Genomic DNA, 72,089 nt, shown 5'->3' with positions numbered 1-72,089 from the left:
ATTTTATAAGAAATAAAACTTGTGTACTACTCAAATTTGCAAATTTAACAAATCTAGGGAACACAATACCCAATAGTTGCAATAAATGAGTCCCAAGAAATGTAGAGTAGTCATCATTGTGAGCATTGAGTTTCATCCCCCCAAAAAATTGTACACTAGTAGTAACTAGTACAAGCAATCAATCACAAAAAAATAGGAAATGTAAAATAGATCACGCATTTCAGTTAGTCCAAAGAGGCACTCGAAGAGTAACCATGATGGAATCAACCCCACATGATGAGCACTAATTTGGTGATCGGATTTCTACACAGTCCTTATTAGCCTACAAGGATATCTACTACAAATAAAAATGAATTGGCTTCTAATCATGTGAATAATCCCACTCCCTATGACCTACCATGGTAGAAATGTTTCATTTGGCTATTATAAATATCATGAAATGGGTTGAAGTTCCACATGCTCCTTTCTACCCAGAATTTCTTTCAGGCATGGTTTTGGTTGATGTTATAGCTGGTATGATATTGTACTGACATAATAGTAATGCATTGTAAGAATCTCTTTTCCAAGAAAGGATAATCATGTTGCTTTTTTATACATATTAACTCACTCTAAAAGGATATCTTATTAGAAAAGTAATATGGATATTACGTTCAAAATATTTCAGTGAAGCTTCCTTTTGTAACAAAAGGAACCAATATAATAAGGAAAAATGTGACAAGATCCAATTATGAATCTGCAACATTTCTCAATTCATATGTAAAAGGTCTCCTCCTTATACATAGGGTTTTAAACCATAATTTTAGGCCATGATGTATATCAAAATTTGGTTCATTTTAAGCAAGATTGAATGCGAAGATCATTGGCCCTAAGCATACGACAAGTTAATAAAAATTCTCCCCAGAGGCAATTTTAATTGTTGTTATCTTTTGAAGTGTGGGCAATGCCCTCGACATTTTCAAATTCTCGTTTATCCTTTCAAATATGCAGCTACAAATATGTAAGATATTTATTTTATCATTTTAAATATGCAACTACAAAGATGTAACATATTTATTTATTTAGCACGTTTCAAGTTCTTTTCCATGTTTATTTCAAAATGATTTAATGTATCTAACATCATCTACAATATAATCTGAAAGATAACCCATCGATCATAACAAACCATAGCAGCTAGATTTTTTTAATGTCTTAAAAAAACCAATGGATGCAACTTTGCTAGAGAAAAATGGCATTGCCACAGTAATATAAATCGTAGCAGAGATCTTCATTCATATATATATATATATATATATATATATATATATATATATATATATATAACGAGTATGTACTATGGAGATTTATTTATCTCAATAATAACTTGAGATTCTTCCAATTATGACAAAAGAGTAAAATATTTAAAATAGAGCATGGACTATAGAAATTTATCTGAATGATAACTTGAGATTCTTGAGATTCTTAACCCACGCTGCATACGATTTCAATGTATGTAAATGAAAAATTAGTAGATCAATTTAATCTTAATTTTGACGGATTTGATTACCTATTCTTCCCCACTCTATGTTATTCTTCCCCATTCTATGCCTTACGGCGTTTCCTTTGCAACATAAGGTGCAAATGCTAGTTAAAACCTCTAGAAACTTTCTTATCGAAAAGTAGTAGTCGTGGTGGTGGTAGTAGTAGTAAATCTTTATAAATTTTCTTATCCAAAAGTTGTTGTTGTTGTTGTTATTATTATTATTATAATACAAAAAAAACATACATTTCAACTTTTAATAGTGGTTTTGAAGCTATTGAAATTGTACTCTCCCAATCAAATCTTTTAATTAAAACCTTTAGAAACTTTCTTATCGAAAAGTTGTTGTCGTTGTTGTTATTATTATTATTATAATACAAAAAAAACATACATTTCAACTCTCAATAGTAGTTTTGAAGCTATTTTATATCAATTTTATTTTTAAAGTAGGACAAACTCAATATGGAATGTGAATTATTCTTTTAAATTCTTCCTCCCTAATATCATTTTTTGATTTTCTGCTCCTCATGTGAAGAACATTTTTTTTTTGTGTGTGTCTATATATATATATATATATATATATATATATATATTATTTTTTTATCTATTTATTTATTTATTTTTTTCTCCGTAAAAAAAGTCGTAATTTCTATTAGAAAAGATGAAAATTACATTTTGTATATGCAAGAGCATTACTTTGATCTGGCACTGCTTGTCCAAACAAAGTCCAAACAAAAATGTAAGAAACTGTGCAATCCTCCACACAGGGAGTAACATAAAGTTCAAAAACACATATAACTTAGAGTTTTGTCCTCTTCTCAGAGGATGTAGAGTATCCGACTATTTACATAAATATCAAAACAGATAGACCAAAAAATATGTGTTCTACATCAAAAAACTGAGATAAAAAAATTTCCAATCCAGAGCTATTCTCATAGTTCTTCAGGGTCTATGAATGGCCTATGATAGTGCTGGTACACGACCCCATCCAAGTCTTCATAGATCAGCCAAGTGTTTGCGTCCCTAAACGCTGCTTCTTTGGATAAGAAGTCAGCATTGGTGTTCTGCTCCCTGTAAATATGGTGACAAGTGAAAGAGTCAAAATATGAGACAAGTCTATGAATCTCATCCAGTATATGCCTCAAAGTGAAAGCTGAACATGAATATTTTTTGTTGATCCAATTTATAACTAGTTTTGAGTCACCAAAAAGCTACAAGTGGGAGCAATGTTTTTGTAAGGCAAAAAGGATAATGCTTTTTGCAGTCATGAGCTCAGCATAGTTATTGGTACCCCGGTCTAATCCCATTTGGATTTTGAAAAGATGAGTTTCTGAAAGGAAGAGATTGGCTCCCCCACCACAACCTATCTCCTGGGCTGAACCGTCGAAATAAGCCCAAGGGATTGTTTTATTGATGATCTCTATCTCAACATTCCTAGTTGGGTTGATTTGGGGCTCTTCAGGGATCATTTGATAATCTGCTACAATCCTATTATGTATGGAGGGCCAGTGTGGTATCTTCTGCGAGAAAATTATCTCGTTCCTGGAAATCCATATCGCCAAACAGATTAGTAAAGGAAGGTTCCTTTCCTTTCCAGCTGAATCCCTCCACCATGAAGTCCACGCCTCCTTTACTGCTATCCCAAGCCAGTTGGGCCTGATTGAGAGTGATATCCTGATGCTATTCCAAAGATACAGTGCCAAAGGACAATTCAGGAAGAGATGATCTGTGTCTTCATTGCTGCATCTACAAAGATGGCACTAGAACGGTCCAGAGAATGATCGCTTCATCATATTTGCCCCCGTATGGACCTTGTTATTTAAGATGGACCAGATGAGAAACTTAGATCGGGGAGCAGTTTTGAGTTTCTAGAGGAGGTTTCATTTTATCTCAGTGTCTGGTGGCTTGAAAGGTTCCATGAGCACCAGGTAGCCGATCTTAGGAGCATAGGAACCATGTTTTGCATAAGCCCAAATAAGCTCATCTTCCCCTTCCATGATCCTGATGTGGGCCTCTGTAAGCGTCGTAGTGTATAGTCTCCAAAAGTGCTGCCACTGAATGGGTATATTAAGGGTTGCTCCTGATTTCCAAGCCTGCTGACCTAAGGATGATCGCTCACTGTCTGCAATATGACTGAGATGAGATATCCTCTGCTCTACAAGATGAAGTCTCAGGTCTTCAGGGAGTTTGTGTGCATTGCCGCACCCCACCCATGGGTCCACCCCCAGTCGCACACTTGAGCCTGAGCGAACTCTCCAAGTCAAACCATTCCTTATCAGGTCCTTTGCTTTGCTCACTACTTTCCAAATGTTGGAGCAGTTCCCGGAAGTCCTTTGATCTTTTTGGATCTAGTCCAGCAGATTGATGGGGCTGATGTATTTTGAAATAAATACTTTTGTCCAAAGGCTGTCTTTGTTGAGTAGCTTCCAATCTAGTTTTGTTGCTAGCGCTTTGGAGAAGAAATCCAGCCTCTTAATCCCCCAACCCCCCCAACATTTTGGCAGTGCCAGAGTCTCCCATCTTGTCCAAGCAAAAATTCTACCTGTCTAATTTCCCTTCCATAAAAATCTGTAGCATATTTTCTGAAGTCTGTCTAGGATGCCTCTAGGGATCCATGCTAGGGATATCTAGTAGACAGGGGTTGCCTCCAGGACTGCTTTAATCAGAGTTAGTCTGCCTGCCCTGGATAACTATTTATGGTACCATATATTGAGGCGCTTTTCCACTTTAGTGATCAGCCAGATCCAGTCCGTAATCTTGTAGCCAAAAGGCTTCAGGCGATACCCCAAGTACCTTAGGCCTTCGTCAAACGGATTGGTGACAAAGGGGAACCTTTTGAGGGCATATACTAACTCGTTTTGGGTACATCCGAGCGTGGACAAGGTAGATTTGGACTCATTGACAACCATTCCTGTAGCCTTTTGGAAAACCCCCATGACTTGGTGGAGAGCAATGAGGTCACTTAGGCTGCCTTCAAGGAATATGAGGACGTCGTCCACAAAAAACAAATGAGTCAAAGCTAGGTGATCAGTAACCTTTATGCCCTTTAAGCGTCCATTCCTATGCTCCTCATGAATAAATCTACTAAGGCCCTCCATAACCAAGAGGAATAAAAGAGGAGACAGGGGACATCCTTGTCTGAGTCTTCTTTCTGCATGAAAAAGGGGGGAAGCCGAGCCATTTACCAACACGCTGAAGGGAATATCGGTTATGCAGCTCATGATCCATTTGATGAAGGGGTAGGGGAAGCCTAATTGGGTAAGGAGCATGCAGAGGTAAAGCCAATTGACTCTGTCAAAGGCTTTCGAGAGGTCAATCTTCAAGATCATGCCTTTTGTTCTCTAGATCTGGACTAAATGGAGGAGTTCCTGAGCCATCCCAACGGCCTCATGGATATATCTGTTGTGAAAGAAGGAAAATTGCTCTTGGGAGATGTTGAGCGAGAGGATAGATTTTAAACAATTAACAATGATTTTGGCTATAATCTTGTAAATCCAATCACAGAGGGATATGGGTCGGAATTCATCAAAATAGGATGGTTTGTCAGAATGAGGAATGAGGGCGATGAATGTGGCCTTCAAGCTCCCCGAGATCCTACCTCTCTTCCTACTCTCCTTAATGATTTGCAGGAGGTTCGCCCCCAATACCTCAAAGAAGGTCACATAGAACTCAATTGTCCAGCCGTCCAGACTCGGGCTCTTCTTTTTCTTCATCATTTTTAATGTATCTTCTAGCTCCCGCATAGATACTTCTCCCACTAACTCCTGTTCCATCTCTTGCTCCACAAACCTCAGGAAAAGTTGTACAGTTCTCATCACTTCAACCAGGGAGGCTTGAGAGGGGGCTTTATAAATATTTTGAAAGTGTGAGCAAGCTAAAGAAGCCAGCTCTTTAAAGGATTGAATCGATCTTCCCTCCGAATATTTTAGCTCCCAGATGGTGTTTATGGCCTTTCTGCCATTTTCATATTTATGGAAGAATTCAGTATTTTCATCCCCGTCCTTAAGCCAAATAGCCCTACCCCAGAGCCTCCAACTCGCTTCTCTGCTTGAAAGTACTTGGGTTCTCTTTTGTAGCGCCGCATTGTAGGCTTATTTATGATCTTGGGAGCTCAAGACCCCTTCTGAGTCCTCCTCAAATGAGAGAATAGCTTTCTACACCTCTTGTAGGGATAGATCGTCCACCTCCTTTTTCTTCCGAGCCCACACCATGGATAGGCTCTTTAATTCCTTCATATTGTGGAGGAAGTTACGAGTTATGTCCCCCAAAGCACTAGTGGGGTGTGCCTTCCAGAAATCTATCACGAGCTTGTTATAATATAAATCTTGCAGCCAGGTAGAATTAAACTTGTAAGGGGCCTTTGGCTTGCTTAGAACATCCTGAATCTCTACGTAGATGGGTCGATGGTCCGACAGTCCACCCAAGCTTACCCACTGTCTAATGCAGTGTCCTCCGTTGATCAGACCTTCTTTAGTGAGAAAACGGTCAAGTCTTCTAACCAAGCCGGCTTCACCTACTCTGTTATTCCTCCAGGTAGGCTACTTTTTTGCTGTAGGGATATCGACAAGACTGTAGGTCTCCAAGAGGTTCTCAAATTGACCCAACAAAGCATCCACTTGGGCTTGTCTACCCCAAGATTCAAAGTATCCCAAAGAGAAATTTAGATCGCCTCGTATGATGACATTGTCTTGTCAGAGAAGAGATGAGCTAAGGAGAGGTCTCCAGAAAGTCATCCTGTCCTGACAGGGTACATACACATTGAGTATCTGGAATTCCGATTCAAGGGTAGGGGAGTATATATCCGCACCCATAAAGCCTCGCCCTCACCATACATTCAAAATCTTTATATATATATATATATATATACTATTGCAGATGCCCAGGGATAGACCCCCTGATCTTCCCGAGGCATCGATTGAGTGAAAGGAACATCCAGGGAGCCATGAAGCAAGAAGGGAAGATACAGCAAAAGCCGAACCTAGGGTTTCTTGAAGGAAAATGATGTCGACATGCTCAGAGGCAAATAAGCGCTCGAGGGCTAGTTTCTTGTCAGGGCTAGCCATCCCATGACAATTGAAGGAGAGGAGCTTCATGGGGGGGGGGGGGGGGGGGGGGGAGGGGCCTGCTCCGCTCTAAGAGCCCAATTTAAAGTTTTTTGTTTTCTAGAGGCAACCTCCTCCCTAGCCTGATGCATGGCTTTGGATAGGTGGGAAGGTTGCCCTCTGGACTTAGGAGGGGTTGGGGAGGTAATAATTGCAAGCCCAATAGAGTCTAATCCTAGTGGGCGCATCCGGGATCAGAGGGGGTAGCGGGGTTCGGGATACTCTGGGTCGGGGAAGGGGGAAGGGGAAGCCTCTGAGAGAGAGGACTGAGGGAAGGAGAAAACAGGGGGGAAGGGGAAATCGTGCACTGCTGGACTATGGGAGTCAGAAGGGGGGGTCAAGGGGGAGAAGAGGGTACACCAAATGGGAGGTCTGGGGAAACCACTGAACAACCATGCCTGTGAATAGAAGGAAAACCAGAAGAAACAATGGCAGAAATAACAGAGGAGAGGGTGAGAGAAGACATACCCGTGGTATGAGCATCCCCTATGGCCGCCTGAGCTCTAGTTAGAGGTGGAGAGGGAGGCCGGAGAGGACCCTTCCCACGTTTCTTCCTGTATTCCTTCTCGTGATCCTTTTCCACCTACGATGGTTCTGGAGGGCCTTGAGCTTCCTTGATAGCAGGTGGAGGATCCTCCCTGTAGGGCGGTTTTCTGGCACGCTCTGCATCTACGGCTGCGCTCATTTGGTTATCAGAGGGCAGTCTTTGTACACGTGCCCCACCTTATGGTAGCACCGACATCTGTATGGTATGCCTTCATAATCTAGGGGTTGCTTCCGTGTGAATGACCGCCATTGAATCGTAAGATATTCTTGCAGGCCCCCTCATGTGTCCATGTGAACCAGAATCCTTGCATACGCCATCTTTCCTGTGGACAGATAAGACTTGTCTGATTCCAGATATGTGTCGAGGGAGTTCCCAATATGTCTGAAGATGTCTTCCGACCAAAAATGCAAGGGAAGGCCAGGGAGCCTTACCCAAATCGGCCCGACTCCAAGCTGCTCCGTGTCTGGGTCGAAAAGGGGGGACCATCTCTTCAGTAGGATCGGGGCATGTTCAAATGCCAATACGATGAGAGAACCCAGTTCGTGAGGTCAGGCCTTGTGAACCTAAGAGAAAACCAGACCTTTACGAAAGTCTGCACAGTTGGCAGCTCCGCTAAGTGGTTCCCTCAGACCTCTGAAACCCAAGATCTCAGATGAGCCACGGTGTAGTTTTGGCCTCGGATTTTGCCGACCAAAACCCCATCTGCAAAATCCACGGTCTCTCCCAGCCGATTGTCTTCCTCCAACTTGAGGAATGGGTCCACCTCCTTAGTTTTGAAGCATCGTGTCTTCTTTGCAGTCCTGCCTTCGGCTAAAGGGATCCCATGACCTTCTGAGGAGTGCTCCTGTGGTGAGGGGTTCGCCGGGGGAAAGGTAGAAGCTGAGAGGAGAGATTCCGCGAGAGGAGGTATACTAGTGAAGCTTCTCGAGGGGAGAGGGGAAGAGCACAGTGGGGGGAGCAGTTTCGAGGTAATCGGGGGGGCACGAGGGGAGCGAGGGTTTACGGAAAACCCCAGGGGAGTGTACTAACCAGGGGTCGGTGAGGAAGGGTTAGGGTTAAGGCAGTCCGTTGCAAACCCTAAGGTCGTCGGGGATGGGGGAGGTGAGAGTGACGCCCAGGCAAGAGGGTCATTCGGTAAGACAAGCTAGTAGTTTGGTGGTCCAGAAAGCGCAGGGAGCCCAGAAATAGTCTCATGCAAATCTTTGCCAAAAGATACATTCCCCAACCTAGCAGCATGCGTATTCCAGATGGAGTCCTCCACTATTTTCTCGTCCGAGTAGTCCACCATATCTAAATCCATAGTTGTCCGGGTAAAAACCAATGCCAGCTGCCTTGGTAACCACCAAAGGGAGGAGCAACAAAGCGATAGAAACCAGCAGGGGTAGCCAGAGGTCAAACAGTGAAGCAGAAAAGAAAAAACGAATGATTAGGTAAAAGGAAAACGGAGTAAAACCCCAAAACCATCCATGGTAAATCAAAAGAGGGCTGCACGTGCAGGGATGGGGACGTGTGCTTGACTGGTACGAACAACTTCTATATTCTGCATTGTCCATGAAGCAGATAGCCATGGTATCCTGCAGCCCTAGCTAGGCCCTCCATTTTCCCGGTCCGCCTCCTTTGTTTATCATATTATCTCTCGGTTTAAATTCATATGTGAAGAACATGTTGAATTATCCTTCTAGATTATGCTTATGGATTTGAAGGGATTCCTACCAAGTAATATATGAATTGCAACGAGATCATTTTCTCTGCCAGAATTACTGAATTTTATTGTACTTCCTTTATTCATGTGATATTCACCTGGGAGTGGATTTTGCTTCTACATCAGCATTCAATTCTACCAAGCAAGAATGACTTTGTGTATATTTGTTTTAGTTTCTTCTTCTCTTGAGTTACTTTTCTTAGATTTTCCTTAGGCTTTGAGGCATTTCCTTTGCCACTACATTTGTTGGTTATTCATTCTATGTCTCCTTAGCCTCTCTAATTGTGGCAAGGTGGGGCTCTATTCCCTTGTAAGGGGCTCATCCCCTTAGAGGGTTTCTAAGGAAGCAAACATATCCTGAATAGGATGAGTTGTTTCTTCATGTGTGGGTTAGCACCTCCACATTATTTTGAATCCAACATTATGGAATTAGCATGACCTACACCTTAAATGACTTAGGTTGATTGCATTATCATGGGTAGTAAGCTTGCTAGGATTTGATCCTTGGTCATCATTGCTACAAGTCCTCCACCTTGTTGTGAAATCATAGACCACATCCCAACTTTCCATATTTTGGGAACTAAATTCCTCTTACCAAGATGAGCCTAGTGTGCCTATCTCTAGCATTATAGGGGAACCATTAGCACCATTCAATTCAATCAATTTTAGTTTAGAAGCCACAACTGGGTCCATCTATCCTACCAAAGTAGCCAAGAATTTGCACATGGCCCCGAGTTCTAACTATTTTTTTGTGTATTTGTTTGCATCCATAAGCATAAGGATGTCATTGGCAGGTTTTGAACTATAGTCGGGGTATATTATGTACTTGCTTTCACAAGCCACCTTTGATGATTTCATTTTCAATATTATCATTAATTTGTATCTTTTATTCTTAACTAATAATTTGTTTGCCTTTCTTTTTATCATTCAAAATGAAGGCTTAAGTCAACTAATTGACCTCTCTACTCTTGAGAGCTTCCAAAAAGAAATTGGCAATGCAATAAGCTATAGATTGAATAGTGACCATGGGATTGACACCAAGAGTAGTAGGAAAAACACTAGCATCATCCACAAACAAGTCCTCCTCTTTCCATGTTCCCCGTCTATAATCAACAACGAAGTGGATCTGATCAATGCCCATTATACAACTACCCATTTGATGTGCAGAACACAAAGGAGTTGATAAATCTCTCAGGATCCTTGAGCTTGCATTCTTTATAAAATTATCAATCTCATGGGGACTAGATGTTTTTGGCTTCAAACACTCCCTAGAACAATGGTGGGTACCATCTTCTTCTGGTCTAGCTGCAATAACTATTCTAAACACCTTCTCTATTCCTTTACTAATATTATTTCATTATATGGATCTAGCCTATAAGTGATATGCCCAAGGAAGTATATTGTTCCTGAGCCCTTATCCTTGGCCAAATAAAATATATGAGAAATTCTATAAAACATGGGCATTCTCTCCTTCATATATAAATTAGAAGTCCATGAAATTAGAAAAAAATATAGGCCAGGATGAAATGAATGCATTTGAATTATAGTTTCATAACTAGAAGGGTAAAAAATATGAGACATTGAAGTCATTATTCCTCCCTCGTACCTCTTTCCCCGTGGCCATTTTGATTTGGGAAAATAACCCTAATCCATCCAAAGATGATGCAGATGAATATTTTTACCAATATTGGGGTTCTTAAGCCCACTTTTCTTTAACAAACTAGGGTTGTAGAGTGCTCCACATGAAACAAAATTGACTTTAGACTCCACATAAATATTCTGAGATCTATTCCTTGTCTCCAAAATAAATCCCATTTCTCTTTTCTTCCTATTACCATCCATTTTTTTTTCTCTTCTTATACTGCCCCTGTGGATTTTCATCCTAAACAAATTACAAAATTGGAAGAAAGTGCATCCACTAGCCATGTCTCATATGTAATTTGTTTCTTACCATCTTTGAATCCAAAGAAACATCATCCACAAAAATGATCAGAACCAACATTTTAAGGTATGTTATTTATAGTATACCCCAATTCCTAACAACCTTTTCTCAGAACCTTGTTCATGGAACCCTAACTACAAATTTCCTTCTCCACTCTGATTCTTCTACAGACTATATCCATGGATTTTGTGTATTTGCTAGTGGAAAATTGGGTCAATTTTAGCTTATCACTCCTCTCTCTTATGACATGCTTATGGGTGTGAATTGAAGCAAATCAATTCACACAGTACCCTCCACCCATTGTTGATCCCATTAGGAGGACAACCTCAAGGTCATTGATAGCCAAAGAACCCACTCCCTTGTACATTTGATCCAACGTTGGACCCTCCAATAGAGACAATTTATTCTTGGGAGAGTACTTTCCTTTTTCAAGAACTAAAAATCTATAGCCAGCCTTTGCAACTACCCCTGCAACTACTCCCCCTCCACTGCCTCAACAATTGAGAATTTTATGAGCTGAATATCATCACTGAAGTCTTTTTCTTCCCAAAATTCCTTTCTAACTTGAAATGAATATGCAACAGTTCAAATTATTTACTTTAAATATGATTATATCCTTAAAATTTTGAAAGGTTTACGCCATACCCAAATATCAATACTTATATTTTAAGAATTATTAATACCTGGTATATCTTAAGAATTCTTACTTATAAAAAGAGATAAAAAATATTTTAGGCGCCATCTAAACAATATAAATTTTGGATTTCAACAAAATATTTTCCCCAAATTTTCATCTTTGTTGTTTGAAATTGGTTATTGACTGCATCTATATATTTTGCACCTGAAAAACACCTGGAGAACTCATAAATGGAGATTTCACAAATCAAACATGTGATTCCAACAATGGACAAATCAAATTGAAAAATATGCCCAAACCCTTGAAATTTTATAGTTCATAAATTATAACAATCTTTTACCCTAAAAAAATTAGATAGACATAAATCCTTCAAATATTTTCTTACCTGAACATACTATAACTACAATGCATTTAATTTTATTTTCATTCTTATTCTTTTCATTGTGTTTACTTCTCATCCTCCATTTCCATAAACATTCAAGTTGTGAACTCCCTTCTATAACAATATAACGAATGTTAAGCAACATATTGATGATATTATCACCTTCAACTTCTAAATCAATTACCTTGTGTTGTAGAGGACCAGTAAAGTCTTGAGGAGCATTTTTCATGGTTTTAGTAACCTCTCGATCATGTACACAATATCCAATATCTTGTTGAGATTGCAACAAGATGATGGAGCTTAGTGAAAAGAGTCGCCTTCACTAAGTGGGCCCGCAGGCTATTTTTGGCGCAAGTCTATTTTTAGACATATGGATCATGTCTATGGATTGCAGGTCGCTGTTTATGGATGATTGGTCAAGTTGGGAAAAATAGATGGACTTCTATTTTTGATCAAAGTGTGAGTGATCACAGTGTGAGTGATCAAAGTCTATTTTTAGACTGGCTGTCAAAAATAGAAAAGTCAAATATTATTGTCTCATAATAATATTTGGACTATAAACTTGATCTTATTCTCTTGGAGCACTTCAGTTTGAGCTACAGAGGTGGCACATGCAGCTTTCAGAAGGAAATACGCTTTTCTTATGAGTCAGTTGAGTTGTTGCATGCATGACTTCAGTTAGAACTCAATCAGTTGAGTTTGGTGGAGTTGATTGTGGAGTTGATGGAGTTGTGTTCAGTTTGACTTAGTTAAACTAGTTGTAATTAGTCTAACTGCAAATAGACTAATGATGAGTTGTTAAACTAATTATTAACTCATGATGCAACTAATGAATACATCAGTTAACTCAGTTGCATGTCAGTGCATGTTCAGTTCAACAGGGACAGGTGGTAGAGAATCAGATTGCTATCAGTTGTGACTATAGTTGTGCACCAGATCTTGCACAACCAAGGGATTGAGTATGCCAATGAGTGTGCTCACGTATTTTCCCAATATTGTAGCCTTTGCTCACGTCCAATAAAGTGTGAGTGATTATTTTGAGGTGAAATACGAGTTTGGTAAGCCATTCTCATCAGTTCTTGAGCAGGTATTGAGCAGTGGAGGCAGGCAAGCAGTGGAATAGATTTGGAGATCAGATCTGAGCTGTATTGTGTGTAACAGGTGGAGCTGGTACTGGATTGCTTGTGATAAGCATTGTACTTTGTAATGTTACATGTTCTCAATCATTAATATACAGATAGTTGGGGTTTTTAGCGAGATGCTTTCCCCGGGTTACATACTGTGTTAATGTGTGAATGCTCTTGATGTTTTATTGTTATTGATGCTGCTATATTGATGATCAACGTAGAGGAGCTTATGTATTGTGTATGTATTCCGCAATAGTACATGATCAGGATAATCTCTATTGAATATGTGTTAAATTATTCAAAATTTCTACATATCTCTCCATGAAGGATTCTCATTCTTCTCATCCACCTATTACATGCATAAGACATGGATGAAGTTAACACACCCCCACACATGTAACTTGATGAGATTGGTAGAACTAGATGTTATGAGTCGCTTTATTTAGGAGAATTCATGTTCATTGTATAAACAATAAAGAAATAAAAAAAATCATATCTATACAAAGGATCACAGTAAACTCAACCTAGATAGACAGTGGTCTAGGAACATCCTAACTAATAATTAAAAAAAAATCATGTAAGAAGTCACATTGTGCAAACAAGAAGAGTTAGGATGATATGGAACCATCACTATAAGGAGGATGAATTTTAGGTTACACAAAGAAAATTTCATTTTCTAATTATGAAAATTGGGTGGAGTTAGTACCAACAATCCGCAAACCAATAATTGCAATAACTTGTGACTTACAAAAAAAAAATATTATTAATAATTCACCTCTACTGTGGAAAAGTACACAGAGAAAATGTTATCATGAGAATAATTTGATTTCTCAATGATATAGTTTATATCCCTTTACTAGTTAATCACCATTTATCCTTTTACTGTGATTTTTCATGGAATATAGAATAATTTATAGGTCTGATATTTCACTAGTTTATTTTATGTTCCTTTTCTTTCACTAGGTTTGAAGTTGAATATCCCATTGCCAACATGCCAAAGAGCTATTTTGTTGAACTAGAAAGATAACATAAACCAATATAAATTGAATTTTAATTTTCATACATAATTTATGATAGGTAGTGTTAGCCTCTTGAAATATCACCTTAAGAGAATCTCAAGGCATGAGGTTGTAATTTGTATGAGTTCAAAACTAGAAATTATGTGACTTTCTCATCAGGATATTTATGAAAATGATAAGAAGAAGGAAGATGTAATGGTTCTAAAATTTGAAATTGTTTTCAGAGTATTAGTTAGATCCTCAAGAACCATAAGCATATTTGGAACAGGGATGGTAGTTAGATCCTCAAGAACCATAAGCATATTTGGAACAGGGATGGTGGAAGGGATTCCATGGTTTCATTTTTCATGAGAACCTCACTTTGCTTCATTCCAAGAATAGGTACAAAGCATAACTTTCCATCTAATCAATGTTTTAAGGAAAGGAGAGGGAAGGAGGATATAAGTTTGTGGGAGGTATCCTTTTTGGAGAAACATACCTTTGACCATTGCCAAGTCTAATTCATTCTTCAAGTTAATGTTTGTTGTTATTGTTGTTGTTTGTCCAAAAATATAGAGCCCCTACTTATAAAGAGTTATGAGGGCTAATCCTTCCAAAGGAAAAGGTCACTATTAATATCGGATTGTTAGCCTCTTGAAATATCACCTTAAGAGAATCTCAGGGCATGAGGTTGTAATTTGTATGAGTTCAAAACTAGAAATTACGTGAATTTCTCATCATGATATTTATGAAAGCGATAAGAAGAAGGAAGATGTAATGGTTCTAAAATTTGAAATTGTTTTAAGAGTATTAATTAGATCCTCAAGAACCATAAGCATATTTGGAATATGGATAGTGGAATTGATTCCGTGGTTTCATTTTTCATGAGAACCTCACTTTGCTTCATTCGAAGAATAGTTACAAAGCATAACTTTCCATCTAATCAATGTTTTAAGGAAAGGAGAGGGAAGAAGGATATAAGTTTATGGGAGGTACCCTTTTTGGAGCAACATACCTTTGACTATTGCCAAGACTAATTCATTCTTCAAGTTAATGTTTGTTGTTATTGTTGTTGTTTGTCCAACAATATAGAACCCCTACTTATAAAGATTTATGAGGGCTAATACTTCCAAAGGAAAAGGTCACTATTAATATCGGATTGTTAGAGGCAAGAAAATAATGGGAGGCTATTGGATTCATAGTGATGTCACTACTACATATAGTGATGTCTCTATTATCAACCTTTAATCAAGAGAACATATATTTAGACCTATTGTCAAAAGGAAAAACACAAGGATTACTGACATTATCATTTGCTAATCTTTCCAAAGGAAAAGGTCACTATTAATATCGGATTGTTAGGTGCAAGAAAATCATGGGAGGCTATTGGATTCATAGTGATGTCACTACTACATATAGTGATGCATCTATTATCAACCTTTAATAAAGAGAACATATATTTAGATCTATTGTCAAAAGGACAAACACAAGGATTACTGACATTATCATTTGATTTAAAATTCATCGTCATCAAAACTATCAATGTTCCTGACATGATTATTGTTGTGTCAAAATATTTATTGATTTATTGTAACCCTCATATCAATATTTATTTGATTTTTTTTGCAAATAAAAGTTCACAACTGAATGGTGCAACTTACTAGATTTTTAGTTCAGTAATTGGAAGTACTTCTACTACCAAGACATGAAACAATATCGACCATTTGATAAGGGTATTTGTAATTTGGATTTGAGAAAATGAATATCTCACGTATTACATGAACAATCAATCCAACCTTGTACTAGTAACAAGGTTGTAGCCTTGAGATCATGTGGCAAGGGATCAACAAGAACAATTAGCTTTCACATAAATTTAGGAACAATAAACATGAAGGTAATTTCCAATCACAACTTCATGCACTCTTTGAAGGGATTTCAATTGCAGTCTTTTTGATAATATTGGTGTCAGTTTCTTTGAAAGGAAAAGAATTATGACCTTTATTGCAATTGATGCAACTAGAGACATCACTTGGGATCTTCCTTTTTTATTATTTTTGACAATAGACTTGAGCTAATATGCAACTATGCTTGTGATCTAGATCATTTACATTTAGATCAAATTGTGAGGTTCATAATGCATGTAGTGGGGTATTTTCCTTTGAATTATATATTCTCCAAAAAAATATTTTCCTCTATTTGTGGTGTTGAACATATTTGCATCTATTTTCCTTTGACAAAGCACTCCCTTGCAATTTGGTGGATGCAAAATTTGGCTACTTGTGACATTTAACAATGGTGATGTTGTCAATTTGTTTTTTGGAATCAATGAGAGTTTTCAATCTAGACATTTTGAGTGAACACTTCAACCCATCAATGAGGAGCCTAGTATTGTAGATAATGAGAAAATTGTTGTTATAAATGATGGAATGAGGAGGCAAGGATAAATTATGTTTAGAAAAAGGATGGAGGACATGTAGAAATATTTTATAAGCTAGGGTTGGAGTTAGTGTGTATCTTGTCTCTAAAGATTGAAAGTCTAATTCTAAAAGGTTGGGTAAGCTAACATGCAAGTAATATAAGAATTAATAAACAAGTTTGCAATGGATTCTAAACAGATTTGCAATAACATTAATGCTTTAATATCTTCTTTATTTTTGAGGCATTGTGAATCGTGATCGACATTGTTAACTTATAATCATATTTGCTTTAGTAAATTATGCTCCATTATGAGATGAATGTTAATATTTATCTTTCCAAATAATATCTTTTGAAACATAGCAATTTATGTTTTTTAGATGTCATTATTTATCTCAACCACTGTTGACATCTTTTTTGTTTGTAGTATCAAGGCATCACACATTGATGAACCTTGTTGATAAAGCTCGAAATTTCGATAAAGATGTCTTTGTTTCTCCTAATGCAACTTTGGTTGGAGATGCCAAAGTTGGTCATGGGTCATCGATTTGGTATGGGTGCATTCTTAGAGGTAGGTTTTTTTATCATCATAGAATGTGAGAGACTAGTTCTCCGTTTAAACTTTATACTGTCAGGAATAAAGTGTTCCTTTACAATGTTAATGTACAATTAAATGTAAGGGTTGGATTTGTATTTGAGTTTACATTTCTAGGAATCTATTTGTTGATTCCATTTGGGCATTGATGGTAAGAAGTAGGAATTGATGGTAAGAAGCATTGTATCTTCTTTCATTTTTAGAAGAGGAACTTAGTATTGATAGTAAGAAGAAGCAATTGAAGAATTCCCTCCTTATTAATATATTAATTTTAAATTTCTATCTTTTTTCTAAATGGTTGTTGGATGATTTATAATGTGATACTTCAACCATTGTAGAGGATTTTGAAGCTAAGAAAGATAATTACACGCCTAATTCAATAAAAACAAGAATGTATATTGTTGATCTGTAGGATGGTACAAGAATTAAGGTTGTGAGACCTATAGATGGACCTGCTACCAATATGCAGGAAGATTCGGTGGGTCTAAAATCTAATAAAATAAGGGATAGATTCCTTCTAGATGTGGGCCACCAAATTTATTTTTTCTTTGTTTCTTTTTCTTTATTCAATGTTCAATTTTTCCATGGGAGTCTATTATATGATTATGTTTTTCTACTTTGGGGTACTTAAAGCAACATGCAATTTTAGGAGAAAAAATAATTCTTTAGGATTAATGTCACATTTTCCACTTTCTACCTTTTTGGTAACATTAGGACTAAATCATGTATATGAGGCTTAATTAAGTTCAAGGAGTTTTATTTGAACGCACTTCACTAAGATATTATTTATAGGTTTCTTTATATAAAAGTATCATGCCCAAATTGTCCCTCATGAGTAAGACCTTTATGCGATATGGCTTTCAATTCACTTTTGTGATGTTATTTTGTTATATGATTAATTTCTGCTATTTTGTTTAACTTCTGAAAGCAACATGTAATTTTAATATAAGAATTAATTCTTTGATATTAATTTTTCATGGCTACATTTTCCCTTTTATGAACCATGGGACTCGGGTATGTGGTTGAAGAATAATGGAATATTAGCAAATTATGTTTGGTTCTATTTCACCAAGCTAATATTTTAGTTTGTTTATCATAAATTGATCATGTACAAGTTGTATCTGATGAGGAGAGCCTTTAGGTGGTCTAATGTTCAAATTAAGTACTAAGCCTACATGGTGGGAAAACTTTGGTCTGTTATGATGAACTTATTTTAGATGACTGTAATTTGCCTTGCATTTATTGTTGATATCATTAAGAAAATATTGGATAAGGAGTAATTGAAAAAATCAATAGACTAATTATTGTAATGGAATTCTCATTTTTTGTGGAAAATAATTGTTGTTTAAAAATTTTAAGATAGCAAAAGTATTCTATTGATGTGTGCAAACTTTTAATACATTGATCTAGGAATGAGAGATATTGATATGTACATAAGGCATACAATCTAATCTTGGGTGATATATTGATTTGAATTATCTAAGAAATAGGGTGCTCTCTTATAAATCCAGATAATGTAAAATAAATATTGAAGCATGTTATTTCACATGCTAATGATGGAATCAAAAGCTTGTTATAATTTAACTTGTGCAGGTTCTATCCATGAAACATCTTCAGGAGTGGATGCCTCTCAAGGAGGATCCTGGGAAATTCCCTCGAGTTCATATGTATCATCACATGATTGCCATGAAATTTGAAGGTAAGAGAAAGAAGCAAAGAGAAGCTATGAGTATTCACATATGGTATGTGGGATATCATGTTGATGCTTGGATCCATGATGGGTGAGTCTAGTACTTCGGTTAAAATTCAAAAAAATTGGAAAGTCAAAGTATTAATAATCTCGTAAGTCTTAATAGTTTGATCAGTAAGTAGCTAATGTCTACGTATAATAGAAATTTGTTGGGATAATTGTGCAATGCATTTAGTTTCGTAATCGAGTCTACATGTAAAATGAGGGAAAACATTTCTTACTCTTCTTTTATTGGGCACTCCATAGATTGACACTGATTAGAAGCCTCATCTTAATAACATTCTAATGAATTAATATTGAATGTGAGGGAAAGTGCAATTGATGCTTGTAGACACACTGCACAAATAACCAAAATGAGCATGGAAACATAGAATGGATATATTGACAAGACTTATCCATTGGTAGAGGCACCTTAAAACATTGAGAAGTCATCTTCGCTTACACCAGAAGCCACCTATAATCATAAAGTTAGTGAACTAACCTTTCCTGTGGAGAAAATTATGATCGATGGTTATTAGCAAGCAATGCAAACTAGTCAACTTAGCATGAATATAGTGGATAGGTGTGCAAAGCAAATTGAACATTCAAAACTAGAAATTCGAAAGAAAAAAAATCTTATCTTGACTTGCTACTTTTGTCAACCCAAAACCATAATTTCACTAAGTCACCCATTGTTAGTATCCTTGTTAATTCAGCAAGAAGAAAGGAATTAACTAAAGTGTCTATCCCTTAGCCCTAAATTCAGTTAATAATTCTGTCAAGCCAAGAAAACTCTGCATTGAATAGCGCATGTATTGAAAAGCTAGTTTGACTTTCTTGGCATAATTAGTAAATTTGCTAATTTCATTAAAGCCTTAAAATTTAACATGATTTCTTTATCCCAGCCTAGGATGCAAGTCATTCCTGAATCCTAATTCAATGTTCTTGGTAAAAATTAACAAAAGGTGTTTTTGTTTTTTGTTTTTTGTTTTTTGTTTTTGTTTTTGTTTTTTGTTTTTGTTTTTGTTTTTGTTTTTGTTGTTGTTTTTGTTGTTGTTGTTGTTGTTGTTGTTGTTGTTGTTGTTGTTGTTGTTGTTGTTGTTGTTGTTGTTTTTGTTTTTTGTTTTTTGTTTTTTTTTGTTTTTTAAATCAATATAAATTTCCAAAAAGTTGCAATTTCCACATGTAACCATTGCACTTTCCATGCATAAACATCACAATTTTGACACCTCAATGTCGCAATTTAAACGACATAAACATGATTCCTTCAAATGATGTGATAGTGATTTCTGTCGAAATTACGAGGCCACAACTTTTGAAGACAATTTCTGTTGAACTTATGACGATTAAGGAGATGTCGAAAATATGACTATGAAATTTTCGATATTTCACGAAATCTATTGTTCATCATTGTAGCTACAAATGATCATCATAAAAGAGACAAAAAGTCGTCGAAAATTCACTTAATATGTAGTAGTGATCAGGGGTCTAGTTGTCACCAAAGATATGCCTAGATGGTGCTTGATCCTTGCCAATATATGATTGATTATTTCCAACTTGTTATCATAATATTCCAGGTGTCCATGCATGTGGTCTATAGATTGCATCAGGTCCATCCTAGAATATTAACGATTCGATATAGTGTCCCAATAGTTACTTCATATTCCAGTACAAATTCACTATATGCATGTATGGATTAGCTCTTATTTGTGTGTACCTCATGGTAGGGAACCCTATCCAATTAGCCATCACCTCAGAATATGATAAATAATAACTTTGAGAAGAAGCTTCCCCTTTAGTCCGAGCCAACACCTCCTACACTTGATTTGGGATCTTCTCCTTGTATCTTGTTGCAAAGCCTTCTATACAATGATGTAATCAATTATTCCCTTTACACGCTCACTCCTCATAGTACGCTACTCCTCTCCTCACACGACCTCTCTATCTAAGCATGGTAGTGTAAAAAAATGTCAACTAGGCTATATTAGATAGTCTACATTGGAAATGCGGGGGCTTCCTCACTCCAAGACATTTATCCTTGGTCAAGACGGAACACAACTAAAAATTGATGCGCTAAAAAACTCTCTAAAAACCAAACCAAACTGCTACCTATCTCCACCTACTACCAATTCTTGGACTGCCACCAATATCCATCCCCTACCACTTCCAAACTAATAGAGTGGAATCCTTAGTGATATGAAGCTATAGCAACATGTCCCTTTCTCCCCACACTGGAAAATAGGGTTCAAGGATCTCTCTGAGGCTCAGATAGTTCCCCGAACTCTTATATCACCATGACTCCAAAAATTCAAACCAAATATGACTCCTTGAGAATGTAGAGAAATTGGGATAACTTGCATTAGAACACCATCATGCCAAACCACAAGAGCCCCACTAATTTCAAAGGAAGAGATGACTACATACCTTTGTACACCAGTCACCCCTCTTCAAATTAATCCAGCACTAGGGCCCTCTTAGAATACCATGCCCCTCCTTTTGTAGACTAATAGAACGAGGATAAACAAATATATAAACAAACACTAGAAATATCCATACAATAAATAACTCACTGCCCATGATTTCCTCCAAATCAAAAGAAAGGTACTAGATAGAGTGATAAATATTACATGGAAGAATAGCGAGAGAATTCCTCCTTTGTTCCCTGAGACAACCAACAAAAATGAGAACGAATTCTACCATTTTTTGAGTGTAGGCTTGGAAACCTACTTTTTCAAAACTATGAGATGGATTCTACTACTATCCACCTACCCATCTATATCGAGAGTCCCAAAAATTAAAGACTCCTTCCCAACAATTAGAAACATCTCCCATAGATTTTTCCCCCGGGGAGTGAATCCTCAAACATCTATAATTCCCTGCTTGATTACTTGCCCCCTTTCCATAAACATTCTCAGACCAGGTCATCATCGACAGGGCTCAATACATTAAACCAACATCCTCCCCAACGCTCTAGGCTATTGAGCCTCGTAGGTGCATTAAACTAGCCATGCAGGCCATTATGGCCACCTTTTCCATCACATGTGAAACATACTCTCCTATAGTCCCTCATCATCCATGCATTAGTGTATACTCAAGAGATGTTATGACACACTTTATTTTCTTACAACTGTTGGCGGTACAGTGCCACTCCCCTGGCCTATTAATCAGGTGGGGCAGTGGTGACTTGCCACCCCCTACCCTCTTCATGTTTGTCACCCCAACTACGGATTAAAAGGCCAAAAATTATATATACGTTACTTATGTAATTTTAAATTCACAAACCTATAAATATAGCATGCACCTTCACTCATGTAAGTGAAATCTACACTCTTAAATTTTTTTCATGTTATACTTTTGAATTTAAATAATACATTTTTTATTTTATAATCAAATATAAATTTTAATTTTTTTTCTTAAAAAATAAAACATTATTATTATTATTATTATTTCCCTAAAAATATATTATCCATAGATAAAAATTTGAACGTTAAAGAACAACAACTGATGAGTTGGGCCGTGATTTTCACTCGAAGCTATGACTATATTAGAAAGAGAGACCTTTCTGGTTAAGAAAATGGTACTTCGTACAATGCTCCTCTAATCATTACAAATGTCAACATATTTTCATAATCCTATATCCATATGTCCACCAGAAATCAAAACATCCCTAGAATCCATAACATAATATTGTGAATGTTAGCAAATTTGCAAAATTCCACGTCAATATTTCCATATGAAATCACATAACATCAGCCATTGAGATAGGGAAATTAAAATTAATGACTCATCAGTTCATTTACTGGAAAAAAAATGACACCTTTCTCTCTAACCAAAATGAGTATGGAGCTGATGACTTTAGCTTTAGATCGATCATCACATTGTATATCAATGTACGGATGCTACGGTTTAGAGGAAGTTGTAGAGTACTAGATGTAAGTAGCAAGAAATAAAAGGTGAAATCTCAACCAATAGTGGAATAAATAAATACAACTTCAAAAATATATTAAATGTATATACAAATTTTATGTTAACATTATATTAATTAAATCCAAGGTGTTTCTAAGGGGGTGTATTTGAGCTTTTTTCATCATATGTACATATCTAATGAAAAATTGACACCTATAGAACTGAATTGAAATAAAAAGTGACAAAACCACTAAATTTTAAATTTTCTAATAAACGTTCTAGTAGTACTATGAGCTTGTGATGCATGACACTAGGAACTAGCACTCTAAGAGGGTGCATTAATGGACGAGAAGTGGAATGGCCTTTGTGTTTGTTTCATTAAAAAACCAAGCGTTTATGTCTAAATAGAAATTTTGAGAGCTAGTGTTAGGATTTAAAGTGAGGTATTTGTTTCTAATTTTATTTATGTCCTCTCCACGACATTCCAACATCAATCATGTTAACCAATTGGGGCTCCTTCCAAAGGGATTTTAGGTGCATAACATTTCACACTTAGTGATTGACGTATATCTAAACAAAGGCAAGAATGTCCCTCGTATTGTTATCAAAGTGCAAAGATCATTGTTTTAATTTTAGGGAAATTGTGATATTACTCGGGTGGGATTGAGATTGAAAGGGGATGTGATATCTATTATTGAAGAAAAATATGTTTACTAAATTCCCAAAACCATGTCTAAAACCATGTGAAAAAACCATGCACAAAACTATGGGTCGGTTCGCCCACCATCTTTGGGTCTTCCCCTCATCCTTGTGTCTACCCAACTATTATGGGGTCCACTTGGACCCCATGGCACGTGGAAATAATATAACACACACCCAATGTTCTCCCACTTGTTGTATTATTTTCATCCAGGGGGATATAGGAGAGCTTAGTCATTGGTCCGTGGTTGCAATGCCCATCGTTTATCTACACCAAGAAAAAATCTCAGTACTCACAGACATTTTCAATGATTTGTAACATTCTTCAAAGTGTCCACCTTTACCAGCAACACCCTTTTTCCTTCAACCATATCTCTCACAAAGTGATACTGAACATCAATGTGCTTTGGCTCTGAATGATAAGCAGGGTTCTTTGCCAATAAAATTGAACTTTGGTTGTCACAACCTATCCTTATAGCTTGATGTACCAACCCCATACTTGAACATAATCTCAAAAACTATACTAATTCCTTGCTTGCATGAGTGGCAGTCATGTATTCAATGTTTGTAGTTGAAAGTGCCACTACAAACCTCTCTTTCTCATCCAATTGTATGAACTTCCAAATAAGTGAAACACATACCAACTTGTATATCTTCTCTGATCTAGATCTCCAACCTAGTATGCATCAACAAATCCATGGATGTCCAAAACTCTGTCCAATCCTGGTCTTCCTTGGTACCACAAACCATAATCACTAATACAATGCAAATACTTGAAAACCAACTTCACTACTATCCAATGCTCCTTCCTTGTTTTTAACATAAACTTTTTCAATACTCCCACTGCATGCGGAAGGTGTGGTTTGGTGCAAACCATTGCATACATCAGGCTACCAACTGCACTTGCATATGGAACATGGGACATGTCCTATTCCTCTTCTCGTGTCTTGGGACACTGTTCAGTATACAACATTACACCTACATGAATAGGAACCTTCATTGATTTACTATCCTAGATATTAAACCTCTACAATATTGTCTCGAAATACTTCCTCTAGTTTAACTAGAGCTTCCTCTTTGCCTAATCTCATTTAATTTCCATGCCCAAAATATAGTTTGCAGCACCAAGATCCTTCATGTCGAATTTGGAGGACAAATGAGTCTTCAAATCCTGGATAATTTCTTTGTCATTTCTAATCAACAACATATCATCCACATACAATACCAAATAAATAACAGGTCACCAATTAATTTAAAATACACACAATGATCTGCTTTGCTTTTGGTAAATCTAAGTCCCTGTATAAATATATCAAATTTCCGATACCACATCCTTGGTGTCTATTTTAACCCATATAGAGACTTTTTTAACCGGCATACCTATTCTTTATTACCCTTAACCACAAAGCTTTCAGGTTGCTTCATGTAGATCTCTTCTTCCATATCCCTGTAAAGAAATGTTGTCTTCACATCCATCTATTCTACATCAAAATCAAAAGAAGCAACAAAAGACAAAAGTAATCTAATAGAAGTTAACTTGGCAACAAGAGAAAAAAATATTACCAAAATCAATTCCTGACACCTGGGAATAACCTTTTTCTACCAACCGATCTTTGTATTTCTCCACCTTGGCTTCTACATTCATCTTCTTCTTAAACATCTATTTGTGGTCGATGGGTTTCCTTCCAACTAACAACTCCACCAAATCCCAAGCCTCATTTTTTTCCAAAGATTCCATTGCATCAACCATGGTCTCTTTCTAGAGTTTTCCATCATTTGAATCCACTACCTCCTAACCCGACACCACTGAATATGCTTCTTTCCTTATCCATCAATGTCATGTTCATACTTTCTACAAATCCATTTTGCTGAGGTGTGTATGGAGTAGCTTTATGTTGTGCTATACCACATTTCTTATAGAACTCTTAAAATTCCATCTTGTAAAACTCTCGACCATTATCTATTCTCAACATCTTAATCTTCTTCTCATTCTAGTTTTCCACCAAAGCCATAAATTCTTTAAACTTGTCAAAGACTTCAAATTTCTTCTTGAGGAAATATATCCATATATAAGGTCCAAACACATCACTGTGCACAAACTATAATATCCCTTTTGCCCTCTTAGCACTAGAGGGGAATCTCACCTGATTCTTCTTCCCATATACACATTATTCACAGAAATCAAAATCCATAGAGAAATTATACATACATTCTACCATACAATTACCATGCAGTATTCGAAGGCCATTCTCTCTAGTATGTCCAAGTCTTTTATGCCATAGCATGGTCTTTTCTCCAGAAACCACTAGATTTTCAGCTCCAGTTCAGGAACCACAAAACTATTACACCCATCAATAACAGTGCTACCTAGAAGCTTGTACATAGTTCCAATCTGAACTCGCTGCATTAATACTAGTTCTTTCTGAACCATCTTGCGGGTATGTTATCAAACACGAATTCTACACTTGCATCATCCATCTTGCTTAGATAAATCATATTTTTTGCCATTGTCGGAATGCAGAACACCAATAAATTTTCTAATCCTTCCACATTACAATTTCAACTTTACATTTCCACATACAATGATTTTTTCCTTCCTATTATCGCCTAGGACGGCATCACTGCCATCATATTTCTTGTACTCACAAAACCACTCCCTATGAGGAGTAAAGTGAAAGGATGCACCTAAGTCAATCAACCATGCCTCATGATCTACATGTGTACTTGTAGAAGAAGCCAAGTACACATCCCCACATTCATCTGAGGTGGTTTTGACCTCTACAGAAGAAGCGTCATCAGATCCCTTTCCTTTATAGTAACTTTAGATTTACAATCATTTTTTTAGTGCCATTCTTTTCCGCATGTCTGGCATACCTTTACAGGTTTTGTTGAAGTTTTAGATCTCCCTCTTGATTTAGATATCCCACTTGAAGACTTATTTCTATCTCTGTTTTGGGTTCGTCCTCTTACAGACAAGGCATCTCCATTCTGGCTCTTCGTATTTTTATGTCTCATCACCTCCGACAACAAGGATGGGACTATTTCGCCAAACTTCAAGGTAGCTATATAACTACCTATACCAACAACCTGACTATCCCATGAATCTAGTAGAGAACACATTAGACTAATGCACTTATCTTCATCTAAAATTTTAATATAAGCAAATAACTGACTTACACTAGTATTGAAGGCATTTAGATGCTTCGTCACTAAGTCTCCATCCTTCATCCTCAACATATATAACTTTTCTAACAAGAACAAATTGTTCACTAGAGACTTAGATTGATATAAAGTCCCTAACTTGTCCCATAAATCCTTGGTTGTAGCCTCCCCCGATACATTCAACAATAATGAATATGAGAGACACAATCATATTTTTCTCTTCGCCTTTCAATCTAACATCACCCAATCTTCTACTAAAATTCTTGTCAGTGTCATACATGTATCTACAATGATGCACTAATCTCTGTCCACTAACATATCCTCCATATTTAGCTTCCATAGCTCAAAACTTTGCCCATTGAATTTCTCGATCTCCATCTTTACACTTTTCACCCTCTTCTTTCACCGCAAGAATTGATCCCACAGATCTCCCACTATAACATGATCTACCATAAGGCCGACAAAAAAACCTCAGCAACAAAGGTGGTGAGCTTCAGTATTGCAGCAATAATGTTGCAACTCCTAGGACTCCCTACTTTACTTTTATCAATACGGTAGTTCGTAACAAACTTGGAAGTGATGGTGCTATATGCACAAGTACTAGCTCTTACTGTAGGATATCACTTGATCAGCTGGCACAAGTTCGCTACGAGCTTAAGCCAACTTCTATGAGCTCTTAGAAGAAGCTTTTAACTGTGATGGACGAAAGCTAACTCAAGAGAGGCTAGTCTACTTGTAGAAAGAAGAAGAAAGCTGAAAGGAAACACAAACCCTAGTTCTACGTACTAACCCTACTTATGCAAGAAAAGAGATGAAATATGCTGGAATGGATGCCATTGACTCTTGAAAAGGTAAAATGCATGTGTCTAAGCTACTTCTGAAGGAAAATATGGAAAAATCATCTTTTTGTATTTTTGAGTAATTTTATGCAGAATTATTATGCATGTGGTTTAGCTATTTTTAACTATGCAGGGATTTATTAGCGAAAGGAAATGGAGTGGGCATTTGCAGGAGGTTGAGAAGGTGAGAAGAGGACCTAAGGGGTCCCTAACACCCTTTTGGAGAATTCCACAGTGATTGGATCTCGAAAAACTGCTTGCATGAACTTCTATAGGAAGTCTGCAGGGGATCTACAGGAACAGGCCGAAAGTTGTTTTTAGAGGGTTGGTGGAAAAGTGGAAATGAAGGATGAATAAGGAGGTTAAGGGGTCTAGAACCTGGTAATTGAAGCTAAAGAGTGATGAGGATGGTTGGATTTGTTCAAGGATGGAGAGAGCAATGTTGCACAAAAATAAAGAAATTAGGGCAAGTTGGGAAAGTGTGGCAAATGCAGGGAATAAATCTTGAATTAGGGGCTGGAATAGGTTGTATGATGGAGGAAAGGTAGGTAGGAGTGTATTACAGGTGCTCTGCACACTATTTTCCAAAACTAATTGAACAAAGACTAAAAAACCAGAGATCTATCTATTTTGACCTAATATGACCTAAAAACCAGAAACATGATGAACAAAAGTTTATAGATAGAAAATCATGCAAGAGAGCTATGGAAACTGAGCAAGAACAGATCCAAACATGAAAACAAAACTGATATCAACTTTCTAAAATCTAACACTAGCAATTGCATTAGAAGGCAAAAATAGTGTTTTTGTGGCAACAAGTATGCCTTGGTCTTAGTTCATGGTCCCAAGGAGGGAGAAATGAGATCAAGGACTACTTGATGGCCCTTTTGTAGATATTTTATGTTACCAAACTGTAAAATCAACCTGAAGCATGAAAAAGTATCTTAATCATCAAAAACAACCTAAGTAACAAAGCAAGATTTTAACCTAAATAGTAGAAATTATTCTATGAATGCAAGAAAACACATAAAAGTACACAAATGAGGTACTGGCACTTGGGTTGGGCCCAACCCCAAGAGCTACAGCCTCCTAAGAAAGCTTAGAGCTGGTGCAAAGCGAGATTCATCTTCATTAATAAAAAATAATGATCATGTCACAAAACTGTTTACAGAAAGAGCTCGAAAGATGAGCTAAATGCAGAGGTGCACTAAAGTGCAAAAATAAATTGTTCAATAGCTAAAATACCAAGGCTTGAAGCCTTCCTACTTATGCAAATGAGGACCCCCAACAGTTCTCCTTAACTTTAGGAGCTTGGCTGCGCAAAACTACAGTTAATCAGCCACTTCACTAAACCTGCTCGGCTACCCCTTGAAATCATCTTTGGTGGGCTGTTGAACTCTGAGATGATGGTGGAGAACTCGAGGAAGGGGTCATTTAATGCAGGAGACACCCCTCCTATAAATCCTCAGCCTTGTTCCTTCATATTTGGCTTCCAATTTGCTCATAACTATCTGACCTTGGTCCAAAAGATGTCCAAAAATCTGCAATAAGCACGTATTAGACTTTGTGGTCAAGTGACTATTCTCATTCATTCAATTAACATAAATATATTCAAAAGCATGCATAAAACTATGAAGAATGGTGGATTAATCAAGAATAATAGGCAAAATGAGCACATAAAGTTACCCATTTTTGGGGCTCATCATCACCCCCTTGCTGAATGTGTTGCTCATCCTCTGAGCAACTAATCTAGTTCATCGTCTTTGATTGATTTGACTGCCTCTTTGACATCCTAGGCTTCCGAGGTGATTTCCTCTTCTCGGTCATGAAACCCTGCATTTCTCTCTACTTCCTCCCATTGCTTGTGTTCTTCTTCTTCCTTCACCCCTTTTAGTAGTCCTAAAAGTAATGGAGGACTGAACTTTAGGCCAATCCAGTTGGCCTTCAGGTTTTTCATTGACTGTTTGTAAAGGGGTACTCTAAGGGGTACTCTTGCCAAAGCGTCACTCATTTTGGTTGGGGAGTGGTATTCTCTTATTTTCATACTATGGGGCAATGTGTTCCATCTCCTTGTGCAAGCATGAATGCAATTATCACCAAACAACCTTTCCATGTCTTCAAAGTGAGCAATGGCCCAAGCTTGCCTTTCAATGTAATCTGGGAGAACTTGAGGGTTGTTGGCAAGGTGTTGATCAGCATATACTAAAGCTGAGGGATCTTCTGGTTCTGCCCTGATCATGAGTGGATCACTTAGCTCCCTGTCCATAACTTTCCGAATTTCTACTGCCCTCTTCTCATGGCTTAACCAAGAAGCCATAGCCATGAGTTGTACATCTCCCAATGCAACATTGGGGTCCCATAGATTCATGTTTGGAAGTGCCAAGTTGTGTAACTAGAATTATGCTAACTCGGCCTTATCTTCAGCTAAGTTATTGTCACACAAATACATAAACTGATTGTAATTCTGGAATGGAATGGTGCCCCTTTGGGCCAATGTGTTAATTTGAAATTGCAAACATTGGTCTTTAAGATATAATGTATAGGACTTAGCAGGTTTCCTACATTGTAAGGCTTCTACGGCCCAGCTGGCCATGCAGGCCATTTGGGTTTCTTTTTCTTGCAAATGTTGTTTTAAAACGTCTCCTTTTCTTGCAGCAGTTTTGTTAGCATCTCAACATCAGCTTGTAGCTTTTCCTCTCTCTGCTATTTCTCGGTTGTTTCCTTGTCTGCTGGAGGTCCTTCTTGCTATTGCTGCCCTCCTAAAATGGACAACATATCTTCCTTATGACCTTCCTATAGCTACAACTTCTTTTTTAGCAGCTCATTCTCCTCCTGTAGCTGGGCTCTTTTACTGCTTTCTATGTGCCTCACCATGGCCAACTCTCTTCTGAATTCTTTTAGTTGTTCTTCCAGGTGGCCTATGGCTGCAACTCCCTTGGATTTGGCAATTCTCATCCAAGTGTGAGTCCCAACCCGTTCCTGTTCCAATGTAAGGAAAAGTGGCACAAAAAACTTCTGCGGGATGATCTTCCCACTTTCTAACAAGTTGTAATATGAACCCAAACTAGGCTAAGAGCTTGGTTCAAGTAACTCCTTGGGCTTGTCTACTTCTTGTGATTGTTTCGCTACCTCCTCTTCCAATTTCTCAGTTTCTTTTAACTTGGTTAGAGTTTCCTGTAGAGACGTTTCGACCTCCTATAAAATTGCCTTTGAATCCATCAACTTAATTTTCTCTTTCCATGTGGAGGTTTTTAGGCTTCCTCTTTCATAGGTGATGGATATCTTGGAAGGAGACTCTTCCTTCTTTTTAGTGGGTGTGTCCTCAATGACAATTGGTTCCTTTGATGGTGGCTGGGGTTTTCCCACTTTGATCCTTGTGCTTCTTCTGGCTTGAAAGTACATGGAGGTTTGCCTTTTTCTTTTTCCTTTTTGTTTTGTAGGTGTGCTTAATGTAGCAAGCACAACTGTTGCTTCCCTTGCCAATGTTTCAGGGGATTTCTCTTCCTGTTGTTCTTTCCCTTTGCTTCCTGTAGAAATATCTATGCCCATTGTTTCTGCCCGTGTTACTAATATCTTAGGGTGTGTCTTTTCATTCTCTTGCTGGGTGTCAGCTTTGGCTGTGGCAGTTTTCTTTTGGCCTTTCTTGGCCTCTTTCTTTCCAATCTGTGTCCTCTTTCCCTTCCCTGTGCTTGTTGTTGTCTCCTTCTCTATCTTAGGCTCAATAGTCTTGTCAAGTTCCTCTTTTTCCTTCTGTTCTTCCTCTGTTTTTCATTCTGCTTGAATGTCTTATGCTCCCTTATCATTGTTGTTCTGAATTTCTTCATTTTTCTCTCCTTTATCACTGCTGGATGGGCTGATGTTCTCAACTGATGTCATCATCCCTGGACATATTTCTGAAGATTTCCCAAGCGATAGGGATAGTATAGGTGTGCAAAGCATCTTCCACCAACAGTTTGATGAGGCCATGGTGGGCCAACTGATCTAGGATCCCTTCATTTAGCTTTGTACCACATTCAATTAAGGACTGAAGGAGGAAATATGGGATGCTCAGTTTTCTTGTTGGAAGCAAGTCCATCCCATACCTTAATTCATGTAACAACCTGAAATGATATCCATAAATTATGCTGAGCCTCCCTTCACATGTGATATACTTCATTATTTGATAACTGACTTCACTCCAGAGAGGAGGCAAACTTGTCCTTCTAACCCCATTTTTATCTTCTACAGGATGCTCCCCAGGCAAAAAAAATGTTTTCTTAACAACTTGTCCCAATGATCTCTCCTCTTTCCTCCAAGGGAGCCCCAATGGTAGACCAATAATTCTACTGATGAGATCAGGTGTAAGTTCTAGGGTCAAACCCCTAAAACTAACTGTGGCATGTGTCTTCAAATGTGGTCTCAAGGACATCAAAAACTCTTCAGTTATCTCCTCATCATAACCCTGAATTCTGTCAAAAAAGGATATCTAGTTTTCCCTGGTGAAAAGGTCCACCACCTCAGGGTGTTTGTTCAATTTGCTAGAGTTTGAGGGTTCTTTCCTTATGAATCCTCCTGGCATGGTGTTGAGTGCTCTTTTTATGTTTTACCCAGAAAAGAAAATGCTCAGGTGGGAAGAAAACAGTCAATCACTGAAACAGAAGATAGCTGAATTTGGTTTTTTCTGAACCTACAAGAAAGAATTTCCCGAGTGCTTCTTTGCAATATCAAATGGCAATAATTCTCCTATTTTAAATTACTACCACCCTGAATTTGACTTCCTGGTTTTGAAAAGAAAGAATTTTTTCTACAGAACAGAGGATAAGGACACAGGTTCTTTTCTCAGCACGTAGATAGATATGCACCTTTGTCTTTTCACACACACAGAGGCTGGCCTTTACTATTGCATGTATTTTTCTTACAGGAGAATTTGAAAAAGGATGGGGAGATTTCAGATGCAGAGAGAAAAAGAAACTATGTAGACTCAGGGAAATATGTAGGCAGACTTTCACTTTTTCAATGCATAGGCAGACTTCCACTTTCTTTTTCAATCTACTACCGTGTTCAATTTACCACCTTACTCAAACAAATCATGAACAGATAAGTTTTCCCGAGCCTACCTCGTGTTGAGCTTGAATTTCGACAAAAATCTCGAGTTTTCTTTCTGCAAAGCTGTTCTCTGCCTTTCCTGTAGAAATCTCTCAGCTCCTGTAGAATGAAACTATGCTTCCGGTAGAGCTTGATAGGCGGGTGATTTTAAAAAATAGGCAAAAAACCGGCAGAGGACGACTGGTTAGCTGCTTTGGAAGTGGTAGATGCGTATTCTAGTCGCGAACGTCGTGAGTGCAAAATGAACAAAGGGTGGTGAAGTTTCAACTGAGCTGTCTTTTAACTGCGGGGGTGATTCATGGTGAGGGGATAAGGTGGCCGGACTAGACCGTTGATCCTACGTCACAGCCATAATGTTTCTGCATGCCGTCTGATCGCCATCACCTCCCTTTCTCCCGTTATCCGCCACCACCACTACCAGTCCCAGATATTTCTTCCCAAATGGACATTCCACATGTGCTGGCTGCGCATCTAATTGGCAGTTTTGAATTTAACGGGGCTCGTTTGGATTCCACGAGGATGTGTAACTGGCTAAGGGTGGCCAGTTGACTGGCCACCGATTCCACTCAATCTGAACCATTCCCATAGTCATGTAGCCTTGAAATATGATTTATGCAATTGAAGAATGAGTTTAGGCACTTACCTGCGTAGTCGTGGCCGTGTTATGCAGATTTCGGATTTTGGAACCCATTTCTTCATTTGCTATTGTTGCTTGCACACTGCATGCTTGGCCTTGAGCTATTGCTGATGTTCACACGTTCAAGCAGAGCTCCATGCATGTTTCATATGCCATACTTTGTTGTCCCTGCCTCTAGAGTATGTCTTTCAGAGGGATCAGCTGCTACAGGAATCCTGTAGGATGTCCTGTAGCTGCTTCTCCTCCTAGAATGCAAGCTAGAATGAGCAGGGCTACAATTGCTGACGAGGGTCTCGGCTGATAAGGAGTCTAGATGGAGGGTATCAGGTATGGTGAGTGAAAAACTGTTGCTTTGATTTGTCATTAAACAATTTCGCTGGCAGCATGAAGGAAACAAGATTTCTGTGTGTGACTATGTAGGGACATAAAAATGAGTGTAATGGAGGTGTACAGAGATGGAAAAAGGGCGACATATGGCGATGGATGGAAGCAGGGAGGTTTACAGGCCTCATAGATAGATTCCCAACCTTCGGTTCCTCTTCTGAGATCAATTTTGGCTTGTCTGTATATTCTACAGGATCCTCCTGTATAAGATACAAAATTTCTTGTAGAAGGTGAAATCTTAGCCCGAATGAGACCAAATCTTAGGAAAGAGTAATGGTCATGGAGGAATGGATTGTGAGGGATGCCTGTAGCCTAGTGCTAACCTCTGTCTTTGTTTTGTGTGATCCTCCTAAAACCTGTAATGACCTTTATGCAACCGGCAATCTAGTCAATAGAAATTAGCTTCATTTTTCTTTTCTGTTTTTTTCCTTCTGAGATGCCTCCAGGAGGTTTTCACCCTCACTATCTACCCTGGGTGCCTCCAAGAGGCTTTCACCCAAGGATCTTTTATTCCTTTTTCTTTGTGTGTTCAAAGTGTAGGTGGAGTGGAGACAAGGGCCTGCTCCACTACGAGCACTGATTTACCCAGAGTTTCAATGAACTCCTGCTTAGAAAGGGGCTTCCTGTAGATTTCCAATCGATGCCCATTGACAAGCATGGGGATGGCTTCTTCATCAATGGTCCTGATAAGGACTAAACCATTTTCATTGCATTTCTCCATTGTATATGGTCCCAACCATCTTTTCCTTAGCTTTCCTTTGAAATCCTTCAATCTTGAATCATATAACAGTGCCCAATCTCCTGGCTGAAATTGCTTTTCTTTGAGGTGCTGGTCATGCCATATCTTTTTTTGAAGTTGGACTACCTCTGAGTGGAGAAGGGCTTGCATTCTCTGTTCATCTAATCTAGTCAGTGGAAGTAATCTTTCTTGTTGTGCATGGTTGAGATCCAGGTCCAGCTGAGCTGCCAACCTCAATGTGTTATATTCAAATTCTGTGGACAACAAAGCTTTCTTCCCGTAGACTAGCTCATAGGGTGTGAAACCTGTTGTAGTTTTCCAAGTAGTGTTATAGGCCCAGGTGGCCTCAACCAAGCGATCTGCCCAATATTTTCTACTGTTGCTCACCACTTTAGTCAAAATCCCTTCCAAAGCTCTATTAGTGACTTCCACATGTCCATTTTCTTGCAGATGATAAGGGGTGGAAGTTCTATGCTTAATCTTGTGATGAGTGAGCAGGTCTTCAATCAGGTTAGAGGTAAACTAACTTCCTTGATCTGTGACTAATTATCTTGGGTAGCCAAACTTGTAGAAGATATTTTCCCTCAAAAACTCGGCTACTTTTTCTTCTGTTGATGCCTTGATTGCCTTTGTTTCTACCCACTTCGTCAGGTAGTCCGTGCACAGAATGATGTAAGACTTCTGTTTTGAAGGAGGGTTGAGAGGACCCAAAAATTCCATGCCCCACTTCTCAAATGGCTCGAAAGTCACTTGAGGTTGTAGGGGCATCTCATCCCTTGGAGTAGGTTTCCCCATCCTTTGACATTGGTCACATCAGCTGATGTATTTTCTGACATCTTGATGAAGAGTGGGCCAATAGTACCATGACTATAGAATTTTGAAGGCGGTTCTTTTTTCTGCAAAGTGGCCTTCATAGGGCTCATCATGACAGGTTAGGGGGATGTTAAAAAATTCCTCCTCCCTGACACAATGCCTCAAAATCTGAACTGGGCCAAGTTTAGAAAGATTGCCCCCAATCCAAGTGAATGGGGCACTTTTCCTCACGATCTTGCTCTTCTCTTTTGAGGATAGGTGTGGCGGAAACTGTGCTGAAACCAAGTAATTTGCTATATCAGCAAACCATGGAGAGAGTACTGAAATAACAAATAGGTGTTCATCTGGCATTTGATCATCCACCATCCCTTCTTCACCTGCAGGAAAATCTAGTCTAGACAGAAAATCAACAACAACATTTTCCTTACCTGGCTTATCAACAATGGTAAAATCAAATTGCTGCAATAAAAGTAACCATCTAATGATACGAGAATTTACACCAAGTTTATTCATCAAATACCTAATTTTAGCATGATCAGTATGCACAAATGTTTGATGGCCAATGATGAGTGTCTGAACTTGTTAAGGAATGGACTACAACCAGGAGCTCTTTCTCGGTTACAATATAGTTTAACTTTGTCTTGGATAGGTTTTTACTGATAAAATATATGGCATACAGTAGCTTCTCTTCAACTTGTCCTAAGGCTGCTCTTATGGCTTTGTTCGAGGCGTCTATGTGAATGTGGAAAGGTAGGGCCCAGTTTGGACCTCTCAAGATTGGGGCAGTTACCAGCTTACCTTTCAATGCATCCAGAGCTTTGTTTAGTCAATTTAATGTCTTAAATTGCTCTACATAAATTATCAATCCGGGTATCGTAAACTGATGAAGTGTGGTGCACTATATGTGCTTAGTTAACCTCTTTCTTACTTCGTTGTTTTATAGTTTATGTTCAACTCTTCCTAATTCTCTGCTTTCAACATATAGTACTATGTTAAGCATGATTAAGAAGTAGTCAGAAATAAGTCCAAAAAGTAATCAAGCTCTAAGGTGACAAGTAAGAAAAACCACTTTAAAGACCAGTTATAATGTTCAACTCTTCCTAACTCCCCGCTTCAACATATAGTACTATGTTAAACACGATTAAGAAGTAGTTAGAAATAAGTCTAGAAAGTAATCAAACTTTAAACTTGCAAAGAAAGAGCTTGAAAGAAATAACTTGAAATGAAACTGACAGCAAAGAACTTGAAATGACTTGAAAGTAAATGACCACATTCTAATGGCATTAGTCTCTATTCATATTGCTGCAAATAAAAGAAAATAAGAAAATCACTTTTAAAACCAAAGATAAAGATTATCTCTCTCTAACTCGCTGCTTCAAACACATGTACTGTGTAAAACACGGATAGAAAGTAGCTCAAGTTGAATTAGAAAAGTGATTAAAAATGAGAAAAATCTGCTTTAAAGACTAGTGATAACGTTTTGCTCTTTCTAACTCTCTACTTCAGCCATATGTACTATGCAAAGTATGATTAGAAAGTAGTGAAAGAATAGTCTAGAAAGCTCTTAAAACCAAAAATCTACTTTAAAGACTAGTGATAACGTTTTGCTCTTTCTAACTCTCTACTTCAGCCATATGTACTATGCAAAGTATGATTAGAAAGTAGTGAAAGAATAGTCTAAAAAGCACTCAAAGCCAACTGCAAGTTAGTGGTATTCTGATCCTTAAAAGATAACAATTTATGATAAAAGATCATTCATGTGTTAGCAGAACTTTGAGAAATAAGACTAAAAATCAGCTATAAAAACAAAGTAAAAAGGGCAGCACTATGAATAAGACAACTGCAACTATCATTAGATATTAAAGCAAATACAACACACAATCCCGGGAGAAAATAAAATGCAATAATTCAAACTGTACAAGGCAGGGGCCTCCTTCTACCTATGAAATCAAAGCAAAATTAAACACACTTGCATAAATTAAAATTGCATGAATGAAAATCTAATCTACCTTACATTCTACAAAGCAATATTTACAAAATGAAATCTAATCTACTTACATCCTAATATGCTCCATGACATCTACTTCACATCTCCTTCCATGTTGAGAACATCAAAGCTTTATTCAATTTCTTCAAAAGTGCAAAGTACAACAAAGCTCTCCAAAGCTTTCAAAAGCCATGGGACTAACAAACTAAAAGGACTAAGAAAAGACTAAAGGAAAGACTAAAGAGAGACTAAAAAGAGACTAACTAATGAAGGAGAGAGACCTCCTATTTATACAAAAAGATGAGAGCCTTCTCATTAATGATAATCCATGAATCTCTCCCTCTACCTCTAGAGTCCTAATCAAAATAGGAATTGATAAGACACATGTCTTTTAGAGTTACAATACAATTAGGAGATGTGACACATATCCTCATGATCCCATGATTCTTTCCAACCAAATTCGAATTTGGCCTTAGAGTGCCACATAAGGGTCTTCTAGAAGTCTCCTTTCAACCTACACATGTCAACAAACTCAACCCATTTGTTAGGTATAAGCATATGCACATTATTTTCTAATGTTTAACCACAAATTCACTTAAAAGGCTTAGAAATAATAAATATTGGAAAAACATAAAGGTAGCCCAATGATAATAAAAGTGGGATGAATGTGGTGACATAGTAGTGAAATGGAGGTGAAATGGAGGTGATATAATGGACATAATAGTGAAAGTGTAATGGAAATGAATGACATTTTCAAGACTCAACATACCCCCCAACTGAAGCTATTGCATGTCCTCATGCAATATATATTACATTAACTCTTTTGATCCTTGATCTTTGGCTTAACTTTGCATGATATCATTTGATAACTTCATATTTCTGCAAAGTGTTTCACTTGAATTGCAACATGGTTGGTTCTTGTGTTACAACCATTTTTTTTTTATTGTTGCCTTCTACTTTGATCTTTGAACTTTGCATAATGATATTTTGATTATTGTTGCAAAGTATATCTTTATTGGATTGCATGATGGTTGGTTCTTGTGTTTGTATCCAATTTATCCTTTAAGCACTTTTTCAAAAGCCATTGTATGCTCATAATAGCAATGTAATAATTAATATATGTTGGAAGTATGTGAGCTCTTAAATATGTTATGGACATGGAAAGATATGAATATGAATGTATTCCCCCCCCCAACTGATGGTATTGGCAATTTTATGAAATGAGGAAGAGAAATGTTTTTCCAACAAGTATCATTCTAGCTTTTTATGGAATTCTATGGTTAAAAGTTAGAAAATGCCGTACCTTCACTTACCCTTTGGAATGGATGAGTTGTATGTGTGTGGTGGTTGAAAACTTCTGATCATTTTCTTCTTCAAGTGGCTGATCAAGAGGAGTCATGGATAGGGAGATAAGATGACTTTTTATTGCTTTTACTAAAACTTGCTGACTCTGCTCCAAAATGCTGAAAATAATAGTCTTCATGTCTTCAAAACTCATTGGCACAATTCCTACTATGTGAAAAGATGTTCTGATGTCGAACATAGTAGGAAATTGTTGGCTTAGTGGCCATTAATGGATGCCACTAGTCAACACAAGTACTCTCACCATTGATGTCAATGAGAGTCAAGATGCCCAAACACATCTTGCTAGGTACGAATGAATTTGCTGATGTCGAGTCACCTAGAAGATCTAACGAACAAGGGACATTAATGTATTCCCATTGTTTGTCAGCATGAGAACTTGCCATTAAGGCATGCAAGTCTCAAGGTGTTTTTACAAAAAACTTAGACTCAAAGGACTATGGACTCAATAATTTGCATTGAAGCAGGGCTTATTTGCGGAATGAAAATGACAAGGAATGGAAAGTGAAAATGGAAAATGGCAATGGAGAACAGAAATGACAATGGGCAATAAGCATGTGAATGAGCCTTTTGCTTTTATTGGTGGGTTATGAATGGACAAAAAGAGATGGAAAGTGTATGTGAATGAAAATGGAAAATATGGAGTGGAATGAGGTGAATGGTTTATTATGGAGTGATGGATGGATGTGATGGAGACAATAGTATCTGAAAGTTTTTTTTTTTCAAGTGTTTGAATCTGATTTTGCATCAGCATATTTCCTCTTTGTTGCTGATCATCCTCTTATGAAACAAATTGGTCTCTTAGAGAGACATCATTCCCTTGTAGTCATTTGTCCTTCCTCCTGGAACCTGCAAAAAAACTAATACTTCTTCTGCAATGGAATGTAAGATTATCAAAGGAGAGAGGTGATCAATCTCTCTAGTTATGATATTTACACACAACACTAAGAATTTGTATTAATGAAACAAGTTCTCAAAGGAAAAATCAAAAGAATTTATACCTGCTTTGGAATTAGTGCCTCAAGTTGATGTTGCTTCTTTTCAGCAATTTATTTCATTATTTGCCATTTCAAACTCTAATGATATATTTCTCATTGTATATATCTTGTTGAGATCTTTCCAATGGTACTTAAATCCTCAAAATCTGATTTTGTATGAGAAAGATAGGCTGATTTGAACAATGAGGTTTTTCTGGCTGCGGAATTGGAGAACAGCTCTGTAACTAAAAATCTTGAATAAAAAGTTAGCCATTCATCCTTCATTATCAGTCCAAAATTAATCAATACCTTCAGAAAGGTGAGAAAATAACTTGTTCATTTCATTGATTCAAAATTATTATTTTTTCTTGACATGCAGCGACTTAATGTGGCGACTCAGTGTGGCGACTTTGTGATAACACCCAATTTGACTTCTCTTTGACCGGGGTCTTTTTCAGCAAATTTGACCGAATGGATAGGACACCATCCATGTACTGACATTTCTCTAGCTACCCATGTGACCTGCTTTGCCTAATGACACCTACAAGCTAGAGTTTAATAAAACAGTTGCGGGATCACTAAATGGCTGCGGGATCGCTAAATGGCTGCGGGATTGCAGAGTGTAGAAAATACTGTTTACATATTCAAAAATCAAGCTAGGAGTTTTTAGATTGCCGGTCCCGAACTATATCAAGCAGCTTCACAATATTTGGACCTCCACAAAGGTTTTGCAATATTTTGATCTCTCTCTTGATCTTCTTCTTCTTGACAGGTTTCAAGATCTTGATAACGCATCGCTCATTGTTAATGCTATTGACACCCTTAAAAACCTCGCTGTACTTGCCCCCTTTTCGCACAACCTCATAGTCTTCCTGATCACTTTTGCAGTGCAAGTAAGGTGAATCGATCTCAAAACCCTCTGCCTTTTCTGTTTCGGTTTCTTGCTGGAGATGCGAAAATTAACCGGCAGCGATTAATGACCGAGAGTCGTGTTTGATTGAAACACGACTTTAAACAGGTGTAAAGTCGTGTAATTTATTGTTTATGCCAGCATGTAATTGATCCCCATTAGAACTCTTTCCCTCAGGCACACGGAGTTATTCAAACAACCAGTTAATAACTCAATTTTTCACGCGCGGCAGTAAAAAACGGGCTCCAAAGAACCGAACATTTCTCCCAGACCACCACGAATTTTCCCAAACGGTTTCTGGGTTATCTAATTAACCCACCTGGCAAACAAAACCCATGTTTTATTTTTTTGAAATTCGCTACCATTTGGGCAAATCGAGCGTGTAAAGTTTGACGTTTTTCTGTTGTTTGCATTTTTTCTCTGAGTTAATTTTTTTTGTTCTGCACTTTTTGCATTCGTTTTTCTTATCTGATCTATTGTTTTGCCGTATGTTTAGTAGGTGGAGCGAGGAAGTTTGAACTTACAGGGCCTTCTCTGCTGAAATATGTACTGAATATGTATAATAATACAGACGTTTTCCTGTACGCCCCCTTTGATAAGGACTCTCACAAATTCCACTTTCTCAAGAATGCAAACAGTCTCGCAGCTGTCCGCATCTTTAGCCCTCTAAGGATAGATGTGACCACTGTGCATTCAGAATCTTTGACATCAAACGGTTCTCCAAATGGATTACAGGGATTATTGCAGTACTTCAATTTGGTTGAGGATCTCAGTTGAGAAAATAAAGGATGATTTAGTAAAGCAATGGGAAGTTTCACAACCAGATGCTCAACTATCTCTTCCATATGCTCTTGCCCATCATTAGTAAGTTTAATTCTCTGCTTCTGATTGATAAGGTAGCTATCCAAAGGTGAAATCAACTCAGAAATCTGCCACTGAATGATGAATGCCTCCTACAGGAATCAACAGGTCAAAGCTTGAACAGGGAGGCATATTATTATTATTATTATTTTTATTTAAGCCACAGTGAAAACTAAGAATGGAGATAGCCATAGATTGTTTTTCTCTTTTTCTTCTTCTCTGAAATTGTAAAATTTTTATAAAAAGGATTAATGATTTTCAATTTCAGGCAGCAAGTATTTCAAGAAAAACATGTTAAAAACAAGACTTTGACTAAGGTCCTACGCTGGTTTTTCATTGATCTGAGCTGGGTGACTAGGATAGGATCCATGTCGGGACAATTCTGGAGATGCCCATGTGGTCGGTTTTTTCATTAGATGCCTGTAACTTGTTAAACCTTGAAACAACTGCGGGATTGTCAGATAGCTGCGGGATTGTCAGATAGCTGCGGGATCAGGGCAGTTTCTGCAACTAAGTTGCAAAACCTTATTTGAACAAGATACAGTGTTTTGAAGACCACTACAAAGCATAACCAGACAATTTTGGACAATTTGAACCTATCAAAGCACCTGAGTTTTATTTTTTCATTTTTTTTTTTTCATTTTTTTTTTATTGAATCAATTGAAGTGATGAAGTTTATTTTGTCTCCTATTTTTTTTTTTTTTTTTTTTTAACAATTCTTTTTCTGATCCTCCAGATCACACAGAGTGCAGGGGGAGAGCATACTCAAGAATTATTATTTTGTCTTTTTTACTTAACAATCCTTTTTCTGATCCTCTAGATCACACAAAGTGCAGGAGGAGAGCATACTCAAGGATTATTAATTTTTTTTTCCAGATGTAAGAAATAAGGTCTCCTAATTACACTTCCCCGGCAACGGCGCCAAAATGTTTAGTCAATTTAATGTCTTAAATTGCTCTACATAAATTATCAATCCGGGTATCGTAAACTGATGAAGTGTGGTGCACTATATGTGCTTAGTTAACCTCTTTCTTACTTCGTTGTTTTATAGTTTATGTTCAACTCTTCCTAATTCTCTGCTTTCAACATATAGTACTATGTTAAGCATGATTAAGAAGTAGTCAGAAATAAGTCCAAAAAGTAATCAAGCTCTAAGGTGACAAGTAAGAAAAACCACTTTAAAGACTAGTTATAATGTTCAACTCTTCCTAACTCCCTGCTTTCAACATATAGTACTATGTTAAGCATGATTAAGAAGTAGTTAGAAATAAGTCTAGAAAGTAATCAAACTTTAAACTTGCAAAGAAAGAGCTTGAAAGAAATAACTTGAAATGAAACTGACAGCAAAGAACTTGAAATGACTTGAAAGTAAATGACCACATTCTAATGGCATTAGTCTCTATTCATATTGCTGCAAATAAAAGAAAATAAGAAAATCACTTTTAAAACCAAAGATAAAGATTATCTCTCTCTAACTCGCTGCTTCAAACACATGTACTGTGTAAAACACGGATAGAAAGTAGCTCAAGTTGAATTAGAAAAGTGATTAAAAATGAGAAAAATCTGCTTTAAAGACTAGTGATAACGTTTTGCTCTTTCTAACTCTCTACTTCAGCCATATGTACTATGCAAAGTATGATTAGAAAGTAGTGAAAGAATAGTCTAGAAATCTCTTAAAACCAAAAATCTACTTTAAAGACTAGTGATAACGTTTTGCTCTTTCTAACTCTCTACTTCAGCCATATGTACTATGCAAAGTATGATTAGAAAGTAGTGAAAGAATAGTCTAAAAAGCACTCAAAGCCAACTGCAAGTTAGTGGTATTCTGATCCTTAAAAGATAACAATTTATGATAAAAGATCATTCATGTGTTAGCAGAACTTTGAGAAATAAGACTAAAAATCAGCTATAAAAACAAAGTAAAAAGGACAGCACTATGAATAAGACAACTGCAACTACCATTAGATATTAAAGCAAATACAACACACAATCCCGGGAGAAAATAAAATGCAATAATTCAAACTGTACAAGGCAGGGGCCTCCTTCTACCTATGAAATCAAAGCAAAATTAAACACACTTGCATAAATTAAAATTGCATGAATGAAAATCTAATCTACCTTACATTCTACAAAGCAATATTTACAAAATGAAATCTAATCTACTTACATCCTAATATGCTCCATGACATCTACTTCACATCTCCTTCCATGTTGAGAACATCAAAGCTTTATTCAATTTCTTCTAAAGTGCAAAGTACAACAAAGCTCTCCAAAGCTTTCAAAAGCCATGGGACTAACAAACTAAAAGGACTAAGAAAAGACTAAAGGAAAGACTAAAGAGAGACTAAAAAGAGACTAACTAATGAAGGAGAGAGACCTCCTATTTATACAAAAAGATGAGAGCCTTCTCATTAATGATAATCCATGAATCTCTCCCTCTACCTCTAGAGTCCTAATCAAAATAGGAATTGATAAGACACATGTCTTTTAGAGTTACAATACAATTAGGAGATGTGACACATATCCTCATGATCCCATGATTCTTTCCAACCAAATTCGAATTTGGCCTTAGAGTGCCACATAAGGGTCTTCTAGAAGTCTCCTTTCAACCTACACATGTCAACAAACTCAACCCATTTGTTAGGTATAAGCATATGCACATTATTTTCTAATGTTTAACCACAAATTCACTTAAAAGGCTTAGAAATAATAAATATTGGAAAAACATAAAGGTAGCCCAATAATAATAAAAGTGGGATGAATGTGGTGACATAGTAGTGAAATGGAGGTGAAATGGAGGTGATATAATGGACATAATAGTGAAAGTGTAATGGAAATGAATGACATTTTCAAGACTCAACAAGCTTCTTGACAGTTGTCAGTACATATAAACTCAACATCTTTCCCCAAAAGACCAAACAAGGCAGAGGTTAGCTTATTGAAATCTTTAATGAATCTTCTATAATATCCTGCTAAGCCTAGAAAACTCTGAACATCTCTTACCTTTTGAGGAGGTGGGACCCTTTGGATGATAACAATCTTGTTGGGATCCGCCTGTAATCCTTGCTGAGAAATTGTATGACCTAGCACGGTCCCTTCAGTCATTAGGAATTCACATTTTTCAGGACTGAGGACAGGTTCATTTCAATACACTTGGCTAAAACTTTTCCCAGGTTAGTCAATTCTTCTTGGAAGTTGGACCCATAAGGAATAAAGTCATCCATATAGATTTCCACCGAATCATGAACTAGCACAAAAAATATGCTCGGTACTGCTCTCTTGAAAGTGGTAGGAGCATTGCATAACCTAAAGGGAAGGACTCGGTAGGCAAAGGTACCCCATGGACAAGTGAAAGTGGTATTATCTTGGTCTTCCGGGCTGATTTGGATCTGATTATACCCGCTAAACCCATCTAAGAAGGAAAAGAACTTCTTCCCTGCCAGACCATCTAACACTTGATCTATGAAAGGCAAAGGGAAATGGTCATTCTTGGTAGCTTTGTTAAGTTCTCGATAATCTACACAGATTCTCCACTTCCCGTTTTTCTTGGGCACAAGCACCAAAGGATAAACCCACTTGCTGTCAGAGATGGGGTAGATGAATCCTGTATCCAGCAACTTTTGCAGTTCTTTTTTGACAATGTCCTTAAGGGCTGGATTCATCCTCCTATGAGGTTGCCTGATTGGTTTAAAATCCTCTTTAATGTAAATGTGATGGGTACAGACTGAAGGGTGGACTCCTTTCATCTCCTTATAGCTCCAAGCAAAAGCATCCAAAGGGCTGTTCAATAAGCTACACAACTCCTTCTCCTGGGAGGGAGATAGGAATGAGTTGATCTTCAAGTTTCATTTAGGGCCAAATTCCACATTATTAACTTGGAGAGAGGTCGGATCAGCCACACAGAGATCCACTGGAGCACTGGCTTGGGTGTCTTCCACCAACTCTTCTAATGGCACAACACTGGGAGGTGGATTTTGAATAAAATTTTCAATAAGGTCATCCTCAGTTTGAGGACCTCCCCTGATGGCTTCCACTGTGCACAATGGTGCAGAGTAGACTTCATCCTCGTCTTCCTCCTCCAACCAGAGAGGTAAGTCATGTTCTCGGTGAGGTTCGACATGAGGATATAGGACTAGCTGTTTGGACATAGGCCCATTCTTAATGGTCATGCTCCCAGTTCGAAAAATGATGTAAGCATTTGCAGTAGCTAACCAAGGCCTTCCCAAGATAAGGGGGTATCTAGTGAGTTTCGCCTTTGGCTGAAGGACCAAGAAGTCCTTAGGGTACTCCCAAGAATCAATGGAGACCATGACATCTTCCATAATCCCCCCGGGGGTCACGATGGAGCAATCTGCTAACTGCAGTAATGTCAAGGTCTTTCTTAGGGAACTTTGAAGGTTGAGTTTGAGCATAGTGTCCCTGGTCATTATGTTAATGGCAACCCCTATATCAATCAATGTGTGGGGGATTATGGTGCCATTGATGTGGACATCGACTACAAGACTCCCAGGGTCCAGATATTTTGGATAGATTACTTGTTCCAACATCAGGTCGGACAATTGTCTTATGACATTGATAGTTGGGGCATCTCTCTTGCACCTGCCTGGGTGCTTGAAACACTTCTCTTCGATCAATTTGTTGTATATTGGTACATCTTTTATGGCCTGGAGAAGTGGTATTATTACACATAACTGTTTAAGTTCTCCCAGAAGTTCAGTCTCTTATGGGTTTGGTTGCATGGTTCCAGTTAGTCTCTTAGGAAAGGGTGGAGTGGCTTTTGGTTCACTTTCCTATTTCTCTTCTTCATCCTCCTTAGGAGGAGGTTGGTTGTCTGGGAGGACCTTCCCAGATCGTAGGTTGATCTCCTGAATCTCCAAAACATAGGTATGGCATGTTGTCTCTCCAGTATATACCTGCTGGGCTTATCAGTTATTGGGGTTCGGGTTCAGTTGAGCAGGCATCTGGGGTTGTCTTGGAGGAGCAAGAGGTAATGGTTGTGGTTGAGCAGGTGGTGGAGGCAAAATAACGGGAGGAGTTGTACTGGGGCCTCCACCCCTGATGAGGTGCATTCCACTGAGGTTGTGGCTGAACATGAGAATGAAATGAATGAGCAGCAGGTTGAGTATGGTATTGAGATGGATATGACCAAGGAGGGGGTGCAGACCAGGAAGGATGAGCAGGGGGACCCCAAGAAGATATGTGAGTGGATTGGTTGGGGTTGTAACAAGTCTGGGATGTTCCTTGCACCCACTATTGGTAAGGTCTGGGTCCATGTGGCCTCCTTTGGTTCATGAAGTAGAGTGGTTCAGTGGCTCCTTCCGCCCTTTGGTACATAGCTTTAAATCCAGGTAAGGTTGGGCACTGGTTTGTAGGGTGGTCTGCCTCACAAACGAAACATACCTCTACGGAGTGCAATGGACACTCGTTCCTAGGATGCTTCCTTGTGCATCTAGGACAAAATATGGCCAAAGCCATCTCAGCTTCCTCTTGCTTCTGTTGGATTCGGAAGGTATCCATTTGCATGGAAATGGTATGTCTCACCTCACTTTTGAGGTTTTCCATCTGATTTGAAAACTCATGTTTGGATAAGGTGGCACTGGCTGAAATTTGACTCCCCCTACCTCTTTTCTGGGCTACCCTAGAATGGTTTCTAAACACAGTCTTTATGTCATCATAAGGTAGCTGGTAGATGTCTCCCCTAGCCAGCAAATGGAAGGTATCTAGAATGTCTTCAGGGACTCCTCGGAGCAAAACCAGCTTCAGAGATTCGAGGTCAAGTGTGAACCTAGCCTTTTATAACTGAGTTGGAACCTTTCTTCATAGCCTTCTAAAGATTCATCACTTCCCATGGTCATCTAAAAGATTTCTCCTTTTGTTTCCTTTGACCTACAGTAATCCCGGTATTTGTTGTTAAAGGCTTGCTGCAACTGAGCCCAAGTTGTGATACTGTTTCCAGGTAACCCCATGAACTAGCGTAGTGTTGCATCCTTGAGGGTAGAGGGAAAGAGTTTCAACTTTTGCTTGTCTTCTCCATAGTCATAAATTCGACAAAGGACAACAAACTCAAATAAGAAAGTGTCAGGGTCTTCAGTGGTCAATCCATGGAAATGAGGTAAGGCTGAGGGACTTATGTTTTTCATTTTTGTGTCCCCATTGGTAAAGCACCTTCTATTCTCTCCTCATTTTCTATACCATTTCTGTGTTTAGCTATGGTCTCAGGAGGAATGTTTTCTTGCTCTTCTTCTGTTATAGGATCTTCGTGTATCTCTGGAGGTTCACCTATAGGTTCTTCTGGATCACTGCCACCGAAGAAGAGAGAAGGGTGACTCAGTGATGTGGTGGGGGTGTTGGGTAGGAATTTTCCCGAATTGTCTCTGTTCCTACGAGGCATGAAATGAAATAATTTTGGTTGATTTTGTGTTTTTCTCTGCTTGTACTGCAAAACTGAAATTGATTGAACAACAAATTGCAACTAACTAAAATAAACCTTGCTGGAATGAAAATTGTAGAATTGAAATGAAAGCAGGAAATGACTAATCTATGTTGCTGAAATGAAATTGCAGAATTGAAATGTTAAGCTACGCTTGCATAATTGGAATTGCAGAATTGAAATGCTAAGCTACGCTTGCAGAATTGAAATTGCAGAAATGAAATGAAAGCAGGAAATGTCTAATCTACTTTTACGGAAATGAAATTGCAGAATGGAAATGAAACAACTACTCTACTCTTGTTGAAATAAACTACTTAGCAGAATGTTGCAGCAGAAAATAGAAGAAAAGAAAAAATCAAAATACTCTGACGCTTCCCCAGCAACGATGCCAAAAAGATGGTGAACTCCAGTGTTGCAGCAATAATGCTGCAAGTCCTGGGACTCCCTACTTTACTTTTATCAACCCGGTAGTTCGTAACAAACTTGAAAGCGACAATGCTATATGCACAAGTACTAGCTCTTATTGAAAGCTGTCACTTGATCAGCTAGCACAAGTTCACTAGGATCTTAAGCCAACTTCTATGAGCTCTTAGAAGAAGCTTTTAACTGTGATGGATGAAAGCTAACTCAAGAGAGGCTAGTCTACTTGCAGAAAGAAGAAGAAAGCTGAAAGGAAACACAAACCCTAGCAAACCCTAGTTCTACCGACTAACCCTACTTGTGCAAGAAAAGAGATGAAAGATGCTGGAATGGATGACATTGACTCTTGAAAAGGTAAAATGCATTTGTCTAAGCTACTTCTGAAGGAAAATATGGAAAAATAATCTTTTTGTATTTTTGAGTAATTTTATGCAGAATTATTATGCATGTGGTTTAACTATTTTTGACTGTGTAGGGGTTTATTGACGAAAGTAAATGGAGTAGGCATTTGCAGGAGGTTGAGAAGATGAGAAGAGGACCTGAGGGGTCCCTAGCACCCTTCTGGAGAATTCCACAGTGATCGGATTTCAAAAAACTGCTCGCGTGAACTTCTATAGGAAGTCTGCAGGGGATCTACAAGAAGTTCTACAGGAACAGGCCAAGAGGGTTGATGGTGGAAAAACGGTGGGAAAGTGGAAATGAAGGATGGATAAGGAGGTTAAGGGGTCTATAACCTAGTAAATAAATCTAAGGAGTGATGAGGATGGTTGGATTTTTTCAAGGATGGAGAGAGCAATGTTGCACAAAAATGTAGAAATTAGGGCAAGTTGGGAAAGTGTGGCAAATGAAGGGAAGAAATCTTGAATTAGGGGCTGGAACAGGTTGTATGATGGAGGAAAGGTAGATAGGAGTGTATTACAGGTGCTCTGTACACTATTTTCCAAAAGTGATTGAACAAAGACTGAAAAAACCAAAGATCTGTCTATTTTGACCTAATCTGACCTAAAAACCAGAAACATGATGAACATAAGTTTATAGAGAGAAAATCATGCAAGAGAACTATGGAAACTGAGCAAGAACGGATCCAAACATGAAAACACAACTGATATCAACTTTCTAAAATCTAACACTAACAATTGCATTGGAAGGAAAAAATAGTGTTTTTGTGGCAGTAAGTATGCCTTGGTCTCAGTTCATGGTCCCAAGGAGGGAGAAATGAGATCAAGGACTGCTTGATGGCCTTTTTGCAGATCTTTTCTGTTACCAAACTGTCAAATCAACATGAAGCACGAAAAACTATCTTAGTCATAAAAAACAACCTAAGTAACAAAGTAAGATTTTAACCTAAATAGCAGAAATTATTCTATGAATGCAAGAAAACACATAAAAGTACACAAAGGAGGTACAGGCATTTGGGTTGGGCCCAACCCCAAGAGCTACAGCCTTCTAAGATAGCTTAGAGCTAGTGCAAAGCAAGATTCATCTTCATTAATAAAAAATAATGATCAAGTCACAAAACTGTTTACAGAAAGAGCTCGAAAGATGAGCTGAATGCAGAGCTGCACTAAAGTGTGAAAATCAACTGTTCAATAGCTAAACTACCAAGGCTTGAAGCCTTCCTACTTATGCAAACTAGGACCCCCAATAGTCCTCCTTAACTTTAGGAGCTTGGCTACCCAAAACTGCAGTTAATCACACTTCACTAACCTTGCTCGGCTGCCCCTTGAAATCATCTTTGGTGGGCTGTTGAACTCTGAGCTGATGGTGGAGAACTCAAGGAAGGGGTCTTTTAGTGCACGAGACACCCCTCCTATAAATCCTCAGCCTTGTTCTTTTGTATTTGGCTGCCAATTTTCTCATAAATGCCTGACCTTGGACTAAAGATGTCCAAAAATCTGCAATAAGCACGTATTAGACTTTGTGGTCAAGTGACTATTCTCATTCATTCAATTAACATAAATATATTGAAAAGCATGCATAAAACTATGAAGAATGGTGGGTTAATAGAGAATAACAAGCAAAATGAGCCCATAAAGTTACCCATTTTTGGGGCTCATCAAAAGGTGTCCCCTTGAAGCGGAAATAAATTTGATTCCAAATGTAGGTTTTAATCTTGTACATAAATTACCTGAAAACGAACTCTTAAAATTGAAAAATATATAATGGCAAGAACAAAAAAAAAAATATACACAAAGATTTCCCCTGGATCCCAAAAATGAGAAAACCATATTGATTTTTCATTATATTAATTTCAATGTTACAATGCATATATATACATGCTAAATAATTCATAAACCCCCAATCCATTAACCCTGGATTAGAACATAACCATTCCCTTAACCGAACCTACAAAATACCATCGGAAAAAAACCATAATGCCCAAAACCATGTGCAAAAACCATGCACAAAATCATGAGTCAGTCTCCCCACCATCTTTGGGTCTTCCCCCATCCTTAGGTCTACATAAAATAATATAATATGCACCCCAACATTATAGCGAACCTTTTGCCCCTTAGAAAACCATTAAATAAGCAATTTCTGAGTGTTCTGCTTATTTCCTAATTTCGTGGTTTTTGTATTTTGTTCTTTTCCAAATTTATGTTTAGGGTTTTGTGGGGAATCTTTTTGGTATGATACCTTGTGATGGGTATGCTACTTGGAATGTCCTAATTTTGTTTTCCAATAAAATAATTATTCAAAGAAACTAGTAATAGTGTTTAGTGTAGGTTTCGAATTTTATGAGTTGATGCTTAGGCCTTAATTTCGTGTACTTGTTCTTGTTTACACTGCAATATATCACTCTTTGCATTGTTTTTGTCTCACCAAAACATGGTTAGTGTAAACTAGAGAATGGAAAAATCCATTTGAAGAAAAGCTCCAAAGAAACAACTCACAACCAAGCTAATGGTTTTCTTATGTTACCGATGTGATATTTCTCTTATTTCTCTTATATTATTTCTAACTTATTTTGAGTTGGGATGTTTTATGGTAGGTTGCACGTAAAGCAATTCCCACACTTTGAGGTGTCAAGAAGTCTCATAGATAAATCACCCCATAATAATTTTCCCTCTGGTGGGTACACTTTTAACCTCTAGTGGGTACACTTTTAAATTTGTGAAAGTTTCCTTTTAATTATATCAATATGTTTCTATTCCGTTTATGGTAATTTTTTTTTTTTTTTTTTAAGGTAAATGGAAAAAATCAAAGAGTTCAAAGTTGTTAATTGGAAAGCTCTCTTCGCTGGTGGGAGAAACTATTAGAATTTAGAGTAGCGTGTAACTTTTCTCAGTAAAGATTAAAAAACAATAATGTTTATTTTTTTAATTCCATTGCCATATATTACTTGGTATTCTGAAGATCTAATCATTTTTTTTTAAGACAACAAAAACATTCATTAAAGTATGTTATTGTGTACTTTTAAGATTTATTCATTTTCTTGTTTTTCTAAGATAGCAAAAACATTGGTTAAAGTTTATTTTTAAATTTTATTACCATGGACTATTTGTATATCGAAGAAGATAGGGTCTTAGGTGGGTTAATTTTCCATGCCTTTTCCAAAAAAAGTTCATCAATTTCCACTTTTTTTTAAAATGATTCGCCCAAATTTTATAGTATACCATTACTTTACTTTTTTAAAATGATTTGCCCAAATTTTATAGTATACCATTACTTTACCTAAAAAATCACCAAAATATTATATAGACTAATACAAAATCATTGCGAATCTAATTATTTCTACAAAAATATCACAAAAAAATTATATTTTTCATATTAGGGACTAGTAAGATTCGCTAAAATTTCTAAACTTTAAGATAAACTTCCATCCTTAAAATTTTCCTTGATCAAAGATCTAATAATTTTCCTTTATTCCTTTGTAAACAAGTTTGCAATTTCAAAGTGACACAATATTAATATTTAGGTGGTTATAGAGGTCTATCTTATAAGTATGTTTGAATATACAAAAGAAGATAACCATCATGCCCAAGGAAATTTAACTTGCAAGGTGTATCCATGAAAAAAGGCCCCAATTTGGTTTTCCAATATTGATTTGTAATAAATTATATATATATGTGTGTGTGTGGGGGGCGGGGGGGAAGAGAGATATTGCATTATAGAAGATTGAAGTTTGTAATTTTGTATAATTGAATTTTTATTTGAGTGTTATGGAGAATATATTCTTGGTTTTATTGAATATTAATTAGATTTACAAACTTGTTAATTATATTTGCTTTACTTATTTATAATTTAATTTTTATTATGTTTTAATTGGTTAGATTATGATAAAGTTCGGGATAGTAGAATGAAATATATAAGATATTGATCATGCTCTTTTCATATGCAGAGAGAACATTTTATTTGTTTTTGATTTGAATCATAGTACTTGTAATGGCTCGTGAAATCATTTTTTAATATATTGTTTAATTATTAGTTAATTGTTTAATTATTGGTTAGTAGATCTCCACTCGTATCTATGATAGACTTTTATTTTAGCAAGAGTTTAGGTAATCAGATTCTTGGCTTACTCAATTCATATCTCGTTTGTATGATTTGCATTGATTTTTATTTCATTAAGAGAGCTCAATGTTCAAATTCTTGTTTTTATATTCTCAATGGATTTGAGCTCATTAATATATAGTGTTTAATTTTGTGTGGAAGTATTTCACAAATTTTGCTTTTCCTTGAATATAGGTTATCTTTTTCTATCAAAGAGAAATGATGATAATTCTTTTTCTATCAAATAGAAATGATGATAATTCTTCAAAGAAGTGAGTTTTATTTGGTAGTGTGACATCATCTCTTAATTAAGAAGTTCAATACATTTTTCCGATTTTTCTTTCTTTGCATAAAGAAGTGAGAAGTGAGGAAAAACTAGTTTACAAATATTGAATGGAGTAAGTGAATCTATATAAGTGTTTGTGATAAATTTGTTTTATTTTGTTTTATATTTTTGTCTTTTAATTGGTCTAAAATATTATTATTATTATTAAAAGGAATATTATTAGTAAACTAACCAAAAGAAAACATTTTTTTTTGTGAAAAGATTATTCCTAACTGATCCAAAAAAAAAACAAACTCATATTTTTTTGCTAAATTGATTTTATATTTATTATTCATGAATAGTTAAAAAACATCTTTTCTATTAAGAACAAATACTTTGGTGTTTCCTTTCTCCCAACTCGGGTGTATGCTAGTTTATATCTATTATCATAAAACTATTTATTATGTTTTTAAGATATATATGATCCATTGACATGAATTAAATTATCCAAATATACATAGTATTTCAATATCAGAAATTTAACATTAAAATTATATATATTTTTTTTAATCATGCAAAATTGGCTATAAACTTATTGTATAATTTATTGTCTATATATTATTATAGTTTGAAATGTTAAAATTCCTAATTTTTATTTAAAAATAAACTGAAACTTGCTTTATTGTTTAATATATTTAGAAAATTTGAATCCTCTTCAAAAAATATTACATTACAAATAATGGGTATAAGTATTACATCACAAATAATGGGTATAAGTATGTTAATTAAGGATTTTTTAGAATGGTTCAATGAAATTTGGAGAAGCTGTAAAATTACATAAACAACATAATTCTACTAAATAACTTACTATTTTGCCCATAAAAATTAAAATGCATTTAATTTAATTAATATATATATATATATATATATAATTAATTTTATTTGATTGAGTTATATATATATATATATATATGAATATGAATACGAGATTTTGTATGAGTAATATATATTTTATAGTTAATTTAGAATTAAAATAATAATAATAATATAAAATTTATATTAACAATTTTTTTTTTAATAAAAATTAACAGTAAATTTAATATATAATTATTTAAATAACCAAAAAAAATATAGAATACCTATTAAAAAGACAAAAAGATTTGATTGATAAACTTAATGCCCGTAAATTTATAATTGATAAAATAAATTTGTACCTTGTTTTCAATGAATATAAACCATAAGTATTAAATAGATGCAACAATATGATATAAAATTTGTATATGTGAATTTTGGAAGCAACAATATTTTTGTAATAAAGCCGTGTTTTATAATTCTAGTGAATATCAATTCTTTTTATAAATAATAAATTAAATAGAATATTATCTAACTCTATTGGTTAGCTATTTTAAATTTAGGTTGTAATATTTGCAAACCATTTGCCATAGGTCACTCTTGTTATTATATTATATAACAATAAAAGTATATTAACTTACAAAATTTGTAATACCTTTTAAATATTGTGCAAGGATTTTACAAATTTTGTAATACTTTTTAAATATTGTGTAAGGATTTTACACATTTAAAATATTAGAACAATGGAAAACCAATAGGTTTCTTTAAACCACCCACTTTATCTAAATTGATTTTATTGACAAAATGTTACTTAGAGGTTTTAGATTTCACTACTAAAACAATGTTTATAACTACTCCATTGAAAGTATAATATATCATATAAAGGGCATTATAAGAAATATGAGAGAAGATATTATCTACCATAGGGTTGCTGCACATCATTATCTTTTGGTTCCAAATGTTGTTGCATATTATTATCTTTTGGTTTCCTAAAAACACTGATGAAGAAGGTTGATGAAGAAGGTTGTTGATTCATTAAAAGTTCATCGATGAAATGATTTATTAAAGGAGTCAATGTCTCATTTTATGGACTTAGATGTACATTTGAAAATTTGGATGATCTTCCTAAAGTTTTTAAGTCATTATACAAAAGATTGTTATGATACCATTAAAAAGTTTAAACAAAAGAGTTATAAAAACAAACAAGGGGGTTGTCTTATGCTTTTATTCTGGCGGTAGTCTTTTAACCACACATAGGTAGGTGTGGCATTATTACCCACTCTTTTTTCACCAATACTTATGAGTATGGAATACGCCTCTCTTCAACACTTAGTTTATTTTATTTCAATTCTACTGAGTTTTATAACGCAGCGGAAATAAACATTCGTACATTCATCACATCATCATATCATCATTCATATGCACAATGGAAATACACTTTTCTTCAATGGGATGGGCAACTCCCCAATATAGAGTCTGCCCAATTGGTAATAACAGTTCAATATTTTTACAAGTATACAATATACAATTTCCCTTTGCTTAGAAACCTAAAATTTCCCTTTAGCAAAGCTTCATAAGTCACCCCGCAACTTTCCTCAAAACAACAGCTCGGCTGCCCACTGTGTCGAGTTGCCCACCATGTCGGGTTGCCCATCGGGCTGGGTCAGGGTGCCCACCTGTCGTGTCTGTGTGCCTAACTTGCTGGGTTGGGTCACCCAACTTTTGTGTCCGCGTGCCCAGCTCATTCATCTGCCCATCGGGTCATGTGAACCTAAGTATCGTGTTCGCATGCCCAACTCACTTGTCTACCCATCGAGTCATGTGCGCCTAAGTATCGTGTCTGCATGCCCAGCTCGCCTGTCGGCCTGGCGGGTCGTGTGCGCCCACTTATTATTATCACGCCCACTCTATGCCGCAACTCTCCCGTCGAGTTGTGTGCACCCGCTTGTCCGAGTCGACGCGCTCACCTGCACCGTAACTCGTCCACCGAGTCATGTGCCCAACCACTGTGTCAACACACCCTCCCAGGACGTGTCTGTCCGTCGGGTCATGTGCGCCTGCCTGTCTGGGTCTACGCGCCCACCTGCGCGCAACTTTTCACAACAAGTCATGTGCGCTCGCCTAGGCCGTGTCAAGGCGCCCACCCTGCGATATTTTAGAAATTTCGGCTGCAGCATTTCGATCCTAAGCCTTGCCCTCTGCCCACCTGCATCTTCACCCTTCCCTTATCCTTGTCTTGCTTGCTCACCTCCCTTAGATGGATTGCTTGCTTACTTCACTTCGATTGGATTGATTACTTCTCTCCAAGTCGCTATCCTTTATGTATACGACACTCATGTGTTAGAGGGGTTCGAACCTCCTCCAAGCCGAATACTCTTTCCACCATGTCACCACTCGTTCACATCGGCCCAACCATGTGTTGGCTCGCCCACATGTTGTCCCAACCACAGGTCGGTCCAACCATATATTTTCTCCACAGTCGTCCATCCACCCAACACTTAGCCGAATTCTCCTTTTCATTTTTTCGACACTCGTGTTGACTCTTCACATTTAACCGATGTCATCCACAATCGCATAAAACTGAGCTCACCTCCTCACACTCGTCACATAAAACTGAACCGCACAACTCGTTGCATAAAACTAAGTTTGCATGACTCGTCGCATAAAACTAAGCTTGCTTTCGACTCATCTCATCACACATAACTGTGTCATCTCGTGGACCTGACATACTCCACCACTTTAAAAATGTTGTCGTCCTCGAAAAAACCATCCTAACAACCACCATCGCCAAGACCATAAATATGGGCACCCAGATGTCTCCACCTATGACCTACCTCATGCCATAGATATGCCAAACTCTGCAAGAAAATCATGTGTTGGATCCCCTCGTGTTGGTGACTAGTTGCGTAGCTAATCGAACCATACATCGCCTCCATAAGAACGCATGTCCCCTACATCATCATGACTCATCTCTGCATCTTGCTGTCAATTGTGTTCATCTCGTCCTAATTTCTACTCAAAATATAGGAGACTCACTGCCATGAGAAACTAATAATGAGCCTCATCTCCATGTCAATCTAAGAAGAGAGGGAGGAAGTGGAGGCTAAAGGCTCTCCCTCTTCCTCAACTAATAGATCAATCCACCTATTTGGATATTCCTCCTCCAATCTCTGCATGTATGCTTCCCGACTTCCCACCTGAACTTCAGGTTTAGCATCTTCATCTCTAGTATGCTCATCAAATCCAATATACTATCACTCAATGCTCTAATAACCTGTGGCTACTCCATAAGTTTTGCCTCTACAAAAGACATCCTCTTATAGAGTTCGTCATCCCGCTTGATTTCCTCCACATTTATTGTTGTCAATTTACACTCAATTGTCATAGCTCCCACGGTTGATACCCCAATAGGATCATCATCCCTCCCATCATAAATGTACAACTTCTTCATGTGTGGCACCATCATAGCTTCAAACCATTTCATAAATTCCATACCTAGTACAACTTCATAGTTTTCTATCCGCAAAATCGTGGAATCGACTTTCCCCATCCATTCACCTATGCTCACATCCACTTTGTCTGTTGTACCAATCACTGAATCAGGTGGAGAATTCACTGCTTTCAACTGTGCTTGATCTGGTATAAACTTCAACCCAATCTTCCTCGTAGTTTCTTCCCTCATGAAGTTATGAGTCACACCGTTGTCCACCATTGTGAGTACAGTGCCTTTCCCAGTCTTCATTTCCACATACTCCATCTTGTTCCTTTCAAGATCCCATCGTGAGACTGCTTCCATAGCTAGGGCAGCTCCCAGAATTTGCATCACTCCAATGGATGGTTCTTCTTTCTTCTTCTTCACGCTGGCTTGTGCTACTACTGCCACTTTCAGTCTTAAAGACAATTCTTCACGTGCATGGTTCTTCGCATATCCAACACTTCAAAGGCTTCTTCGCTTCAACTTGTCATTCAATCTCAAAGGCTATTCTTTCATAGACTTCTCTTTTAGTTTAACTAGCTTCTTATTTCTCTCTTTGGTTCCTTCGTCATAATGTTCTACCAAGCGATCAACTGCAGCAAATGCTTCTTCTAATGTCTTGATCTTCTGCCTCTTCACCTCATTACTTGCCGAAGGTTTCAATCCTATGATGAAATTGGACACCTTGTCCTTTACCCCCATATCAGGTAACTCCAAGATCACTCTCAAGAATTCTCGTTGATATGCCTATAGAATTCCTGTTTGCTTCATATACTTAATATTTTTTCTTGCATCCCAAGTCTCATATTGTGGGCTGAAATGAGTTTGTAAATCTTTCGTCATGTCATCCCAATTAGATATTTCCTCAGCATCACTATTGGAAATCTGATCCATCTTCCTTCTCCACCACATCTTAGCATCATTCATCAAGAATTGAGCATATACTTTGACTTTGGCTTCATCATCAGGTAAGCCCAAACGCTCCAAGTATTGCTCCATATCCCACAAGAAATTGCCAAGAGCTTTAGCACTCTTCATCCCATCGTAAGATTTAGGTTCCTTGACTTTCACATGGGAAACTCCTCCGATAGGTCCTTTCCCAACTACTTTCTTCAAAACAACTATCTTGTTTCGAGTATCACCAAGCTCTTTCTGCAACTTCAAGATTTTTTCCAAACCTTGGTCTTTCACAGCTCCTATGTCCTTGACTTCCTTTTTTGTTTGTGTATACATCCATTATGTATAATCATATCAGATTTTGAGGTCTTCATGTTCTTCCTTCAACTTCGTGAACTTATCTTGAAATTCAACATTTTCGACTTCTAGTGCAACCACCCTCGAAGCACATTCCTCCATCTTTTCCAATACCTTATCCATGAAAACTATTCTGACATCCCTACTAGATTCACTTGTCATAACTTGAGGTTCTTCCACTTGATCAACCATCAGCTTCACTTGTGATCTTGTAAAGACCATACACTTCTTCGACGTTTAACTTTACCCTTTACTTGTCCTTGTCAAACTTTCTTCACCAAAGCCCCGTGGAAAGTGTGATACCAAATGCTACTAAGTGTAGCGATATCTGCTTCACTTAAATGGTATATGTCTTCACTTCAGTTTCCAGTCTCCTCTGACACCACATGTCACACCCCTATCCTGGCGGTAGTCTTTCAACCACACATAGGCAGGTGCGACACCACTACCCACTTTCTTTCCACCAATACTTATGAGTACAGAATATGCCTAACTCTTCAACAATTAGTTTATTTTCCTTCAATTCAACGTAAATAAACATTCATAAATTCATCACATCATCATATCATCATTCATATGCACAACATAAATACACTTTTCTTCAATGGGAGGGGAAACTCCCCAATATAGAGTCTGCCCAATCCTTAATAACAATTCAATATTTTTACATGTATACAATATACAATTTCCCCTTGCTTGGAAACCTCAAATTTCCCTTCAGCAAAGCTTCACATGTCACCCTGCAACTTGCCTCAAAACAACAGCTCAGTTGCCCACCGTGTTGGGTTTCCCATCGGGTTAGGTCGTTTTCATGTCCCTTCTCAAACACATTAGTAAAAAGGTGTTGCTACACAATTTTTCACATTTTTAACTAAGGAAGAGGGTCCCACACTTTTGACTTAGGGACTTAGGGGCCAAATCAACTTTATTTCGCTGCTAGTGGAATGTGGGGGCCACCCACATAGGAGTTCAAATTAGTCATTCGATAGGCTTGGAAGGCCCACATGAGGCTAATGGGGTCCAAGGAGTTATAAAGAGAGATCATCTCTCATTTTGTTTTCATTCTGAATATTTGACAAATAAGCTCACTCTTGGACGCTCTACTGCTTAGCGAGTCTACTGGCTATTTAGCCACAAGTCTTCCGCAGGGAAGATTCAACCTCTACTTCGGGGGACCATCTATGCCTGCCCTAGGGAGGTTGTTCCATAGAGATTGCAGGAGTTTCCAACAATGATTCACAGCTCATCCAACCACGCAGAACAAGGGACTGCGTGCTTTCTGGGCAGCCAAAAATACGTAGAGGTTGATTTAGCCACCCAATAGGCCGAAACTCAAAAGTAAAAATAAGAGAAATTCCCTTATGGGATTTGCTGGGTTTTTTCCAATGAGTCTAAGGCTAAAAGGGTGGAATATTCTGGGTGGTTTTTGGGAACTTTCTAGCAGGCCGAATGTCAGTAGATGTAGTCAGAGAGCAGCTCCCAAGAGGCCAAAAATCCAAAGTCAAAATCAAATAAATTCCCTTCTAGATTTTTTTGGGTTTTGTCCAAGGAGTCTAAGGTTAAGAGGGTAGAATTTTCTAAGAAGTTTTTGGGCACCTTTCAGTAGGCCGAAGGTCAACAGATGTAGCTAAAGAGTAGCTCCCAAGAGGCCGAAAATCGAAAGTCAAAATCATGGAAATTCCCTTGTGGGTTTTTTCTAGGTTTTGTCCAAGGAGTCTAAGGCTAAAAGGACCAAATATTTTGGGCATTTTTTGGGCACTTTCCAATAGGCCGAAAGTCAACATATGTAGCTAGAGAGCAACTCCCAAGAGGTTGAAAATCCAAAGTCAAAATCAAAGAAATTCCCTTCTAGGTTTTTCTGGGTTTCGTCCAAGGAGTCTAAGACTAAAAGGGCATAATTTTCTAGGCAAGTTTTGGGCACTTTCCAACAAGCTGAAGTTAACAGATCAGTGGTTTACTAAGATAACACAGAGCATAGTAGAGTAGTAGCTGAGCATCCATCTTTCCAGTTATTCTACCACTTGGGTTTGGTACATCTAGTCATTGAGACAAGCCCAGGTGCACTGCTCCATTTATATATTATACTCATGCTCTCATATTTCATAATATATGGCTCAACAGTTCCAGTATTACAGTGTTTCATGGGTGTTTGCTAAATGTTTTTAATTTTCCACTATTGCACTTTTTGTTTAATTGGTTTATCACTTAATTTATTGTATAGGAACATTACATTCTCCCACTTAGTTGGGTCGCCCACTTGTCGTGTCTGCATGCCCAACTTCTATGTTTGCATGCCCAACTCGTTCGTCTACCCATTGGGTTGTGTGCACCTCAGTCTTGTGTCCACGCACCCAGCTCGCCTATCTACCTATCGGGTCATGTGCGGCCACTCCGTGTCTTTGTTCCCACTCTATACCGCAACTCAGTTGTCAGTTCGTGTGCGCCTGCTTGTCCAGGACGACACGACCACCTACACCGTAACTCGTTCACTGGGTCATCTGCCCAACCACAGTGTCAACGTGCTCACCCATAACACATTTGCCCGTTGGGTCGTGTGTGCTCACCTGCCGGGATGACACGCCCAATTCTGCACGACGGATCATGTGCACTCGCCTAGGCTATGTCAAAGCGCCCACCCTGCAATGTTTTAGAAATTCTAGCTGTGGCTGCTTCGGTCCTCAGCCTTTCCCTCTATCTGCCTGTGCCTTTGCCCTTGCCTTATCCTTGTCTTGCTTGCTCACCTCACTTAGATGGATTGCTTTCTTGCTTCAGTTGGATTGTATTAACGAATTCTCTCCAAATCACCCTCCTTTATATATATGACGCCCATGTGTTAGAGGGCCTCGATCCTTCTCCAAGTTGACCACTCTTTCCACCATGTCACCACTCTTTCATGTCAGCTCAACCATGTGTTGGCTTGCCCACATGTCGGCCCAACCACACATCGGTCCAACCATATAATTTCTCCACGGTCGCCCATCTGCCCAACACTTAGCCAAATTCTCCTTTTTAGTTTTTTGACCCTTGTGTTGACTCGTCGTCGTGTCAATGCGTCGTGTTTAACTGATGTCGCCTATCGTTGCATAAAACCGAGCTCGCCTCCACACACTCGTCGCATAAACATGAACCGCACAACTCGTCACATAAAACCAAGTTTTCACGACTCATTGCATAAAACCGAGTTTTCCTCTGACTCGTCTCGTCGCACATGACTGTGTCAGCTCATGGACCTAACAAGCTATGAGGCAGTAAGTCCTTGTCAATTTTAACCAATGTTAATAAAGTTAGTCTTGGTAATTAGTCTAGGGTAAGATCAAAAGGTGAAACAAGATGATGAATAGAAATGGAAGTACAATGATAGAAATGACATATTGTGGATCTGGTAGCTCAAGTCCACCAAGGAAACACTTGAGAGAACAAAGATAATGAAGATCGATGATAATATCATGAAAAAAAATATATCACTTGAGAATAACGATCCATGATAATATCGATAATGAGAAATAGAGATGTATCAAGTGAAAGAGTAGAGTACACAAAGTCAAAACCTTAGGTCAGGCTGATAAGATACACAATACCGAATTGAGAGAAGCAGTCTAAGAACAAGGAAATCACTTGTATACAAAGCGACTCAAGGAGAATGACAATTATGTGAGAACGAGAAAATACATATAATAAGGTTGTCGTGGAGATCTGTAATATCCACTTAGCGATCTTGCTTAAAGATAATAACAATGGATCGACTAAAAAATGAGCCAATATAATTTGGCATCACATCAACAATAAACCAATAGATCCACCCATTGAAGAGAAGAGATCTTAATATGCGGATCAAATAAACCATAATGGTAGAAGCGACTTTAGAGAGCAATGCAAATACTGACAATCTGAGCAAGGATTCCTATTTTTGGAAGTCTAGAGCGTCAGAAATGCAGTGCAATATAGAGGGTGTTGGGTAATCGAATGAGTAGATAGGACAAATATCATGTAGAATTGGGCAATGTTAGGTAACTTGATGCTAAAATACAACTAATTTTCCGATGCCATGTTGCAAAATGCAAGTAACAGGTCCTAGATCTAGTATAGTTTCTTGCAATCAACCACATGCATGTTCAATAAAGGTAGAAGATACCCTGCTTACACAAGAGCTATCCAAGAGTATACAATGATACAAATACCAATATCTTAAAATCCTCCTGAATAAAACAGTAACATGATTCAGAAAATATTAAAATAGATAAAGAACCAACATATGGCATGTATCATTAACAAGTAACCTGCATTCAATGCCTTTTTATCTCCAGTAACTGTACGTGAAATTAATTTCTAATATATATATATATATATAACATAAATAATGATGGACTAACCTATGTACATAATCTAGTGTTGATTTTTATCCTGATTTTTAAATTTGTATCGATTCCTAAATGTTCAATGCTATTGACTATGGAAAGGATCACTATTGCCCAAAATATGAAGTGTTGGCTCAGAGGTTACGAGCCTCTTCCCCACCAAATCTATTATCCTACAATGCCTTTTACAACGAATTGTTTCTATTTCTTGAGAGCATGTGGAAGACCCCACCTTATTCCATGATCATCTGTTTTAGTGGTAGCGATAAAATAGTTTTAATGATAATTAATAATTTACTAAATAAAAAAAGGTACAGTAGTCTTCTAATTAATTTTTAATTGTGATTGAAAGTGATATATGTAGTCACAGATATAAAGACCAACCTACATGGACTTACACGTTTCATTTATGAGTGTCACTTATCTCATTTTTCCTTATAGTTTTGCTCCCCTATTCAATGTGGACTTAAATAACTACACAAAAATTTGGAAAGAATGTTTTGAATAAGCCTGAGCAACCTATGGGCTATAGAGCATTCACTGTGGCAAGGGATGAGAAACAACGAGTTAGTTTTCCTAAGGTTGAAGTATAGGACATTGTGGGTGTGTGCAGGCGAGACAAGAGTCCTCCAGCGATTAAATTTGGAGCTTTTCAACAGTGTGTTGTGAAGTATGTTAATGTGTCAGATCTTAGGAGCTTATGTAAGGAACAAAGAAACCAAAATCATATCATCTTTTTGTGTATATGTTCATGCATGTATAGAAAAAATTACTACTCATTGCAGTTGGCTATTTCAATGTCATATATCAAATTTCATTTACGAAGTGTGTTTTCTTATTTATGCAATGAGGAAATTTTGAGACAAACACTGCCAGATCGCAAATATCATATCCTTTGACATGCAAGGTCAGTGAGTTCTCTTGGATGACCAGCTTCACTTGTCGCAGTTGCGAGTTTGTGTTCGCACACACACATTATGTGAACTGGTTCTTGATCCTCTCGACATTTTTTCCTGCACTCTGAGCATATTTGTCTCCAGAGTCCACATGTCTCGTTTGCTTCTATGGTGAGGCTACATGGAAACATTTCTCAAGAGCTTTAAAGGCCACAAATTGTGTTGGCTTAAGAATAGAGGAGTATTTTTGTTAGAAGTGCATGTTGAAGAGGCATTGTTATAGCTCTTTATCGACTAATTTCTTAGGAGGTAAGCTCATTTAATGATTTAGTTATGAAAATGGTGGCTTTCCCTATTTCCGACTTCACTACAAGGCCTATGTCAATAAATTCTTTTTATTGTGTTCTAATTAGCCGAATCTTACCCTATTAAGCTTAAATTGGTCTTTAAAGTCATTAGTTTGTCATCTTTTCTCCATTATATGCATCCCCTGACGGATTTTAAGATGCAATGCATGTTGAAGTGGCTCGCTTTTCAATAAATATTAACCTTTTGCGGGAATAAAATATTAAGTTTTTGATACTCTGTCACACAGTGGTTAATATTTGGATCAAGACCTATTAAGATGTGTTGAAGATAGTGAAGATTAACCTCTACAGGTATGAATACTAGATATTCATGGTATTTTGTTATAAATTTGTACAAGCACACAAACATCTACTTTAGAACATATTCATTCAAAATATTGGTTTTTTTTACTAAAATTGCTATGCATTTGATTTTTTACAGCGTAAGATGTTGAAAAAAGTAATACATGCAAAAGAGTTGATACATGTTGTTGATAAGCTACAACCTAGATAGCTATCATCTTGAATGTAAGTTTGAGGCATACCTGAGAGCTACATAATGGTTATGACATTTTCCTGAGAACTATAGAATATGGTTATAATGTTCGTGAGCTAGAGCCTACACTTGCCTCTGTCTCATTTACTAGTAGGTCTCTAAGTCTGGGCATCCCATTTATAGAGGAAAAATGCAACGAAGAGGGACAATTCCTCTCACCAATTGTGCATATAGCAATTTTATCTTTTCTAGAGTGAGCCCTTCAACATGTCATTTAATCTCAAAGGCTCTTCTTTCATAGACTTCTCTTTTGGTTTATCTGGCTTCTTCTTTCTCTCTTCGGTTCCTTCGTCATAATGTTCTACCAAGCGATCAACTGCAACAAATGCTTCTTCTAGTGTCTTGACCTTCTACCTCTTCACCTCATTGCTTGCCCAAGGTTTCAATCCTATGATGAAATTGGACACCTTGTCCTTTTCCCCTATATCAGGTAACTCCAAGATCGCACTCGAGAATTCTCGTTGATATGCCTGCATAATTCCTGTTTCCTTCATATACTTAATATTCGTTTTTGTATCTCAATTCTGATCTTGTGGGCGGAAATGAGTTTGTAAATCTTTCTTCATGTCGTCCCAATTAGAGACTTCCTCAGCATCACTATTGGAAATCTGATCCATCTTCCTTCTCCACCACATCTTAGCATCCTTTGTCAAGAATTGAGCATCTAATTTGACTTTGGCTTCATCATCAGGTTAGCCCAAATGCTCCAATTATTGCTCCATATCCCATAAGAAATTGCCAGAGCTTTAGCACTCGTCATCCCATTGTAAGATTTAGGTTCCTTGACTTTCACATGGGAAACTTCTCTGATAGGTCATTTCCCAACTGCTTTCTTCAAAACAACTATCATGTTTCGAGTATCTCCAAGCTCTTTCTGCAACTTCAAGATTTCTGCCAAACCTTGATCTTTCTTAGCTCCTATGTCCTTGACTTATTTTTCTATTTGTGTATACATCCATTATGTATAATCGTATCAAATTTTGAGGTCTTCATGTTCTTCCCTCAACTTCGTGAACTTCTCTTGAAATTCAACATTTTCGGCTTCTAGTGCAACCACCCTCGAAGCACATTCCTCCATCTTTTCCAATACCTTATCCATGAAAACTGTTCCAGCATCCCTACTAGATTCAGCTGCCATAACTTGAGGTTCCTCTGCTTGATCAGCAATCAGCTTCACTTGTGATCTAGTAAACACCATACACTTCTTTGACGTTCAACTTGACCCTTTACTTGTCCTTGTCAAACTTTCTTCACCAAAGCCTCTTGGAAAGTGTGATACCAAATGCTACTAAGAGTAGTGATATCTACTTCACTTCAATGGCCTATGGTACCACCTGTCACAAAGTGCAGTGGTATATGTCTTCACTTTGGTTTCCAGTCTCCTCTGATACCACATGTCGCACCCCTATCCTGGCGGTAGTCTTTCAACTACACATAGGTAGGTGCGACCCCACTACCCAATTTCTTTTCACCAATACTTATGAGTACGGAATACGCCTAACTCTTCAACACTTAGTTTATTTTCTTTCAATTCTACTAAGTATTATAATGCAGCGGAAATAAACATTCATACATTCATCACATCATCATATCATCATTCATATGCACAACAAAAATACACTTTTCTTCAATGGGAGGGGCAACTCCCCAATATAGAGTCTGCCCAATTAGTAATAACAGTTCAATATTTTTACAAATATATAATATAAAAATTCCCTTTGATTGGAAACCTCAAATTTTCCTTCAGCAAAGCTTCACATGTCACCCTACAACTTGCCTCAAAACAATAGCTCGACTGCCCACCGTGTCGGGTTTCCCATCGGGTTGGGCCGTTGTGATGTCCTTTCTCAAACACATTAGTAATAGGGTGTTTCAACACAATTTTTCACGTTTTTAACTAAGGAAGAGGGCCCCACTCTTTCGACTTAGGGACTTAGTGGCTAAATCGACTTTATTTAGTTGTTAGTGGAATGTGGGGGCCGCCCACATAGGGGTTCGAATTATTCATTCGATAGGCTTAGAGGGAAAATCGAATGGGTGGATGGAGGGGCCCACATGAGGCTAAGGGGGCCCAAGGAGTTATAAAGAGAGATCAACTCTAATTTTGTTTTCATTATGAATAGTTAACAAATAAACTCACTCTTGTACGCTTTGCTGCTTAGCGAGTCTACCAACTGTTTAGCCACGAGTCTTCTGCAGGGAAGATTCAACCTCTACTTTGGGGGACCATCCATGCCCACCCTAGGGAGGTTATTCCATAGAGATTGCAGGAGTTTCCAACAATGATTCACAGCTTAGCCAACCACGCAGAGGAAGGGATTGCATGTTTTCTAGGCAAACAAAAATACGTAGAGGTTGATTTAGCCACTCAATAGGCCGAAACTCCAAAGTCAAAATCAGAGAAATTACCTTCTGGGTTTTTCTGGGTTTTGTCCAAGGAGTCTAAGGCTAAAAGGGTGGAATTTTCTGGGCAGTTTTTGGGCACTTTCTAGCAAGCCGAAAGTCAGTAGATGTAGTTGGAGAGCAGCTCCCAAGAGGCCGAAAATCTAAAGTCAAAATTAGAGAAATTCCCTTCTTGGGTATTTTGGGTTTTGTCCAAGGAGTCTAAGGCTAAGAGGGAAGAATTTTTTGGGCGGTTTTTGGGCACCTTCCAGTAGGCCGAAGGTCAACAGATGTCATTGGAGAGCAGCTCCCAAGAGACTGAAAATCCAAAGTCAAAATCAAAGAAATTCCCTTGTGGGTTTTTCTGGGTTTTGTCCAAGGAGTCTAAAGCTAAAAGGACAAAATTTTCTGGGTAGTTTTTGGGCACTTTACAATAGGCTGAACGTCAGCATATGTAGTTGGAGAACACCTTCCAAGAGGTCAAAAATCCAAAGTCAAAATTAGAGAAATTACCTTCTGGGTTTTTCTGGGTTTTGTCCAAGGAGTCTAAGGCTAAAAGACCAAAATTTTCTAAGTCGTTTTTGGGCACTTTCCAGCAAGCCAAAGTCAGCAGATCAATAGTTTACTAAGACAACGCAAAGCATAGTAGAGTAGCAGTTAAACATCCATCTTTCCAGCTATTCTACCACCTGGGTTTGGTCCAGCTTGTCCTTGAGACAAGCCCAGGTGCACTACTCATTTATATATTGTACTCATGCTCTCATATTTCATAATATATGGCTCAACAGTTCTAGTATTACAGTGTTTCATGGGTGTTTGCTAAATGTTTTTAATTTTCCACTGTTGCATTGTTTGTTTAATTGGTTTATCACTTAAATTCTTATATAGGAACATTATAGTTGCCCACCTGTCATGTCTGCGTGCCCAAATTGCTGGGTTGGATCGCCCAACTTCCGTGTCTGCATGCCCAACTTGTTCATCTACCCATTGGGTTGTGTGCACCTAAGTCTTGTGTCTGTGCACCTAGGTAACCTTTCTACCTATCGGGTCATGTGTGCCCACTCCGTGTCTTTGTTCCCATTCTATGCCGCAACTTGTTTGTCGGTTCGTGTGCGCTCGCCTGTTCGTGTTGACATGCCCACATGCACCGTAACTCGTCTGTTGGGTCGTGCACCCAACCACCGTGTCAACATGCTTGCCTAGAACACATTTGTCCATTGGGTCATCTACACTACACTGTTCGGGTCGAAGCACCCAACTCTGCACGACGGGTCGTGTGCACTCGCCTAGGATGTGTCAAAGCACCCAACTTGCGATATTTTAGAAATTCTAGCTGCGGTTACTTTAGTCCTCGGCCTTGCCCTCTGTTCGCCTGTGCCTTCACCCTTGCCTTATCCTTGTCTTGCTTTCTTGCCTCACTTAGATGGATTGCTTTTTTGCTTCAGTTGGATTGTATTAATGCCTTCTTTCCAAATCACCCTCCTTTATATATATGGTGCCCATATGTTAGAGGGGCTTGACCCTCCTCCAAGCCAAACACTCTTTCCACCATGTCACCACTCATTCACTTCAGCCAAACCATGTGTTGCCTCGCCCACATGTCGGCCCAACCACACATCAGTCCAACCATATAATTTCACTATGGTCGCCCATCTGCCCAACACTTAGCTGAATTCTCCTTTTTAGTTTTTTGACCCTTGTGTTGACTCGTCGTCGTGTCAACTCGTCGCATTTAACTGATGTTGCCTATTGTTGCGTAAAACCAACCTTACCTCTACACACTCATCGCATAAAAATGAACCGCACAATTCGTCGCATAAAAACGAGTTTTCACGACTTATCACATAAAACCAAGTTTGCCTCTGAATCGTCTCATCACACATAACCGTGTTAGCTCGTGGACCTGACAGGATGTGGGGCAGTAAGTCCTTGTCAATGTTAACCAATGTTAATAAAGTTAGTCTTGGTAATTAGTTTAGGGTAAGAGTAAAAGGTGAAACAAGATGATGAATAGAAATGGAAGTACAATGACGGAAATGACATATTGTGGATCTGGTAGTGCAAGTCCACCAAGGCAACACTTGAGAGAACAAAGATAATGAATATCGATGATAATTTCATGAAAACAAATATATCACTTAATAATAATGATCCATGATAGTATTGATAATGAGAAATAGAGATGTATTGACTGAAAGAGTAGAGTACACAAAGTCAAAACCCTAGGTCGGGCTGATAAGATACACAATATCGAGTTGAGAGAAGTAGTCTAAGAACAAGGAAATCACTTGTATACAAAGTGACTCAAGGAGAATGAAGATGTAGGAAGAACAATCATGTGAGAACCAGAAAATACATATAATAAGGTCGTCATGGAGAGCTGTAATATCCACTAAGCGATTTTGCTTAAAGAGAATAATACTAAAAAATGAGCCAATATACTTTGGCATCACATCAAAAATAAACCAATAGATCTACCCACTGAAGAGAAGAGATCTTAATATGCGGATCAAATAAACCATAAAAGCGACTTTAAAGAGCAACGCAAATACTGACAATCTGAGAAAGGATTCCTATTTTTGGAAGTCTAGAGCGTCAAAAATGCAGTGGAATACAGAGTGTGTTGGGTAATTGAATGACTAGATGGGACAAATATCATGCAGAACTGGGCAATGTTAGGTAACTTCATGCTAAAATACAACTAATGCTTCGATGCCATGTTACAAAATGCAAGTAACAGGTCCTAGATCTAGTATAGTTTCTTGCAATCAACCACATGCATGTTCAACAAAGGCAGAAGATACCCTACATACAAAAGAGCTATCCATGAGTATACAATGATACACAATCCAAATATCTTCAAATCCTCCTAAACAAAACAGTAACATGATTAAGAAAATATTAAAATAGATAAAGAACCAACATATGGCATGTATCATTAACAAGTAACCTGCATTTGATGCCTTTTTATCTCTAGTAACTGTACGTGAAATTAATATATATATATATATATATATATATATATATAAGGCTAAGGGGATTGACCTATGTACATAATCTAGTGTTGATTTTATCTTTATTTTGAAATTTTAACCGATTCCTTAATGTTCAATGCTATCGACTATGGAAAGGATCATTGTTGCCCAAAATGTGAAGTATTGGCTCAGAGGTTATGAGCTTCTTCCCCACCAGAGTTATTATCTTGCAATGCCGTTTACGAGGAATTATTTCTATTTCCTGAGAGCATGTGGAAGGCCCCACCTTATTCGATGATCATCTAGTTTAATGGTGGAGAGAAAATAGTTTTAATTATAATTAATAATTTCCTAAATAAAAAAAGGTACAACAGTCTTCTAATTAATTTTTAATTGTGATTGAAAGTGATATACGTAGTCACAAAGATAAACACCAACCTGCATGGACTTACACATTTCATTTATGAGTGTCACTTATCTCATTTTTCCTTATAGTTTTTCTCCTCTATTCAATGTGGACTTAAATAACTACAAAAACATTTGGAAAGAATGTTTTGAATAAGCCTGAAAAACCTATGGGCTATGGAGCGTTCACTGTGGCAAGGGATGAGAAACAACAAGATAGTTTTCCTAAGGTTGAAATATAGGACATTGTGGTTGTGTGCAGGCTAGACAAGAGTCCTCTAGCAATTAAATTTGGAGCTTTCCAACAGTGCGTTGTGAAGCATGTTAATGTGTCAGATCTTAGGAGCTTATGTAATAAAAAAAAACCAAAATCATATCATCTTTTTGTGTATATGTTTGTTAAGAAACCAGCTCAAGAAAAGATAGAAAAGATAGATCAACGCCTTAGAATTCAGCCTCTTCGAGGGGGCAACCTCCTTTACATTGCATAAATGAACAATTCTTGGATGATTCAAATGAAAAAACCTCCTTTCTATATATAGGAGTCTAAGGAGTCACAATATAATCCAGCCGACCTAACAATAATAATATAAAGCCACAAAAATAATAATAGAGGGATTCTATGGGGCACAGTAGTAACAATATGGGGGTAATAGGGGCACAACAATATTAATAAGGGGTATAACTACAATAGTAATGGGGTAATCACTAGTATTATAGGGACCCAACATGCCCCTCCCCTTCAAAAAAGTGTTGTCCTCAACGCTTGAGTAGTTCTGGATACTTCTGCATAAAATTCTCATCCTCCCATGTGGAATCTTCAGTGGATAAGTTCTTCCACTTGATAAGATACTCTGAAATTGAACGATTTCGTAGTTGTCGAGTTCTTGTTTCTGTGACTGCTTCCGGTTCCACTATAATTTTTCCTTCCTCGTCAAGTTCTGGCAATATTGTTTGAACTGGGAGCTTGTCACCTATAACCTTCTTTAAACATGAAACATGGAATACTGGGTGCAATCGAGAAGCTGTAGGAAGCTCCAATTTGTATGCCATAGTACCAATCTTTTGCAACACCTTGTATGGACCATAATACTTTGGTGATAATTTATTATCCTTCTTAGCTTGCTTGAGGGACATTTTCTTATATGGTTGTAGCCATAGGAATACCCAATCACCTACATCAAAACTTCTTTCACTGCGATGTTGATCTGCCTGTTGTTTCATTCTATTCTGTGCCAACACGAGGTTATCCTTTAAGAGTTGGAGGACTTGTTGTTGATGTTCGATGTGATGTTCCACTGCCTGAACCTTAGAATTTTCTCTTAAATATGATGTGATGGATGGTGGTTGATACCCATAAAGTGCCATAAATGGGGTCATTTTTGTTGTTGTATGGAAGGAAGTGTTATACCACCATTCAGCCAGAGGCAACCATTTAACCCATTGTGTATGTTTATCAGATACAAAGCAACAAAGATATCCTTCCAAACATTTGTTTACTATCTCAGTTTTCCCATCAGATTGAGGATGATAAGATGAGCTATGAGCTAACTGAGTACCAAGATAAGAAAATAATTCTGTCCAGAAATTTCCAGTGAAAATGGGATCTCTGTCACTTACAATAATCTTCGGGTTTCCATGTAGCTTTTGAATTGTTTCCATAAATGCAGTAGAAACTGTACTGGCTTTAAATGGATGTGATAATGCACAAAAATGTGCATACTTGGTAAGTCTGTCAACTACCACCATGATGACACTCTTTCCCTCAGACTTGGGTAAACCTGTGATAAAATCCATTGAAACCTCCTCCCAAAGTTGGCTTGGAATGGATAAAGGTTGTAATAGACCTGGTGTCTTAATTGTTTCAACTTTATTTTGTTGGCAAACCAAACATTCCGCCACAAACTTTTGAATATCTGATTTGAGGCCA

The sequence above is a fragment of the Pinus tabuliformis genome, chromosome 1_1 (genome assembly GCF_031772625.1).
Source record: "Pinus tabuliformis cultivar Carrire ecotype Pingquan chromosome 1_1, CPIR1, whole genome shotgun sequence".
In the NCBI taxonomy this organism is placed as follows: domain Eukaryota; kingdom Viridiplantae; phylum Streptophyta; class Pinopsida; order Pinales; family Pinaceae; genus Pinus; species Pinus tabuliformis.
The sequence above is the reverse complement of the archived record's forward strand: the minus strand, read 5'-3'. Positions refer to the sequence as shown.